The sequence below is a fragment of the Stegostoma tigrinum genome, chromosome 11 (genome assembly GCF_030684315.1).
Source record: "Stegostoma tigrinum isolate sSteTig4 chromosome 11, sSteTig4.hap1, whole genome shotgun sequence".
Classification (NCBI taxonomy): domain Eukaryota; kingdom Metazoa; phylum Chordata; class Chondrichthyes; order Orectolobiformes; family Stegostomatidae; genus Stegostoma; species Stegostoma tigrinum.
In genome coordinates, this window is record NC_081364.1 from 57,698,360 (window position 1) to 57,770,448 (window position 72,089).

Here is a 72,089-nt window from a genome sequence, read left to right on the forward strand (position 1 = left end):
ACATCCACAGCTCGACCCTCATCAACTTTTCTAGTCACATCCTCAAAAAACTCGATAAGGTTTGTGAGGCATGACCTCCCCCTCACAAAGCCGTGTTGGCTGTATTTGATCAAGCCATGCTCTTCCAGATGGTCATAAATCCTATCCCTCAGAATCCTTTCTAACACCTTGCAGACGACAGATGTGAGACTTACTGGTCTGTAATTGCCGGGGATTTCCCTATTTCCTTTCTTGAAGAGTGGAATTACATTTGCCTCTCTCCAGTCCTCAGGTATGACTCCAGTGGAGAGCGAGGATGCAAAGATCTTCGCAAGTGGCGAAGCAATTGCATTTCTCGCTTCCCAAAGCAGCCGAGGACAAATCTGGTCCGGGCCTGGTGACTTGTCAATCTTAATGTTTGACAAAATTTTCAGCACATCAGCTTCCTCTATCTCTATCCATTCCAGCATGCACACCTGCTCTTCAAAGGTTTCATTCACTACAAAGTTCGTTTCTTTCGTGAAGACAGAAGCAAAAAACTCATTTAGGGCTTCCCCTACCTCCTCAGACTCCACACACAAGTTCCCTCTGCTATCCCTGATCGGCCCTACTCTTTCTTTGACCATTCTCTTATTCCTCACATAAGTGTAAAATGCCTTTGTGTTTTCCCTGATTTCTTCTGCCAAGCCTTTCTCGTGCCCCCTCCTGGCTCTCCTCAGACCATTTTTGAGCTCCTTCCTTGCCTGCGTGTAATCCTCTCTAGCTGAACTTGACCCTAGCTTCCTCCACCTTATGTAAGCTACCTTCTTCCTTTTCACAAGAAGCTCCACCGCTCTCGTCATCCAAGGTTCCTTTATCTTACCCCTTCTTGCCTGTCTCAGAGGGACATATTTACTCATCACTCGCAACAACTGTTCCTTAAACAGTCTCCACATGTCTATAGTTCCCTTACCATGGAACAATTGCTCCCAGTCCATGCTTCCTAACTCATGTCTAATCGCGTCATAGTTTCCTCTTCCCCAATTAATTATCCTCCCATTTTGCCTAATCCTCTCCTTCTCCATAGCTATGCAGAATGTGAGGCAGTTATGGTCACTATCACCAAAATGCTCTCCCACCACAAGATCTAATACCTGCCCCGGCTCGTTTCTGAGCACCAAGTCTAGAATGGCCTCACCCCTCGTCGGCCTGTCAACGTACTGCGTTAGGAAACCCTCCTGAACACACCTTACAAAAACAGCTCCATTCAAATCTTCTGCTCGAAGGAGGTTCCAATCAATATTAGGAAAGTTAAAGTCACCTATTACAACAACCCTACTGCGTCCACACTTTGTTAAGTAAGTGTATCAAGGGATGCTGAGCTAAGGATCTATAAATGGTATTCAGATACAGATTATCCATGACTCAATTGAATGACAGAGCAGACTTGGGGGCCTTTTCCAATGTTTATGGGCAATTGGCAATGTAACAAATTGCTAGCTGAACATCCTATTCCAGAGAAATAATTGAATCTTTTTATCGGTGAGTTGCTTCAATAGATCAATTTTCTATACTACAGGTAATCAAGGCACCTGATAAGACTAAATGTAAATCACAAATCATGCATTGAATATGATGGCAGACAGTTTTGTCGAACTGTGGCAAATTTATGTGTGAACACCTATGCGGATGTGTGTGCCTATTTGCATATGTATGTATGTGATTGTGAACGAACCCATCTCTATGTTTGTGTCTATTCACGAGTGTGTCTGTCTGCATGCACGTATCTATGTGAGTATGGGTATGTATGCGTGTATGCCTGCGTGTGTGTGTGTATGCGTGTGTGTGCGCGGCACGCACACGCAATTGGGAAGGTGCAGAACCTTACACTGCTGGAGTGAATTTTAATATTCTGAGAAAGTAGACATCATCCCTGCCCTAATATCATCCATTAGAGAGAAACAAATGTCTTCAATTCTTCAATGCCTCAAGAGCATTTTATCAATCAAAAACATTACACATAAATTTATCAATTCTGATTCAAAGAAACATTTTGATGAAGTGAATGTTTTCTGCTGACAGTGAGTTCCCATTAGGGCATTCTGCTCTACGTATAAAATAGGATAGTAGATGATAATTTGGCCGCCCATAATGTATCTAAAACATTCAGCCTGCCTACAGATATCTCCATCTTTCACTTAAACCCCACACCCCAGCTTCCTGCAGCATCACCCCTCCATATGAAAAACAGAATGAAATTGCATCAACAATTAAATAATAGGTGATATGTGATATAAATGAGAATGGCATTTGGCAGTGAACATTCAACCAAAGCATGGAAATGGACACTGGTTACTTTTGAGATTTTTATTGACAGTGTGAGAAAGCAAAACAAAATCAGGCATTCTTTATTTGCTATTGTACTTTGGAACAATAATCCTTGGGATCAAATCAAAAGTATATGCCATACACATTTGCTAAGCACAAAATAGTTCCCGTAAGTTTTTATAAACTGTTGCAAAGCAAAGATAAATATATAACTCCCTGGATTCTGTACAGTGTTTAGTTACTTACAGAATTTTGCTACTTAGAAAGATTATGAATGGCAAGAGTATCTATTCACTGGTAAAATCCTTAATAGGTTCAATATGCTTATTTCTCAATACATTTTGATATTATGAAAGTCTATGTAGTTGTATTATGGCAGAAACCCTCTGACACCTTGAAGTAAAAGCTGAAAGAAATTACTAACTATTACTGATGGCCAGAACTACTTTACTGTTCGCTTGTTTCAATATGCAACTGATAACATTAATCTAAAAGGCTGCATACAAAGAGTTATAATTTATGGAAATCAAAACAATCAAAGCAGTTGGGTTCTCCAATGTCTCTACAATCTAGGACTACTGCAACATTGAAAGAATTGTTGGTGTTCCAGCCAAGATTTCAAGAGTATAATAGGGTGCACATTGTATCACAACTGCAAGGCAGTGCTCTGCAGCAGCCCAAAAGGTACTGACCATGGATGTAGGATGTGTCATTAAAGTTGTAAAGGCACTGATTGTATACTTAGTAGACTTTTGGTATTATCCACTGACTGGAGTTTTGAAAAATATATTTAAAATTAATTAAAACTCCTTACATACTGAGGTTTGCAAGTAAAATGAAATGCAACTGATTTATTACCATTTACTTTAGAGGGACTACTAAATAAGCCCTGTCAAGGATTCTTTGTCCAAACAAATACAAATTCTTTCTTCTGTGATTAAACCTCATTGACAGAGACAAATAATGAACAAGTAAATGCTCAGGGGGAGAGAAAGCACAGAACAATTCCTGTACGAAGTTCTCCAATCTACTAACCATCTTCTTAATTAACTGAGGATGATTGAGTTTGAATGTAGATCACTTGGATAGCATTGGTTAAAAATGGCAAAGTTACAAATGGTGGGGTAGACAAATTGGGGGATGCACAAGAAACTGGTAACGGAGAATGATGAAACTCTCAGAGGGTTATTTCGGAGATTACAGAGATAAGGGAGTTTGTACAATGCAGTGATTTGTACACGAGAATGAGAATTTAGAACTCAATAACAAATTTAGTGAGCAAGACAAAAATACTTGTCTATAATTTAGCTCATTTAACATTGGGAGTCCAACACTTATTAGCAGGGAGTTAAGACAAGTTTAGAGAGATTGCAACATCCTCTTGGATTGTTAGAACATTTGAACACCAAAACTACAAGCAGACTGCGGTATTAAATATCAGTCTAACTTTTACTTCAATGCGTAACAATATTGTACTGGGAAAACAAAGTTCTGCCAGGACAGTGCAAAGTTCACAGATCTCAGTAAATTACAAATGTCAACTTCTGATAGTTTCTTTTTAATGCTTCTGCCTGGACTTTGTTGTCATTAAGCCTTTGACCATTTCATCAAGTGGAGGGATTGACTGTCAGCTGGACAAATCAACTCAATCTTCCCTTTCCCCTCTTGGTCCAGGTTCAATTGACATGAACCAGAATTGGTAATCCAGCTGCTTACTCAGAAATGTGTAGTAGAATACAACTTCCCAAAACAAGTCCTCAAATAGATTCTGACAACTCTAATCCACAATGTAAAGATTCTCTTCAAAAGTTATCAAAATAGTTTTTGAAACTTTTGAAACCTGAAATGTTGTTGCAGAATTTTTGTATTATATTTCTTTAAACTTTGAAAAGGTTATCTCTCTTTTAGTTAAGATACACCTTATTACTCTCTGATAATCTCAAAACTGGGCTTGCAGAAAAACACACAGGCTGAGATTATTAGGATTCTGTCCCTGTTGGTGATGCCAGAGAAATGATTAATGACTGTGTTTCTTAACCATGGATTTTCTTTCCGCTTCGTTTCAGTTATGATACCACCCACATTCTTCAATGCTTCAATAATTTGGGCACTTCAGTGAGAACAAAGTGCTCCTCTTTAGCCTTCTTACAAATGTTTCACTTGGCATGTGTGGCAAAATGATGTGCAAGACTGCATTATTTATCTAAGTTAAGTTTAACTTTAACAATGGCAGGAGATCTCAGACTGATTTATGCTCCTCTTGCTCAATGTGGGAGCTCAGGGACATGGCTAATGCCTCTGACTCCTTCACGTGCAGCAAGTGTGCCCAGCTGCAGCTCTTGTTAGGCCGCATGACGGCTCTGGAGCTGCGGATGGACTCACTTTGGAGCATACGCGATGCTGAGGGGGTCGTGGATAGCACGTTTAGCAAGTTGGTCACACCGCAGATTAGGATTGCTGAGGGAGAAAGGGAATGAGTGAGCAAAAAGCAGAGAAAGAGCAGGAAGGCTGTGCAGGTGTCCCCTGCGGTCGTCTCCCTCCAAAACAGGTATTCCGTTTAGGATACTGTTGGGGGAGATGGCTCGCCAGAGGAAGGCAGCAGTAGCCAGGTTCTTGGCACCGTGGCTGGCTCTGCTGTACAGAAGGCGGGAAAAAGAGCAGAAGGGCGATAGTCATTGGGGATTCAATTGTAAAGGGAGTAGATAGGCGGTTCTGAGGGTCGAAAACGAGACTCCCGAATGGTATGTTGTCTCCCAGGTGCATGGGTTAGGGATGTCTCAGGTCGGCTGCAGAACATTCTGAAGGGGGAGGGTGAACAGCCAGTTGTCGTGGCGCATTTGGGAGCCAATGATGTAGGTAGAAAATGGGATGAGGTCCTACAAGCAGAATTTAGGGAGTTAGGAGCCAAGTTAAAAAGTAGGACCTCAAAGGTAGTAATCCCAGGATTGCTACCAGTGTCACGTGCTAGTCAGAGCAGAAATGAAACAATAGCTAGGATGAATGCGTGGCTTGAGAGATAGTGCAGGAGGGAGGCGTTCAGATTTTTGGGACATTGGAACTGGTTCTGGGGAAGGTGGGACTATTACAAATTGGACAGTCTACATCTGAGCCAGACTGGAACCAATGTCCTTGGGGGAGCTTTTGCTAATGCTGTGGGGGCGGGTTTAAACTAATGTGGCAGCGGGATGGCAACCAAATATTGGACAGAAAGGAGGCAGTAACTAAAGCCTGTAGTGAACTAGATAATGGAGTCAGCGTGACTAAAGGGGATAGTAGTCGGGGAGCAGATGATGAACACAAAGGGACAGGTGGTCTAAGGTGCATTTTTTTTTAATACGAGGAATGTTGTAGGTAAGGCAGATGAGCTTAGGGCTTGGATTGGTACCTGGGAGTATGATGTTATTGCTATTTCTGAGACTTGGTTGAAGGAAGGCCATGATTGGCAACTAGTTGCCCCAAGATATCGATGCTTCAGGCGGGATAGAGAGGGAGGTAAAAGGGGTGGAGGAGTTGCAATACTGGCCAAAGACAATATCACAGCTGTCCTGAAGGAGTGCTCTGTGGAGGACTCAAGCAGTGAGGCAATATGGGTAGAGCTCAGAAGTAGGAAGGGTGCAGTAACAATGTTGGGGCTGCACTACAGGCCTCCCAACAGCGAGCATGAGATAGAGGTACAAATATGTAAACAGATAATGGAAAAGGTGTAGGAGAAACAGGGTAGTGGTCATGGGAGATTTTAATTTTCCCAACATTGACTGGGATTCACTCAGTGTTAGGGATCAAGATGGAGCAGAATTCGTAACGAACATCCAGGAGGGTTTTCTAGAGCAGTATGTATGTAGCCCAACTCGGAAGGGGACATACTGGACCTGGTGCTGGGGAATGAGCCCAGCCAGGTGGTTGAAATTACAGTAGGGGACAACTTTAGAAATAATGACCACAATTCCGTAAGTTGTACAATACTCATGGACAAGAATGGGAGTGGTCCTAAAGGAAGAGTTCTAAACTGGGGGAAGGCCAACTACACCAAGATTCGGCAGGATCTGGGGAATGAAGATTGGGAGAAACTGTTTGAAAGTAAATCCACATTTGATATGTGGGAGGCTTTTAAAGAGAGTAATTAGCGTGCAGGGGAAACATGTTCCTGTGAAAATAAGGGATAGAAATGGCAAGATTAGGGAACCATGGATGACAGTTGAAATGATGAGACTAGCTAAGAGGAAAAAGGAAGCATACATAAGGTCTAGGGGACTGAAGACAGACAAAGCTTTGGAAGAATATCGGGAATGTAGAGCGAATCTGAAACGAGGAATTAAGAGGGCTAAGAGGGGGCATGAGATATTGCTGGCAAACATGGTTAAGGAAAATCCCAAAGCCTGTTATTCATATATAAAGAGTAAGAGGGTAACTAGAGAAAGGATTGGCCCACTTAAGGACAAAGAAGGAAAGTTATACGTTGAGTCAGAGAAAATGAGTGACATTCATAACGAGTATTTTGCATCGGTATTCACCAAGGAGAGCGACATGACAGATGTTAAGGTTAGGGATAGATGTTTGCTTACTCTAGGTCAAGTCGACATAAGGAGGGACGAAGTGTTGGGTATCCTAAAAGACATTAAGGTGGACAAGTCCCCAGGTCCGGAAGGGATCTATCCCAGGTTATTGAGGGAAGTGAGAGAGGAACTAGCCGGGGCCTTAACAGATATCTTTGCAGCATCCTTAGACATGGGTGAGGTCCTGGATGACTGGAGAATTGCTAATGTTGTCCCTTTGTTTAAGAAGGGTAGCAAGGATAATCCAGGTAATTATCGACCGGTGAGCCTGACATCAGTGATAGGGAAGCTGCTGGAGAAGATACTGAGGGATAGGATCGATTCCCATTTGGAAGAAAATGGGTTCATCAGTGATAGGCAACATGGTTTTGTGCAGGGAATGTCATGTCTCACCAACTTAATAGAATTCTTTGAGGACGTGACAAAGTTGATTGATGAGGGAAAGGCTGTAGATGTCATATACATGGACTTCAGTAAGGCATTTGATAAAGTTCCCCATGGCAGGCTGATGGAAAAAGTGAAATCACATGGGGTCCAGGGTGTGCTAGCTAGTTGGATAAAAAAAACTGGCTAGGCAACAGGAGATAGAGAGTAGTAGTGGAAGGGAGTTTCTCAAACTGGAGAGCTGTGACCAGTGGTGTTCCACAGAGACCTGTGCTGGGACCACTGTTGTTTGTAATATACGTAAATGATTTGGAGGAAGGTGTAGATGGTCTGATCAACAAATTTGCAGATGACACTAAGAGTGGTGGAGTAGCAGTTAGTGAAGGGGACTGTCAGAGATTACAGCAGAATATAGATAGATTGGAGAGTTGGGCAAATAAATGGCAGATGGAGTTCAATCCAGGCAAATGTGAGGTGATGCATTTTGGAAGATCTAATTCAAGGACAAACTATACAGTAAGTGGAAAAGTCCTAGGGAAAATTGATGTACAGAGATATCTGGGTGTTCAGGTCCATTGTTCCCTGAAGGTGGCAACGCAGGTCAATAGGGTGGTCAAGAAAGCAAACGGCATGCTTTCCTTCATCGTATGGGGTATTGATTACAAGAGTTGGCAGGTCATGTTACAGTTGTATAAGACTTTGGTTCAGCCACATTTAGAGTACTGTGTACATTTCTGGCCGCCGCATTACCAAAAGGATGTGGATGCTTTGGAGAGGGTGCAGAGGAGGTTCACCAGGATGTTGCCTGGTATGGAGGGTACTAACTATGAAGAAAGGTTGAGTAGATTAGAATTATTTACATTAGAAAGACAGAGATTGACAGAGGTCAGAGATAATGGGGACCACAGGTGCTGGAGAATCCGAGATAACAAAGTGTGGAGCTGGATGAACACAGCAGGCCAAGCAGCATCTTAGGAGCACAAAAGCTGACGTTTCAGGCCTAGACCCTTCATCAGGCTGATGAATGGTCTAGGCCCGAAACGTCAGCTGTTGTGCTCCTAAGATGCTGCTTGGCCTGCTGTGTTCATCCAGCTCTACACTTCATTATCTCGGAGATTGAGGGGGGAGCCTGATTGAGGTCTACAAAATCATGAGGAGTATAGACAAGGTGGATAGCAAGAAGCTTTTTCCCAGAGTGGGGGACTCAAATACTCGGGGTCATGAATTCAAAGTGAGAGGAGGAAAGTTTGATGGAGATATGTTGTATCCTCATCACAACTTGACATCTATTACCATGATGATTAATTTTTGTCTGCCTGATACGCCCAATCTGTCGCATGTAAAGCCAACAGATCATGACGACAATCAGTGAGCAATGCTGAGTGGTGACAACATTGCCGGTTAGAAGCTCAGAGCACTGACTTCGTTATCACATACAAAACTGAATACACTACCAGAGAGAAAGCCTAAACCCCCCATGATTGTCAACCAATTACAGGCTCGCTGATGGCTGCTTTCTTCTGGCTGAAGCTTTTATTCTGTAAGAGTTCATGATGTCACTATTTCGTCCACAACCATAAAGTAAACAAGCAGTGGTGTGGCAAATGATTCGGGGCATTTTACTGATGTCAATCAATCGCATGCAGACCTGACAGCACCAGTTGATTTTCACCTGCAAAACACTACTAGGAGAAATCACAGGGTCACAGCGAGGAGCATTTCATCAAATCTCCTGGCTTTAGGAAGGACACCTTCATGGAAATCAATAAACTACTTCAAACAAAACTGTAAACCTCAGAGCAGGGTAAGGACTGCATTACCATTGGGTGTGAAGGTGATTGACTTTTGAGATTCTGTCTCCTTCTAGACCAAACAAGAAGTGTTTTCAGCATCTCATGGCTTGCTATCCACTGTTACTAATGGGACAACACTAAGATTTCTATTCAAAGAGAATGATTTTATTTCTTGCCAGAATCAAGAAAACAGTGCACATAACTTTGCAAGGATTGCAGACTTTCATTGTCATTGACTGTGAAAGGGTGAGTTTAACCTTTACTTTCTCCAGACAAGACTCAGGTTTCTTTGCTAAAATATTTACCTATGTATGCACACTTCAAGAAAATGGTGTGCAGCTGAAATGTTATTGCAAGCCCAAACATTTTATACTGTTACTACAGATGACAAGTTTCCCATCACATGTTCCACATTCACGCACCTCCGATCTCCACCCAGTGGTATTCATATAGTTCCTATTCCAAAGTAATACACATGACAATGTCTTCCAATCATATTCAAACTAATACCAATGACTATTGACCAATCATACCATTACGTGTTCTCATTTAAAATGATTAGTAAGTACTGATTATCAGTAAACCAAACGGTCTATTTATCCCTCCTGTTGTTTATACCATGTGCTAACTCAGCAATGTACCAGAAATAAAAAGGGATTCAATCCCCTCAGTACCGGGTGGTGTGAGAACCATATGGACAACGACACATACTCCTAATCCTGGCAGCAGTCACATGTCCAGCTATTGGCTATGCCAACTGCACTCCAAAGGGTGACTTTCCATTGATGATATGGCCCACTAATCTATATCAGAAGCTATGCGCCTGTGTGTAACGTGTATGTAATGAAAGCATCTTGTTGTCAGAAATATGATACAATATGCCATTGCCAAGTTGAAACAATGCTTCCATTGCCTTGCCCCTAAGCAGGAGCTCTAAAGCAAACACTGAGTTGGTCACAAAATTTACGGTGGCCTGCTGCATGCAACAGAGAATTGCCGCCATGAGAGAGCTGGCCTTTCCACTAATGCCTGCTTTACAGGAACCTTTGCCTGTCCTAGTACTCTTATACAGTGCTATCCCAGCGACAGCAGCATCTCTGCGAAAAGGATCCATGGGTTTTCAGGGCAATTTATCACAGATTATGTTGAAAGATTATTGCAACCAATTCTGGATGTAAAATGCCCAGCTATAAACTGTGCCATATCCGAATGATCAGAAGCAATCTGACTGACACAGAACAGAATGGCCTGTCTAACATGGGCTGTTGACAACTCTCACCAAAACTTATATTTACCACTGATAAGAGATAATGTGAACTGCAGATGCTGGAGAATTCCAAGATAATAAAATGTGAGGCTGGATGAACACAGCAGGCCAAGCAGCATCTCAGGAGCACAAAAGCTTTTGTGCTCCTGAGATGCTGCTTGGCCTGCTGTGTTCATCCAGCCTCACATTTTATTATATTTACCACTGATGTGTTTGGGATAGAAGTAGGCACCTTGTTTGAAGATTAAAATGTAACACAGCCCTCGCAAAAGCTCTTGCTCATCTAGATGGCCTTTTATGACTGATCTCCAGAGTTACTTTTTCTTTTGTTAATGGGTAAATCCCAGTCAAATCCTTTATTTCTATTACATCATGAGCTAAACTATAATGCATTTGTTCTTGTCACAGGATTTTCTTTACTGTTTTGTGTAAGTGTAAACAAAATGGTCTATAACCTCACCTCAAGTAGTAGAGCAAAATGAGCAGTATTCAACACACCACTCATTTTAACCAGACCTATAATAGTTAAAGTATTCAGTATTCCATTCTGTGCAAACAAAATACTGTGCAAAAGGATCCAATACTGCCTATTTTGCTCCACTACCCAAAATATCGTTATAGCCTTGTGCACATTTGGTGATTGCAAACTTAAAATTCAACTAGTACATACTTAAAAGAAAATAGAGGTATAGATAAGCACATTTAATTTCTTCTCCAAAAATCAAGAATGATTGATTTCATATTTGTAACTTAGAATTAAATGGGTGAAAGTGTAGAATATTCCAGAATTTATTAAATCTCAGAAATCAAGGTAGAAGTAATCTTTTCCAATCAATGGGTAAAATGTTTTATAGAGACCAGATTTTTTTTTTCATTTTCTACTGAAGCGGGAAAGGATTGTTCGAAAAGACAAGAATTATGAAAGGGGTTGAGATTCACTTGAGTAGAGATATACCAGCACTGGAGGGGGTGCAGAGGAGATTCACTCAGTTGATTCCAGAGTTGAGACGGTCGGATTACGAGGAGAGACTGAGTAGACCAGGATTATACTCATTGACGTTCAGAAGAATGAGGGGAGATCTTATAGAAACATATAAGATTATGAAGGAAATTGATAAAGTGGAGGCAGGGAGGTTGTTTCTGCTAGCAGGTGAAACTAGGACTAGAGGGAATCATCTCAAAATAAAGGGAAGCAGATGTAACACTGAGGTCAGGAGGACCTTCTTCACCCAAAAGGTTGTGAATCTGTGGAATTCCCTGCCCAGTGAAGTGGTTGAAGTTACCTCACTGAATGTTTTTCAGGCAAGGCTAGATAAATTTTTGAAAAGTAAAGGAATTAAGGGTTATGTTGAGTGGGCCAGTAAGTGGAGCTGCGTCTCAAAAAGATCAGCCATGATCTTATTAAACAGCAAGGCAGGGACGATGGGCCAGATGGCCCACTCCTGCTCCTAGTTCTTATGTTCTTACGTTCTTATTGCTAAACTTCTAAATGCATGCACCAACACTAATTGTAAGTAATGTTTACAATGTTGACTATTTAGTAGTGAGGATGGGTCACTATAGATGGGCGGACACCAAGAGATTGTATACAAAGTCAGAGTCAGCCAGTAACGAGTAGCTGATTGGTCCGTGGAGGAGCAGTCAATGATGGCAAAGTCCTTCGGCCTGCCAACAACAATGTGACTGGCTCCGAGGTAAATGAAAAGCTAGTGGGCATAAATGATATGGCCAGAAGATTTCAGATGACTGGAAGATTAGGTGAGATCCTTCTCTCCGCAATTAAAAAAACGCCTAAAGCCTGAAGGAGGCAAGTTTAATTTTCTTCACCAGTTGGTATAAGCTCTTACTTTTTCCTAATAGGTCATAAACTTTAGAACGTGTGAACCAATCACTCTGTGTCCCTTGCAAGCAAGTGAAAGTAGCTGGAGAAGGAAGATTAAGGTGCAGCAGATCCTGATAAACCAAAAGGATAATCTCAGTAACCCTGTGGCGAGTTCATTGAGCTGCCTTCCCAGATTCTTCCAACTGCCCATACCACCAATTTCTTTTCTGGTGTTGGCTGCAAATGTGTGGGGGCAGCATCCTATAACGGGCCTATGAAGACTTTTAACAGGTGGCATCATATGCCAGCATTTCCTTGTTACGTATCTATAGCTGGAATCAATTTATTCAGAATAATTAGTCATTCTTGTTCAGTACAGAAACACTGGCCCATGTTTATTGTTAAACTGGGTTTGAAAAGGTATGGAAATTGGGAAATTTTGCATTCTTTGATAAGATGTTTAAACCTTGATGCTGACTCCGAGAACAGTGAGATGTGATTTACAGTGCTCTACTCCAGTTACGTCTAGCAACTAACCATTGAATTTCATTTCAATTTGACCCATTTCTGAAACTGATGAATCTGTGCATCATTAGTGCTTAATGAGATTTTGTTAACACAAATGAACTGTCACAATGCATTCATATTGTCCATATATGACACACTTCAAGAGCTTGACTGCAAACGAACAAAACTGAGATTAGGCACATGACCAATACAATGTGTATAAGGATTCAAAATACTCCTTCATGACAAGGTATGTCATGAGTTGCAGGTATCAAGCTGGTGGGTGCCCACAGAAATCTGAGGTGACGGGCACATACAGGAAGCATTAATATTGAGGTGGTGGGTATCCATAAGAAAAGCTAGTATTAAAACGGCAGGCACATAGAGGAAAATCTCACATTAATGTGATGGGTACCCACAGAAAGTGCCTCTTTGAGGTGACTTGAACTCACAGGAAGTGCTGGGATTGTGGCAATGGGTACTCACAAAAACCACGAGAATTGGGGCGATGGGTAATCACCAGAATTGCTAGTTTTGAGGTGATGGGCACTTACACGCATTGCTGCCATTGACATGACATGTACTGTCTGGAAATGCCAATATGAAAGTGATAGGTACCATTTGGAAGTTGTGTACATGATGTGTACTGACAGTAAGTGCTGGCATCAAGGTAACAGGTATCTACAGGAAACACGCGCATTAAATGGGCACCCAAACTGACAGAATTGATGTCCTTTTTCAGAAAGCAGGACAGACAGACACATTTAAATACACACAGAGCACAAATCAACTAGAAATTTCAAGTAAACATAAAGCTCCAAACAAGACAATCTTCGTACACTTAGCCTTTCTCTTCTAAAGACGTTTTTTGTTGTATTCCTCAAAGTTCTATGGCTTTTCTTTTAAACAAATGCCTCTCCCATTTAATTTATAAATGTAACACCTACCTGACTTTAAATAGTGAGACTGTTCCTTTTTGTTAGCCATGCTGTGACTAAGTCCTGTCAAAAAACCTCGGTCACTACTGTAGGTGTGAAAAATGACCTGACCTTCTCCATGGACCGATATTCCTTCTTTAAAATATCCACTTCAGTGCATACAGCCGGAAAGTCATGCCCCCACACTGAATTTGTTTTAAATAATTTTGCTTCCTCAAGCCAACTACCTTCTCAGTTAAACTAAAGTTTTAATGAATATCACAGTGGAACAGAAAGATATTATTCCAAAAAAAACTAAACCTTATTTACTTTACTTTGCTAATGTGACCCTTTCCTTTGTGAATATAATGGAGGACGTAATTTCCCTTTTAATTGATTGGTATGCTAAAATAATGCTCACAAGGCAGAGGAGAAAAAAATATGGACAAATATCCTCAAGTTTTTTTTAATCATGGCCTTGTCAATAGCCAACTAGAGAAGGAATACCAAATGGAGGTTTCCTGTTTATCTTCTCTTTGAGCTGCGTGGCTACACAAAATAAAAATGTTAGAAAAATTAAAGAAAAATCAGGAAGATAGATTTGTGTCTACCTTGCCCTAAAATACTTGTTAATTTTTTTTATTATTATTCATTCACGCGATGAGGGTATCGCTAACTCTGCTAGCATTCATTGCCCATCCCTAATTGTAGTTAAGAGTCAACCACACTGATGTGGGTCTGGAGTCACATGTGGGTCAGAATAGGTAAGGATGGAGTTTCCTTCTCTAAAAGGATAATAGTAAACTAGGTGGGTTTTTTCCCCTTCCCCTGAGAATCAATTCATTGCTGCTAGACTCTTAATTCCAGATTTTTGTTTAACTCATTTTCCAACATCTGCTGTGGCAGATTTGAACACAGATCCCCAGAATGTTACCCAAGTCTAAATTAACAGTCCAGTGATAACACCATTAGACTGTTACTTGTGCATTGCAAACGCTCAGTGAAACCAATGAAACTGACCGGGTATCCTTTAGTTGTGAGGCAAAGTATAAAATTTGCCCAGGGCACCAAAAAGAATTCCTATGTTTTTCTTCAAAAAGTGCCAGGGTTTCTTTTTTATATCCATTTGAAAAGATAAATGGGGCCTTTATGTAAAATCTCTTCCAAAACACGACAATCCCTCAATGTGCATGATAGAAGGAATTTGAAAACCTTGAAAAAACAAAATAAAGAGAAAATGTTCACTCATCTAGTGTACAAGACGCAGCAATGCATTCAGTTATATCCTGGTCATGCTACAACTGTATAGATCTTTAGTTCGGCCACATTTGGAATACTGTGTACAGTTCTGCTCACCTCACTACCAGAAGGATGTGGAGACTTTGGAGAGGGTACATAAATGGTTTATCAGGATGTAGCCTAGTTTGGAGAGGAGTAGCTATGAGGAAAGATTGGACAAACTCAGTTTGTTTTCTCTTGAATATTGGAGGCTGGGAGGTGGCCTGAAAGAAATTTACAAAATTATGAGAGTTATGGATCAAATGGATAGGCAGAGTCTTTTTCCAAGGAGAGACATGTCACTTACTAGGGGGTGTAGGTTTAAGGTGAAAGGAGAAGAGTTTGTAGGAGATGTATGAGGCCAGTTTACGCACAGGGTACCTGGAATCTGCTGCCAGAGGAGGCAGTAGGAGCAAATATCACAGCAACATCTAAGTGTTACCTTGACAGATTTTTGAATAGGTAAGGAATAGAGGGATATGATCACATATAGGCAAAAGTTTTTTTTAGGTTTAGAAAGGCTTCATGTGTTGGCACAGGGTTGGTGGGCCGAAGGGCCTGTTCCTGTTCTGCACTGTTCTTTGTTGTTTGGCTAAGTTTCCTTCCACTTTCGACTTGTATTTCCATTCTTTGCTGACAAATTTTCAGGGAACACTTATGCCATTTGGCACATCATTTCTGACATACCCAATAACCTTTCTGACATTACCTTAAACATGTACTGCATTGAGTATACAATTTTCTGGAACTGCCCTTTTTTTATAAAAACAGATTAACTGTAAAGGCTGCTGTACTCACAGCTGAGGGTCTGGTGACCACTGTAATTTCTGCAAAGATTGTATGAAATGCCCAGGATGTTCCTAACTGACTGACCACGGGTAGAGCTCCCCACGTGAATGAAGAAACCAAACCAAAAGAAAGTATTCCATCCTGTGTCTAATTTGTGCTGCACAGACAGCTTTTAGGTCTCAAATGTTAGTTACTCAGCACAGGATTCCAAGCCTCCGGCCTGCCCCTGTAGCCACAGTGTTTGTACAGTGGGTCCAGCTGTGGTTAGGGTCAATGGTAAGTCCCCAGAATTGTTGATGATGGAGATTCAGAGATGGTAATGCCATTGAATGCCAAGGTAAAATTCTTGGATGCTCTGTTAATAGAGAAAGTCATCACTTGGCAGGTGTGTGACACAAATATGACTTGCCATTTATCAGCCGAAGCCTGGGTTTTGTTCAGGTCTTGCTGCATTGTGGCACGTGCTGTTGCAGTTCCTGAGGAGTTGAAGCTGGCATTAAATCATCGGTAGACGTTCTCACCTCAGACCTTGTGGAAGGTCATTGATGAAAGCAGTGAGTCTAGGACACAACCCTGAAAACTTCTGCAATGGTGCCCTGGAGTCAAGATGATTGACCTCCAACAACCGCAACCATTTTCCTTCGTGCTATGTATGACTCCAAACAGTAGAGAGATTCTCCTAATCACTTTTGACTCCAGTTTTGCTGGCCGTCCGCGATATTTACTCAATCAAATGTTTTCTTGATATCAAGAGGCTGTCAGTAATATTCAGGCTCATTGCCTTTGCAGTTACAGTGACTTCAGCTGTTTCTTGATGTCACGTGGAGTGAGCTGAATTGGCTGAAGAGCTTGCATTGATGATGTGGGCAGCTCAGGAACATGCAAAGATGGATCATCAACTTGATATCTCTGGGCGAAAATGCTTACAAATGCTTCAGCCTTGACTTTTACCCCGATGTGTTGGATTCCTCCACCCTTAAGAATTTGTAGAGCCTTCTCCTCCTCCAGGGAGCTGTTTAATTGCCACGGCCATTCATGGCTGAACATGGTAGAAATGCAGGGCATAGACCTGATTGGTTGTTGGATCACTTCGTGTTGCCGAGTTGTATTTGCACCTGTAGGTCTCCTCATTTTATGTATGCCTGCACAGCTCCCAGCATTCTCTCTTGCACTCTTCACGAGAGTGGGCGATATGCCAGGCTATGAAGTCACAGATTGTGTTTGAATACAATCCTGCTCTTCCTAATGTCTCACAATTTTTGCCCAGTCTTTAGTTACTAGATCTGTGCAAGATTTATCCCATTCTCCATGATGATATTGCCATACAAAGCAATGGTGGATATTCTTAATATGAATTCAGGCCTCTGTCACCACAATGGGTATACCCAGGTCCATCTTACCATTGACACAAACAATTGTCTTGACAAATACATAAGTAGGATGGGAATAGAGGGATATGGTCCCGAGAAGGGTAGGGGCTTTTAGCTGTGATGGGCAACATGTTGGTGCAGGCTTGCCGGGGGGGCCTGTTCCTGTACTATAATTTACTTTGTTCTCCTTTGTTGGTCTAACATATTGGACGGATGAATCTGTGACAAGTGGTTTGTTGAGGATGGTGTCAAGTATGTTTTTCCCTCTCCACCAGCCTTAGGCCCAGACTGGCAGCTATGATCTTTAGGACTTGGCTAGCACAACTAGTTGTGGTTGGTACTAAGCCTCTGTTAGTGATGGACTTGGAAGACCCCCACCGAGAGTACACTGTTCCCTTGCCAACCTCAAGTGGTGCTCAACATGGAAAAGAACTGATTCAGCAGTCGAAGGGGAGGGGTGGCAGTAGGTGGTAAACAGCAGGATCCCTCCTTTCCCAAGTTTGACTTGATGCCATAGGAATTCATAGGTATCAGGGGTCAAAAGCGAGGACTCTCAGATTAATTCCCTCCCAACTCTTTACTACTCAGGCACTGCCTCTGGGGGTGGAGGTATCTGAGACATTGTAAGGGATGATTCTGTGAGAATGAATATGCCAGACTGCTGATGATTAGTCTGTGGCATGGTTGTCCATGTTTTTGCACAAGGTCCTGATACTAGCAAGAACAACTTTGCAGAGTCACCAGGGCTGTGTGTGCCATTGACATTTCTGGCGCCAGGTAGTCCCTGATTTCATTTCCTTCCTGAGGCTACAATGGTGTGGCTTGCTAGTACTTTCCAGAGCATGTCTAAGAGTCCACTGCTATGGGCCTGGAGTCACATGTCAATCAGGTGAGGCTGTCAGAATGTCTTTCATTAAAGGGCATTTGTAAACCAACTTATTCTTTTACAACAATCATGTCATGTTCACCATTAGACAAACTTCGAATTCCAGATTTGGTAATCAAATTCAAATTTCGCCATGGTGGGAAGTGAATACATGTCCCCAAAAGCATTAGCTTGGCTGTCTGGATCGCTAGCCTCATGACTATATCCCTATACCACCACCTCCCCCTTACAGCAACTGAAAGCACAATTGAAGCAAAAAAAGGACATGGGTTTCAATAACATTTATTTGATCAATTGTTGATGTTTGAAAGATCTCGAGTGCACATAGGTATCCCTGTCTCACATTGTAACAACTGAGAAGTACCTTGACTTTTAAAAGATTTGGAACATCTTGAGATCATAATAACACGTGTTAAATGCAATTCTGTTCACTCTTTCATTCATTCAGAGAAAATATGATATATTTACAGCATTCTGTTCCTTGGCTCAGCAAACCCTGCTTCAAACCACCTATGCCATCTTTCAAGATAAGGTATGAATGTGAAATAGCATATTGCTTAATAAAGTGTAAAGGTTAATTCATGAGGTCCCTACTGAATAGGATTCTGGGAGGAATCATCTCAGTCACTGCCGAGGAGGAAACAGAAGGAAGGCAAGCTATAGCAGACCGGCCATTTTTGGAGCAGCCATTTGGAAAAGGGTAGCTTTGTGGTCGAAGTACTGCTGGAGGTTTAAGTGTAGGTTTAAGTGAATACTGAGCTTTGGTGTGGAGGGAGAGCAGCAGCGGGGTAAGGCAGTCGGAGGAGGAGCAAACTATTAAAGCTGCTGAAGCACAACCGTAAAGGAGACGTAGAAAGAACTTTAACCGTGAAATCACAGGCAGCAGGTGAGTGAGTGGCTGGTGAGTTGCTTCTCTTCTCACTTATTTTCTGTTCACTTCACTCCAGAAACAGTATTAAAGCCAATGAGGAGTCATGTAAATTCGCCAGAAAAAAGTAGCAAAGCAGAGGACTGGAAGAAATCTAAGCTTCAGCATGGAGGAGGACGAAGGGTTTCATTCAGAAAAGAATAGACTATGAAAGTAAGCTTTCAGGAAACAGAAAAGCTGACTGTAAAACCTTCTATAGATATCCAAAGAGAAAAAGACTGGTGAAGACAAATGTAGGCCCTTTGCAGTCAAGATCATGTAAATTCATAATGGACCACAAAGAGATGGTAGGCCAGTTGAACAAATACTTTGGCTCTGCCTTCACTAGGGGGCACACATATAACCTTCAGGAAATGCTAAGCGACAGAGGATCAAGCATTGAGGAGGAACTGAAGGAAATCCTTATTAGCCAAGAAATGGTATTGGAGAAATTGATGGGATTAAAACTCAATAAGTCTCCATGGTCTGATGCTCTGCATCCTAGAGTATTAATGAAGTGGGCCTAGAAATAGTCAATGTTTTGGTGATCATTTTCCAGCATTCTGTAGAGTCTGGAAGAGTTCCAATGGACTGGGGGTAGCTAATATAACTCCACTTTTTAAAAACAGGAGGGAGAGAGAAAATGGGGAATTATCGGCCATTTAGCCTGACATCGGTGGGAGGGAAATGCTGGATACATCATGAAGGATGTAATAACTGAGCATGTAGAAAGTGGTGACAGAATCGGTCCTAGTCAGCGTAGATTCACTAAATGGAAACCAGGCTTGACAGATCTTCTGGAATCTTTTTGAGGATGTGACCAATAGCATGGACAAGGTTGAATCAGTAGACTTTGTGTATCTGGACTTTTAAAAGGCTTTTGACAAATTTCAACACAATGGATTAATAAAGAAAATTAAAGCTCAAGGTATTAGAGGTAATGTATTGACATGGATAGAGAACAGGTTGGCAGACAGGAAGCAGAGAGTTGGAATAAATGGGTCATTTTCAGATAGGCAGGCAGTGATGAGTGGGGTGCCGCAGGGTTCAGTGCTGGGATCTCAGCTGCTCACTATATCCATTAATAATTTGAACACGGGAACTGAATGCCATATCTCTGAATTTGCAGATGACACTAAGCTGGGTAGCACCATCTGCCAAGGGAAGGATGCTGAGAGTCTGCAGGGTGACATGGATAGATTGGCTAAGTGGGCAAATACTTGGCAATTGTGGATAGGTGTGAGGTTATCTGCTTTGGTCACAATAACAGGAAAGCAGATTATTATTTGAATGATGGCAGCTTAGGAAAAGGTGAGGTGCAGGCGCAGCGGGCAGTGAGGGGAACTAATAGACTGCTGGGCCTCATAGCTAGAGGATTGAGTATCAACGTAAGGATATTTTGCTGCAGTTATACAGGGCCTTGATGAGGCCACACATTGAGTACTGTGTGCAGTTTTGATCTCCTAGCCTGAGGAAGAACATCTTGCAATTGAGCGAGTCCAGTCAAGGTTCACAAGACTCATTCCAGGGATGGCAGAACTGACATATGATGAAAGACTGGGCTTGTATTTGCTGGAATTTAGAAGAATGATGGGAGATTTCTTAGAAACATATAAAATCCTGATGGGACTGGACAGGCTAGATGTGGGAAGAATGTTCCCAGTGTTGGGGAAGTCCAGAACAAAGGGTCACAGTCCAAGAATAAGGAGTGGCCATTCAGGACTGAATGGGAAAGAATTTCTTCACTCAGAGAATTGTGAACCTATAGATTTATCTCCCACAGGAAACTTTTGGGACCAGTTCCTTAGACATAATCAAGAGGGAAATGGACGTGGCCCTTGCGGCTAAAGGGATTAAGGGTATGGGAAGAGGGTGGGAATGGGATACTGAGATTGCATGATCAGCCACGATCATATTAAATGATGATGCAGGCTTGAGGGGCCAAATAGCCGACTCCTGCACTTATTTTCTATGTTTCTAATTACAAGGAGTTCATTTTTGCTGGTGTGGACCACAAACTTTCTCTTAAAATGTTGACAGCAGTAGATTACGCAGGACTGATTCCTGTGCACATCAAAGACTCGGTTCAGCTGAAACTGGATTGCAAATTTATATTGAGGGCTTAGAAAGACATTGTGCCACAGCAATTGAATAAAATAAACTAATGGATTGTCCAAACTACTTTCCACTGAATTAGCAATATACAAAGGAAAAGAATGCACACGCCATTACTGAATGCTCAGTAGCAGTAGTATATACTATCTACGATACACTGGAGAAATTCACCAATGATCCTTAAACAGCACCTTCTAAACCCACGACCACTTCCATCTAGAGCAGCAGGCACATGGGAAGACAACCCCTTTCAATTTGCCCTCCAAGCCACTCACCAGCCTGACCCGGAAATATATCACTGTTCCTTCACTGTCTCTGGGTCAAAATCCTGTAACTCCCTCCCTGAGGGCACTGTGGTTTACCCACAACACTCCAAGTACAGAAGTTTAAGGAGGTAGCTCATCACCACTTTCTCATGGTTAACTAGGGATGGGCAATAAATGCTGGCCAGCCAATAATGCCATGAGGGGATTTTGAAAAATGTACAGATGACAACAACAACATGGAAGAGTGAGCATGACAGAGTGAGAAATGTATTCGACAGATAAACTGCAAGAGAAGAGGTGCACACAGGTCCTTGACTTGACACTCAGTGTGCTAATGTGGAAGGTGACCTGAGCCACCAGTAGACCCACAAACTGTGGGGCTACCACGTTTACCATCCATTTCCTAACAATAATCGACACAAGGTGAGTGAAACATTAAGGGAGCACTGAAACCGCCAGCTACTGTTGATGTTACTACCACAAGCATAAGGAAGACCTCCACCATTAATCGCCATCATAGCTGTCCTCAGATAAGCCATCCCATCTTTGAGCATGTCCAAAAGGTAACCATTGAGACACTTTATTTATGGTAAACTAACCTGCAAAACATGTCCTATGTATGCTTAATATATCTAAAGTTTCAAAAGACAGTTCATAAAATTCTGTAACCAATAAGATTAAACAATGTAGAATTATTTTGAACACTTCCTAATAAAACTAGAAATAGCTTTAATAATGGAAAGAAAGCTATATTATTGAATAAAGGACGCTGTATCAGACTCTATTGACAGTGACTCATATACGATCCTGTCCCGGATACATACCTATAAATAAGACTGATGAGATTGCTTATACCCGGCACAGAAATCATTCTGGTCAAAACACATACGCCTATCGTGTGAAAAATGTGCACATATACAAGGCCACAATGAATGGATTCCTGAATCTTTGGTAACTGTTAGTCAAAAGTAAATCCTTTTTCTTTCTTTACCATTGTTGTGTGATGCAGTGAAATCTGTACCAATCTGCAGCTTGGCGCCTGTAATTTGGAAATTGAGATTTTGTTTTAACGTCAAATTCCTTCCACACTTTATGGATTGAGATGGAGGGCATCATACTCTATCATCACCCCAACACAAAGTGGGCATCATGGACATGAGTTTAATGACCTGAGTTTTCCTTCACCTCATAGCACAGATCATACATTTGCCTGCTGGATGCAAACTTCCAAAAAGGTGTGGCATCTGATCAATCTAACATTAAACCCTGAAAAGTTCCATTTTACTACAAAGCATAGAATTCCTTAAGCACTAATCAGTGCAAAATAAATTCTATTACTTGTATGCCACAAAATGGAGTGAAGAAAGAAATAGAAAATACTATAAAAGTTCTTCCGTGAACACACCCTTATTCTGTAGCTCTGCTCCATTTGTATAGGCTCTTGAACAGTGTGCACTTCACTGGAGAAGTCCCATCATAAATAAATAAAGAAGTTCAAAAATGGAAAAACCGTATCAGGGTCTCCAGTTCAATGCTGTTTTTAACAAGTGTCCTTCTAAACGGTTGCATTTGTTCCCGGAGCAAATACAGAGTTAGGATCAAAACAGAAAGTGCTGGCGAAACACAGCAGGCCTGGCAGCAAAAGTGCAGAGAAAAGCAGGTGAAAGTTTCAAGTTCGATGCTACTTTTCTTTGGAAGGATATTTAAGTGAAAAATCGATGAACAAAAAAAAACACTTCAGATGAGAGAGATCTCCTCGAGATAGATTAGCACTGACTCTGCGCTACAGCCTTACTTTGCTCGGAGGACTTTAGGTAGAGGAGCATTTATTTTTGAAGTAACCAATGCTGCCTTCAGCCTAGCACTTAGAGGAAGTGATGACCTTGTGGAATTATTGCCGGACTGTTTATTCAGCAACTGAATAATGTTCGTGGGTTCTGGGTTCACATCCCACCATGGCAGGTGGTGGAATTTGGATTCAATAATAATCTGGAAATAACACACTAATAATGGTTATGAAACCATTGTTGACTGTCAGGAAAAATCCATCTGGTTCACTACTGCCCCTTTTAAGGAAGGAAATCTGCCATCCATACCTGGTCGAGCCAACATGTGACTCCAAACCTACAGCGACAATGTGGCTCTCAACTGTCCTTTTGGCAATTAGGGAAGGGCAATAAATGTTGATCTAGCCATTGATACTCACATTCCGTGAATGAGATCAAAAAAAAACTTTGGCTACCCCAAGAAGACTGAAAACAAAAACAAAAAGAACTGCACTTTCAGCAATGGAGATCAGTTTGGCTGAACAAGAGACCATTCTGGGGAGACTGTCACAGTAAACTATCAAGATCTGCACCCCGCCCCCACACCCCCAGATTACCCTGTCCATGTATTTGGTACAGGATCAGTGAATCATGCTCGCCAGTTACTGGTCCTTTGTTCTACTTACACACACACACACACACACACACACACACACACACACGCACACAATTGGCGTATGATGCACAGGTATGACAGCTTCTACCATCACTATCGATAGTTCCAGGCTACAACATGCAAATAAAAATGCATGCTGTTACAGCAAAACCAGACTCCTTAAGAGGGGTATGGGGGGTGGTGGGTTAGCTCATTGGTCGGACCATGGATGGGATCTGCACAGAGTCCAGTCTCTGGTTCAGCTGGGATGTATTTCGGGGCTGCCTCTTTGTCCTACCCATGGTAGGAACTGTGGTCTTCTGGATGAAAGTTGCCATCAGGCATACATCACAACGCCAAGATTATTCCTGAACTGTTTCTTCTTAAAATACTGTTTTATGTTCACCACCCATGATTTCCACTCTCTTTTTAGGGTAATCTTTGACTCCTGGACTAAATCCTTATATTTGTGACTTGGGGAAGAGATATTTGGATACCGCAGCAGAGAAGGTAACCTGATTAATGTGATTTAAACGTGTAATTGCAGGAAGGATGGGCAAGGGTTTGAGAAGTTAGGATATGATTAAGGATGTGGAGGAAGAAAGGGAAGTTGGAGGTGGAGAGGCAATTTGCAATGTTTGTTATTGTGTCAGAAGGTCGATGACAGTATCTGTCAGTACCTTTAACAATGTCAGCTGACATGAGGTCGAGAAAAGGACATTGAATGGTCAGACATTTGGTGGGAGCAGGAATTGGGCTAGAAAATGCAGTTGTAATCGATTAGGAGACACTATTATTCCAGGAGTGGACACAGAAAAAAGTACAATTAGAAGTAGCGGGCTAGGGGCTGTGAGTAGAGTTCGAGACCAGAAAGCGACCAGATATAGTCTCAGTGATAATGGGAACTGCAGATGCTGGAAAATCCAAGATAATAAAACGTGAGGCTGGATGAACACAGCAGGCCAAGCAGCATCCCAGGAGCACAAACGCTGACATTTCGGGCCTAGGCCCTTCATCAGAGAGGGGGATGGGGTGAGGGTTCTGGAATAAATAGGGAGAGAGGGGGTGGCGGACCGAAGATGGAGAGAAAAGAAGATAGGTGGAGAGGAGAGTATAGTTGGGGAGGTAGGGAGGGGATAGGTCAGTCCAGGGAAGACGGGCAGGTCAAGGAGGTGGGATGAGGTTAGTAAGTAGGAGATGGAAGTGCGGCTTGAGGTGGGAGTAAGATGGAAGTGCGGCTTGAGGTGGGAGTAAGGGATGGGTGAGAGGAAGAACAGGTGAGGGAGGCAGAGACAGGCTGGACTGGGTTTGGGATGCAGTGGGTGGAGGGGAAGAGCTGGGCTGGTTTTGGGATGCGGTGGGGGAAGGGGAGATTTTGAAGCTGGTGAAGTCCACATTGATACCATTGGGCTGCAGGGTTCCCAAGCGGAATATGAGTTACTGTTCCTACAACCTTCGGGTGGCATCACATATAGTCTCACATGTTTTTAAAACAGTAGGTACAGTGGGGGCCACATGAGATGATAACTGATCAAACAAGTGTTTGTGAATATAGTCAGGAGAGTGTGGAGGGAGGAGTTAGGGAGGATAAAGGAGCAGTGAACTCAGAAGTAAAGGAAAAGATAAGTTGAGATGGAAGTAGAAATTTCCGAGTGTGGGAAGTAACTCAATGCAGAGGCTGAAAGCAATTTCAGAAAGACAAGAGAAAGGACATTGACAAGGGAAAAGAGAGAAGTTAATGAACTAGCAGAAAAGAGATAAAAGCAGAGACAAAACTCAAACACAAGGATGAACAAACTAAAAAGAAAGTGAAGGAAAATGCTGAGCTGATTGAGAAGATCCTTGCCTACTCTTTCTCAGACTCTCAAGTACCTTGAATTGAGAAGGTCAAATTATAGGCCTTTTTCAGGATTACCCCAGTTTTTCTGGAAAGCGTGCCCACTATTCTGTACACTTTTCCATGAAACATGCAATCCCAAGGCTTCAAAAGTATGTCAAGAAGTTCAAATGTTTCTGCGCTTCTGTTGAAGCGTGTCAACAGATGTCAACAGTTACCGAGAACTAAAATTAAACGATGCAAAAAAGATGCATTCCCCAGGCTTAATCTGTTTAGAATCTGTGAATCCTGTAGAGAATAGGTAATAGTCCAGCACTAATTAGGTAATCCCACCACAGACATCGGAAGAGCAGAATATGCAGAAAAGGCTGAGCTTTATGTAAAAGGAATGTTTCAGGATACAAGTGCACTGCACAACATCACTAATAACTTGGCACTAATCGGGAATACAATGAGTAGTGCACAGTGGGACCAATGTAACAGTAGGTCCATTGCAGATAGAAATGACTTTCCAGTGTGTTTAAGTTTAAGACCGATATGAATTCTTGACACACAGCAGGCTGTGAAGTACAGTCTTCAAATCAACGAGCAAAGGGAATTTTGCCTTCACTCTTAGTATAGTTTCCTAGTGTGCACAATGGGACTTATGGTCATTTGGACCTCAGATCACATGGACCAGGAGAGAGGCTCCCACCATCTCTGTGTACACATGTGTTCAGTAAAGTCTATTGCTGTTCACTTACAATAGCATAGATCCCACAGTATGGCATAAGCTGCAAAATTGAACTGGCAGGGGAAGCAATCGCTGTGGCTGAGCGGAGGTACCCGTAAATGGAGAAGTGAACAATGTAATCCAGAGTCAACAAAGGGAAAGAACAAAAGGATACTGGGAAATGTAGATCATTCTCTCTTAAAACAATATTGAACGTTTTAATACTGTGGGACAAGCTTTTGTTGGGCAAGGACAAAGGGAATTAAGGGTTACGGAAGGAAGGCAGTTGGGCTGCTGATCAGTTATAGTCTGACTCAATAACAGAATAGGCTCGAGGCTGAATGAATTACTACTGGTCACATGACAAAGACGTCCCAAGGCCAAATACACAGTGCTAATCGCTCTGCCACAAATAGTTATTTAAACAGTCCCCTGGTTCGGTGAAATTGGATTTTTTGAATTTAGTTAATCATTCAAAATGTTAATTTTTTTTGTTGCGTCATGTGGCTGACAATATGTGCATAAGCGTGACTGCGATAAAGGAATACATAGCAAAAATAATGTCGACCATCAGAATTCTTTGCAAGTTTAATTGGTCTGTCTCCACAATTTTGGTGATGGAGACATAACAACAAGCGACAGCAGATGCAATGTAACATGGTTGAGGCATGGCGGCTGTAAACAGAATCCCCAGAACCCATAACTGGGCATGCCAGAGACGTTATGCTGCCTTCAGTTCGTGAGAGAGACTCTCATTGACCTCTGACCTGCAAAGGGCTTTTAAAACAGGGACAGCTTTTCCTATATCTGTCATAATTATCACAGTGTTAATCTTTTCTTCAAGTGCACTATTCCCAGCCACCTCAGGCAATGATTTGATTTGATTATTGTCACGTGTGTTTTGATACAAAATACATTGAAAAGTACTGTATAGTTGCTGCTGCTTTCTGGCACCATCTTAAAACACTGAAAAATAAACCAAAGTATAGAATACAAAGGCTGAAGAATAAAGAAAAGGTGTTCAGCTTTACAGTCTTTCATGTAAAGTGTTCTGCCATGGGCCATGGGCCTGATGGAGAGGCCTGAATCGCTTGGCCACGTCACAGGCTGGGATGAAAGTCACTGCTAATCAGCACTATTTTGCCACCACAGACGTGCTAGCCACGATGAATCCTCTCTGGATTTTGCCAGTGCATCCGCTGCCGATGCCCCAAAGCCTCATGCTGGGCCCAAGCTTGACTCTGCCACTGCCATGAGCCTGCTGCTTCGGACCCACCTCACTATCGCAGACGCTGCCGATGCCGCTGTGTCTGGTTCCAACCAAACATGCCTGCACGAACCAGCACCAGATGCAGACGCAGACAGGAACCCAAACGCGCCTCAGCCGCAATAGCATTTTGGTGCTAGGACTGCTACATGGGTGTTTTGGTGAAAGACAGGCACTGTCTTCTGATGACTTTCTAGATCTCTTATGTTCGAAATAGATATTCTTCAGGCTTGCAAAGTTTAGCGCTCTGTTGTTAGTCCAACTTGACATTGTTACCTAGGAGGGAGACTCTTTAGGCTGGTGTCATGTTGCTGAACTCTCCAGAGCAGCTTTAAATGCGACATGCTGGAAAACATAGAGACAACTGGTTTAACTTAATTAGATCCTAATTCTTCACATAATATGCAGCAGACCCATTACCTTTTAACAGAACCATTTAATCCCCAACATGTCACTCTTTCTCCTTACAGGTGCTGCCAAGCCTACTAAATATGGTCAGCAATTTTTTATTCAGATCTCCCAGCATTCATAAAATGTTGCCGTTACACTGGGGTACAATCATCATTGCCAGGGTTTGTCGAGCGAATTGTGATCTGACTATGGACAGGCAAATATTGCTATTCAGCATACGAGCAACAAAAACAGGCCCATCAGGAATCTAAGATAATAAAATGTGAGGCTGGATGAACACAGCAGGCCAAGCAGCATCTCAGGAGCACAAAAGCTGACGTTTCGGGCCTAGACCCTTCATCAGAGAGGGGGATGGGGAGAGGGAACTGGAATAAATAGGGAGAGAGGGGGAGGCGGACCGAAGATGGAGAGTAAAGAAGATAGGTGGAGAGAGTATAGGTGGGGAGGTAGGGAGGGGATAGGTCAGTCCAGGGAAGACGGACAGGTCAAGGAGGTGGGATGAGGTTAGTAGGTAGATGGGGGTGCGGCTTGGGGTGGGAGGAAGGGATGGGTGAGAGGGAGAACCGGTTAGGGAGGCAGAGGCAGGTTGGACTGGTTTTGGGATGCAGTGGGTGGGGGGGAAGAGCTGTGCTGGTTGTGTGGTGCAGTGGGGGGAGGGGACGAACTGGGCTGGTTTTGGGATGCAGTGGGGGAAGGGGAGATTTTGAAACTGGTGAAGTCCACATTGATACCATATGGCTGCACGGTTCCCAGACGGAATATGAGTTGCTGTTCCTGCAACCTTCGGGTGGCATCATTGTGGCAGTGCAGGAGGCCCCCTCCACCTCCTCCAGGACTTCCAATTCCCTGGCCCCCAACACCTCGTATTCACCATGGACGTCCAGTCCCTGTACACCTGCATTCCGCATGCAGATGGCCTCAAGGCCCTCCGCTTCTTCCTGTCCCGCAGGCCCGACCAGTCCCCCTCCACCGACACTCTCATCCGCCTAGCTGAACTCGTCCTCACACTCAACAACTTCTCTTTTGACTCCACCCACTTCCTACAGACTAAGGGGGTGGCCATGGGCACCCGCATGGGCCCGAGTTATGCCTGCCTCTTTGTAGGTTATGTGGAACAGTCCCTCTTCCGCACCTACACAGGCCCCCAAACCCCACCTCTTCCTCCGCTACATTGATGACTGTATCGGCGCCGCCTCTTGCTCCCCAGAGGAGCTCGACCAGTTCATCCACTTCACCAACACCTTCCACCCCAACCTTCAGTTCACCTGGGCCATCTCCAGCACATCCCTCACCTTCCTGGACCTCTCAGTCTCCATCTCAGGCAACCAGCTTGTAGCTGATGTCCATTTCAAGCCCACCGACTCCCACAGCTACCTAGAATACACCTCCTCCCACCCACCCTCCTGCAAAAATTCCATCCCCTATTCCCAATTCCTCCGCCTCCGCCGCATCTGCTCCCACGATAAGACATTCCACTCCCGCACATCCCAGATGTCCAAGTTCTTTAAGGACCGCAACTTTCCCCCCACAGTGATCGAGAACGCCCTTGACCGCGTCTCCCGCATTTCCCGCAACACATCCCTCACACCCCGCCCCCGCCACAACCGCCCTAAGAGGATCCCCCTCATTCTCACACACCACCCTACCAACCTCCGGATATAACGCATCATCCTCCAACACTTCCGCCATTTACAATCCGACCCCACCACCCAAGACATTTTTCCATCCCCTCCCCTGTCTGCTTTCCGGAGAGACCACTCTCTTCGTGACTCCCTTGTTCGCTCCACACTGCCCTCCAACCCCACCACACCCGGCACCTTCCCCTGCAACCGCAGGAAATGCTACACTTGCCCCCACACCTCCTTCCTCACCCCTATCCCAGGCCCCAAGATGACATTCCACATTAAGCAGAGGTTCACCTGCACATCTGCCAATGTGGTATACTGCATCCACTGTACCCGGTGCGGCTTCCTCTACATTGGGGAAACCAAGCGGAGGCTTGGGGACCGCTTTGCAGAACACCTCCGCTCAGTTCGCAACAAACAACTACACCTCCCAGTCGCAAACCATTTCCACTCCCCCTCCCATTCTCTAGATGACATGTCCATCATGGGCCTCCTGCACTGCCACAATGATGCCACCCGAAGGTTGCAGGAACAGCAACTCATATTCCGCCTGGGAACCCTGCAGCCATATGGTATCAATGTGGACTTCACCAGTTTCAAAATCTCCCCTTCCCCCACTGCATCCCTAAACCAGCCCAGTTCATCCCCTCCCCCCACTGCACCACACAACCAGCCCAGCTCTTCCCCCCCACCCACTGCATCCCAAAACCAGTCCAACCTGTCTCTGCCTCCCTAACCGGTTCTTCCTCTCACCCATCCCTTCCTCCCACCCCAAGCCGCACCCCCCGTTACCTACTAACCTCATCCCACCTCCTTGACCTGTCCGTCTTCCCTGGACTGACCTATCCCCTCCCTACCTCCCCACCTATACTCTCTCCACCTATCTTCTTTACTCTCCATCTTCGGTCCGCCTCCCCCTCTCTCCCTATTTATTCCAGTTCCCTCTCCCCATCCCCCTCTCTGATGAAGGGTCTAGGCCCGAAACATCAGCTTTTGTGCTCCTGAGATGCTGCTTGGCCTGCTGTGTTCATCCAGCCTCACATTTTATTACCTTGGAATTCTCCAGCATCTGCAGTTCCCATTATCTCTCCCATCAGGAATCTTCTGCTTTACATTCAACACAACATACCATTGGCACATCACAGGGAAAAACATGAGGTGTTTGCCTTGGTTCTGTGGTAGCAATCTGCTCTGAGTCAGAATATTGTGGGCTCCGGTCCCAAAGCAGAAATCTAAGCAGAAGAATTTAAGCTTTCACACCAATTGAGCACTGTTGCAAGGTTGCGCTAGAATAATACTTTTTGATGAGGCATTAAGCTAAGGTCTTGACTGTTTTCTCGGGTGTTTGTTATAGACTCTGTGGTAATGTGTGAAGAGCAAGAGAATTTTCCCAGGTATTCCAGCCAGTATCTATTTCCCCAGGCAGTATCACTAACATGGGTATCTGATCAATTTCATATCAACATGCATAAACTGGCTCAATGTTTCCTACATAACAACATTTCAGATCTATTTAATTGGCTGGGAAGCACTTTGGGACAGAAATGTAAGTATTAGTTGTTTATTTCTTACTAAATAGAACATGAAGTCAACAAACAAGCCATTCTGCCCAACTTGTATGTGCATCAAATAGCCTGTGCTGTGTTGGAGATCCCAGAGTGAACTGTCTCAAAGTAACAGAGTGAGAAGGATAAGATTGTGATCAATCATCTATTGAAGCACTGACACCTTTTATCCATTTGTAAACCCACAATGACCCAGTTCTAAAAATTTTACTTACAGAAGTGAAAGGCTTCCCTGATGAGGAAATGGCAAGCATTTAGGCCTATAGTCTCCAGAGTTTGAGAAGGGTAAGGAGAGATCTAATTGGGGCTTGCAAGTTTCTAAAAGGGATTGCCAACGTCGATGTAGAGAGGATGCTTGCCCATGTGGGGCAATCTAGAATGAGACATTTAGCCTAAAGGTTGAGAGACCTAAAAAACAGAGATGAGGAGCACTTACTTTTCTCAAAGAGGTCATGAATCTAATGGAATTCACTGTCATTGAGTGTAGCGAAACACTGAATAGAATTTAAGAATGAGAAAGACAGATCTTTATTTAGTAATGGGTGAAGGGATGACAGGCAGTAGGCAGAAGGGGGAATTGAGACCGAGATGAGATCACCTATGACTTTATTAAATGGTAGAGCAGGCCCGAGGGGTTAAATTGCCTACTCCTAGTTCTTCTGTTTGTATGTTTACTACTGGCAGAATGAGCCTCAGTTTTTGCCGTGTGGCATAAAATAAATCTTTACTTCCATGGCACATTCAACTGTGCTTCGGAAAAAAACACAAAGGGCAGGTCAGAAATTCTGCTCACTGAGTATGATTCAGAACAAGGACTGCATTATGTTTGTCAAGTAAGCCCCAGACTTCAAAACCTGCAAAGAAATTTTCAAAGTGGTCCTAAACACACTGAGATTTAAAACCAGTCACTTAGAAAAATGTTATCTCAACATATTTAAAAGTTTGAGAACAACAGTGACTCAAAGACCTGAGAAACATCAATATAGTGGTGCATGCTAGATAAGACTAGGACTGACATTTGGCTGGTGACATTATTTGCATAATAATTAATGATATGCCACTAGAATGCCAGTATACTAATGAGGTACTTGTGTAGTATTGGTGAGACTGACTGAATGCACTGGTTCATCCTATTGCTGAAACGTGATACTGTTATGTTTTGCAAGTGGTAAAGGTTGAGTTTAATTAGTTTCTGTCTTTATCAGTCGCTGCATTTGCTGCGATTTAAAGCAAAGAGCAGAAAACTGAATTTCTGCCTCCTGGCATTTCATTCTGTAATTTTTGATAATTTTCCAAGCAAAATAATGGTTGCTAAAAGATTTTTTTCCCAACGTGTTTCCATTTAATAGGATTGCACAATTCTCCCAGCTCTTTCATTACCATATTGCAGCAGTCTGAAAAGATTTGCATGCATAATTTGCAAGATCAAAGTGAAAACTGGTCTGGTACACATCTTTGAGTAAGGAAAAAGGTTTGTGAATAAGAAACTTCAGTACTATCCCACATTGTGGGTCTTGGGCTTGTGATGGGGTGGTGAAATTTTAAATTGAAAGCATCCACTTATCTCTGTATGTCTTTTGGTTGAATATAGAAACATTGAGCTGTTATTGTGAGATCTGAAAAGAGATTTATTCTCAACATATGAATAGTTAGGACTTCTTTTAAAAATGAAAGGTACACTAGCAACTGCTTCTCAGTCAGGCATAAAGTAGAAATCAACGCTACCGATGCAGCCAGGATGTATGGGAGAACTTGGGTTACCACAGATATTGGCAATCTTCCACCGTGAGGTTATATCCATTGCAAGATACAAAATGTATTTTTCATTCCTCCCCCCCACCCCCGTAACCCCTGGCCAGATGAAGAATAATAAACTCAGAAATATGGGATAAGGAACACCACAAAATATTGTGGGACCTTATATAGTTCAGGGTTCAAACCACAAATATCAACAGAAACAAGGTGAGCGATATCAGCCAGCATTCCAAAGGCATAACTTCACCATCCTCAGAGATAAAGCATTAGGCAGGAGAGAATATATGGCATTTTCTCAACAACACCTATGTGGATCTGGAGACATGGAAGTCAGATCCAGTGGGATGGCAAACACTCCTTCCATAAACAATAGTAGTGAACCAGATAGACAATGAGTTCATTAGGCTTGCTTTAATTTCAAAGTTATTAAATGAATTAATTACAAATTTCACCTTCTGCTGCAGTAGCGTTCAAACCAAAGTTTCCAGGGCTATGTCACTGGATCACGAGTCCAAAGACAATGTCACTGCACCAGGTACCACTCCTGTTAGCTTTTCTTGTATTTAACACCTCTAGCAGTATGTGGTAATGGGTAAGGAGAGTTTGACATAGTTCTATCTGCCTTCGTCCTTGCTTTGCCTTGGGCCTATCTAGTGGTTAGTAGTAAAGGATACACCAGCATAGAGTGTCTACAGAGACACACCGTTCTTCGATAGACAGGGGTGGTTAGAGAAGGAATATTTGCATCCCACCAGGTCTGACCTCAATGTGGCTCCACATCCACATCAGTGTGGTTGACCTTGAAGTATCCTTTGCAATGCCCATCAAGTCACTCAGTTGTATCACTTGGTCCCAGGACAACACTGTAGTACATCTTCAGGGAATGTCCCAGGCTTAACCATCTTTAGTTACTCCATCAATGGCCTTCCCTCTGTCATTAGATCTCTAATGGGGATGTTCATTTATGATTGCACAAGGTTTGATGTCATTTTTTCCCTCCTCAGATACTCACATGATCTATATTCAAATGAACCAAGACATAAACCACATTCAGGCTTAGATCTATAAGTAGCAAATGACATGAGCAACATGCAAACACAAGGTAAAGACCATTTTCAAAAATGGAGAATCCAACCATTGTCACTTATTGTTCAATGACATTACCATCACTGAATTCCTCACTATCAACATCCTGGAGGTTCAGCATGAACCAGAAACTAAACAGCGCCAGCTATACACATATAATGGCTACAAGAGTACATCAGAGCCTGGGAATTCTGCAGCAAGTAACTCACCTCCTGACTCCACAAAGCTTATGATCTAAACGGAACAAATCAGGATTGTGATGGAATACTCTCAGCTTGCCTGGATGAGGACACCTCCAACAATATTCAAGGAGCTTGATCAACCTATTTGATCAATCCTCCATGTAACATTTTAATCATTCCCATCATCACCAAAGCACTTCTGCAGCAATGTGTACTATCTGCAAGATACACTACAACAACCCACCAAGGCTCCTTAGACAGCACCTTTCAAACCCATGACCTCTGTCACCTGGAAGGCCAAGTTCATCAGATAAGTGGAACACCACCACTTACAAGATCCCCTGCAAGACATCCACCATCTTGACTTGGAACTATATCACTGTTCCCTCACCCATACTATGTCAAAATCCTGGAATGCCCATGAAACCATTGTTCATTGTCAGGAAAACCCATCTGGTTCACTAATGTACTTCAGAGAAGGAAATCTATCATCCTCATTTGGTCTGATCTACATGTAATTTCAGATCTGTCTGAAATGGCCAGTCAGTTGTGCCATCATTACAAATTCTCAAAGAAATGAAACCAGAGAGATCTCCTGGCATCAAACTAGGCACCAGAAAAGACAACAGCAGAAACAGAGCTGTTGACTCTGGGAAGCCCAGCTTACTAACATCTGGGGGCTACTGCCAAAATTGGGAGATTAGTCAAGCAACAAACTGACATAGTCATACTCACAGAATCATATCTTACAGACAATGTCCCAGACACCACCATCACCATCCCTGGATATATCCTGATCCACTGGCAGGACAGACCCAGCAAAAGGGGTGGAACAGTGGTATACAGTCAGGATGGAATTGCTCTAGGAGTCCTCAACATTGACTCTGAACCTCATGGAGTCTCATGGCTTCCAGTTAAACATGGGAAAAAAAGACCTCCTGCTGATTACCACATATCATCCTCCCTCAGCTGATGAATCAGCACTCCTCCATGTTGAGCAAAACTTACAGGAAGCACTGAGGAACTTCCTCAGCCCCGTTCTCCGGCTTTCTCTCTGTAACCCTTGATTCCCTTGATAATCAAGAACCAATCTATCTCAGTCTTAAATGTGAGCAATGAAGTTTGAGAAGGAGAGTCCTTTATGGTAACCTGAGCTAGTTTGGGAATTGAACTAACACTGTTGGCATCACTTGGCATGACAAACCAGCTGTTCAGCCAACTGAGCTAACCATCCCCCAAGATCAAAGTAAAAAACAGCACTATAGCAAAAAGTCAGTGATCAAAAAATAAGTCAGTCTATGGAATGATAGTTGTTTCAACAAGAATATGAGGTGCATCCTTTTCGACTGTGGAGACTCAGCATTGCCCCATTTGCTGTTCCTTCAAACAATAACCTGAGGAACAGGACCACAGCAACATTAACTCCCTTCCCAATCATTCACTCTCTTGGCATGGCCACTATTTCTTCATTGTCTGGTCAAATTATTATAACTTCCGAGGGCCACTGTGGTTCAAGAACATCCACTGCCATCACCTTAGAGAAATTGGTTGGCAATAAATGTAGTTTTCTCTGAATCTCAAGGGCTGATTCCAGAATTCCCAATTGACCCCTCCTTCCAGGAAGTCTGGATCAACACTGGAAACATAGATCTGATGATGGTGAGCTTTGGTACTACAGGATTGGACCTGAACTATGGGACCAATTTACTTCTGTTTTAATCATGGGGCCCTTGGCCTAAAAGGGATCGGAGTAAGATAGCTGGACAATGAAATGCTAATAGGCTCACTATTCCAGTCACCTTTAATTCGAACAGCAAAGGAGTGACAGTCACGCAGAGGGGCACGTTCCTGAGCTTGAATGCAGTTTAGGTTTGCAGAGATGTGTTGTAGAAAATAACTTGGGCGTAAAAGGTCAGTTCAATACTTCGCCATCCAATTAAAGCAAAACTATGTGATGATAATAATATGATGTTTGATTTTCTAAACTGACAAGATCCATTGCCCCAATAATAGTATATGCTCAGGAGTCAACAGATTAAATAAATTGAATATTTGCTGCCCTAAGGGTGTTTGCATTTAGCATCTTACAGTATGCAGAAATTCATGAGAAACAGCATTCAGTTGAATGCTGAAATACAGAGCTATGTTATATATGAACTTCAGTCTGTGCGACTTTCCCCATGGCAACCGCATTCATTTTCTTCAGTGAGCGGAACTGATTCTGTTCTTAGCACAGCAAACATAGTTATCTTTTCAACTAGGAGAGCTCCAGACAAATGTGGTTATGCTCCTAACTAGAAGGGGCTTTTTGAAAAATGTGTGTCCGAATATCTTTAAATTTCCTAGAAATTCTTTCAGGCATAACTGCAGCCTGTAAACACAGGTGGACCAGTCTTATTGCTTGAATTTATTTACTAAACAGATGAACATAAAAATCAACTCTCCCCTCACACCATCCCTAGGAACTGTCAATCATTTTCAAGAGGATTAGCCATTGATAAATTAACTATGTTTTATCTGCATGTAGCATGGTGAAGGTTTGAATGAACAGAAAATAAATTCTTCAGACTTTTCTATAAAAAACATCAACTGTCAGAGAAAGCAGTGAGCAGATTGTTAAGCATATGTAATAAATAACTTGTTACCAGAGTAACTTGAAGGACATTAGTTGAGAGTGGTGTTTTCGATGTTGATTTGTTTCAGAGGCATCATTAGATGACGTAACATCAATGAGCCATCAATAACCCTGAGTCAAACCAATTACTGCATTCTAGCATTTGGAGATAAAGTCTGTATTGATGAAAATGTTAAATCTAGTAAGGGACAAAACATGAGAAAGAAAGTAGTTCTCATAGACAAGTGAGATAACAAGGCGGAGAGCTGGATGAACACAGCAGGTCAAGGAGCATCATAGGAGCAGGAAAGCTGACGTTTTGGGCCTAGACCCTTCTTCAGCAATGGGGGAGGGGAAAGGGATTCTGAAATAAATAGGGAGAGACAGGGAGGCGGATAGAAGATGGATAGAGAAGAGGATAGGTGGAGAGGAGACAGACAGGTCAAAGAGGCGGGGACGGAGCCAGTAAAGGTGAGTGTAGGTGGGGAGGTAGGGAGGAGATAGGTCAATCCAGGGAGGATGGACAGGTCAAGGGGGTGGGATGAGGTTAGTAGGTAGGAGATGGGGTTGGGAGGAGGGGATAGGTGGGAGGAAGGACAGGTTAGGGAGGCGGGGACAAGCTGGGCTAGTTTTGGGATGCAGAAGAGGGAGGGGAGATTTTGAAGCTTGTGAAGTCCACATCAATACCAATGGGCTGCAGGACTCCCAAGCAGAATATGAGTTGCTGTTCCTCTCTCCCTATTTATTTCAGCACCCTTCCCCTCCCCCATTTCTGAAGAAGGGACGAGTCTTGAAACGTCAGCTTTCCTGCTCCTGTGATGCTGCTTGACCTGTTGCGTTCAGCCAGCTCTACACCTTATTATCTCAGATTCTCCAGCATTGGCAGTTCCTACTATCTCTCATAGACAAGTGTAAGCTTGTCTTTCTTTGAGTTTTGTTGTAGTTTATGTCGTGTTTCAACAGGAACTCTGGTCACTCAACTTTAGGTGTTAAATAAACCATGGTTGATTGCTTTATCTATGGTGGGGACTTTAATGCCTCTCTGGGCAAATTGCAAGAAATGGTAGCTGCACCTACTACTGGATCCCCAAACCAAGGAATGCATAAAACCACCAGGATAGCAGTCAAACATTATGAAGGAGGCATATGCATGCCTCAGTTATGCTTTCTTCATTAAGAGAATTTTGGGGAATGCTGTAGAATGTTAGTTATGGACATCTGCAGAACTTCTCTTGAAAGCTCTGCTGTTCAAGGATTTGCACAATTGAAATTTCTTAAGGTGCTTGAAGTGAAAGTGTTGTGATCCCAGCTAATAGTAATAGTAAAGTAATACACTTCTAATAGTATTACGCTTAAAGGTAAGGTCCTGGGGATTGTTGTCGAACGTAGAGAACTTGGGGAGCAAATTCATAGTTCCTTGAAAGTGGAGTTGCAGGTAGACAGGGTGATCAAGAACATGTTTAGTATGATTGTCTTTATTGTATAGGAGTTGCATAGAGTTTCGGGATTGGGGAGTCATGGTGCATCTGTACAGGACATTGGTAAGACCATTTTTCGAATGCTGCATTCAATTCTGATCCCGCTACTATAGGAAAAATATTGTGAATCTTGAAAATGTTCAGAAAATATTTACAAGGGTGTTACCAGGGTTTCAGCTAGAGGGAGAGGCTGAACAGCCTGGGGCTATTTTCAGAGGAGCGTCAGAGGCCGAGGGGTGACCTTATAGAGGTTGATAAAATCATAAGGGGCATAGATAGGGCAAATAAACAAGGTCTTTTCCCTAGAGTAGGGGAGCCCAAAACTACAGGGCATAGGTTTAAGATGAGAGGGGAAAGATTTAAAAGGGACCTAAGAGGCAACCTTTTCATGCAGAGGGTGGCGCTTGTACAGAATGAACAGGCACAGAAAGTGGTGGAGGCTGGTACAATTACAACATTTAAAAGGCAAGTGGATATGTATTTGAATAGGAAAGGCTAAGAAGGATATGGGCCAAATGCTGGCAAATTGGACTAGATTAATTTAGGATATCTGGTCGGCATGGACGAGGTGGAGTGAAGGATCTGTTTCCATGTTGTACATCTCCATGACAAGTCCAATCCTAGAGTGAAACCTGGCTTAATAGATAATAAATTTAACTTTTGCAATCGGTGATCATGGTGGTCAGTCCCTGAAAATATTGGTAAGACTTCCAATGCATTGAACACGAGAACATATATTTATTACACAAGAGAAAACAAAGTTCTGTATCGAAGATAATTTTGAATGATCAGGACATAAATGGCCAAACAAAGCTTCAGCCTGCTTCTCACCAATATCCATTAAATATATTCAATCAGGGAGAAAAAAAAATCACTCGTACCTCTATTCTATTTCGTACTTAACTGAGTTCTCCTCCTCAGGCTGCTGAGGATATGATTTCTTTCAAGTCCTAAAGGTCTTTTCAGTTCTGACAATTTTAAACCTTCCGTACGAACTCTGAAGTTGAGACTTTAAAAATTAAACCTGCTGAGATGAAAATGCTATTCTAAACTGAAACTTTGATGCCTCTATGGGAGGAAACTTCTGAATTGAACACCCAATTCTTCTGAACTTAAATCAAAACTAAACAATTAGCCCTTGAGCTGCAAACACTGTCTGTGATAAAGTCAACAGCATAAACATATTGTGAATTAACGTCATTGGTATCCAGCTGAGGATCTTAGCTGAAACACGTGCTTTCTTGGAAATTATTTATTTAGATCACTGTCCTAAACGACTTTCCGAATTCTTTAAAAAAAATTAACTTTACGGAAATAAAACCAAAATCCACTTCATTTTTATAATTCCAAATGATAATATTGTAAAATTTTGATCAGAAAATGAAAGTTGACACTGTTGAGTGCAGACTAAAGAATCTATAGTTTTATTTGAATTATAGCAACTGAGCATATACAAGAGGAGCATGTCATTGTGATGTCAAATGACATGGATGAGGATTCTGGGCAATGACGTTCCAGTCAAGTTGTCCTCTCTTCCCAACAACTGTACATAGTTTATAAATATATATATTATAAATATTTATATATTATTTATAATATATATAAATATATATTCAATGCAGCCGGCAAATGGCAAGTCAAGGTGATGGCAATGTGGGGGGCTGGAGTTAGCAGGGGTTGGGACTCAGAGCTACCCGATCTATGCTGGCAGACCAGAGTTTACTGCATTTGCAACAATTCCAGCAGCCAACTGCAACACTGTCCTCTGTAAAAACTGAAAGCAGGAAAACCATCGGGACGGCCAGTAGACTGAATGCCTTTGGCTATATCATGGGGAGGTAACCTCAACAATAGCTGCTCAAAATACTGCCTCAGCGACATATGGAAGATGAACACCAAGGAATGGCAAGCTTGGTATCCCGAAGGAGACATGGCAACTCTCGGTCCCACTGTGGGAAGGATGGGAGAAAGATAAGCACCGGGAAGGATGATGAGGAGCGTAAGGATGCAGCAACAAGCTACCAAATGCCAAAAGTGTCCCCTCAGCCCTCTAACCTTCGGCAGACAAAATTAATGCGATCGAGCCAGCAGAGGGTCGATTGGGTGAATGACAGTGAGTGATCAAGGTCCAAAAGAAGAAGCAATCAAGGACGGACAAACCACTTTCCAGACCAGTTCCAAGAGCCAACTCCCTTCTGGCACAGACAACACAAACAATGATAACCCCTGCAGAAGCCACAACAATGTGCTCATGAACTGGAAGAGGAGAAACATGAACTCCAAAACATTGAGGTTTAACGTTTTCACTGTTACCAAAGTAAGGGGTCCAACACAACCCAGCTCCAGGAGCTGTAACATCTTCAGGGGTGAATGTACTGAAAAGATCCTTATGACAGTGGATGATTAAACTTCACTGTTTGCACAACTATCCATGTCACCCTAGATCTATACTAGTGGGGTTGAACAAGGATAGCTTTCTCAAAGAGAGCATTTGTGAACACTACAGGTATGCAGGAGCATATCAATGGCCTTCAAACAATCGGTGAGAATTGGAATATTTTCTGCTGAAATCTTGAGTTAGGTAGGGCTGAGCTATTACCCCTTTCTTATTCATATTGTGTTGAACATTTGCCAAGTCCTTCAGGAAGGATGCAGGCATTACAGGAGTGACAATCCCTGTTAGTTTGGAGGGACCAGAATGTGCACTAAAAGAAGCATGCAACTATTTTAAACCAAAAACCATTATTCTTAAGAACTTGTTCATTGGATGTCCCTGTTGTTGCTGTACATGGGAAAACTCTGACCTATAAGTCACTTCTGCACTGAGGCAATCACCGGATCTATCTTGTGTTTAGCCTGCAGATTAAAAATTGACCGTGTGAACAGGCCTCAAAAGAGGGATGGGGAAAGGCCACTGTCTAGGGCTCTTCATCCACAGTACAACAAGGGCCTGCAAACTGTGAGAAATCCTTTGGGAAGATTGACATGTAATGAAAAGTTAAATATTGACTGTTGTCATAAATGTAGGAAGTAACATTTGCACATTACGTAATGTTAATAATGAATTGTCATGAACTTTTATACACTATATACATAAAATATTCTTTTAGAAAATAAATATTCCTTGTACCCAAGTAAACCACTATTGTATAAATTTGCTTTCATTAATTTTACTTTGTAAGCTCTTAAGCTGATAAGAGCAAGACTGGGAACAAAAATGTTCCCAGCTTAAATCATGACATCTCAAATGCAAGTGAATTTTAAAGAGACATGTTCCTGTTGATGGCCTAATGTAGTTTGTTCAAAACTGTTTCCACTTTAAACAGATTGTTAAAAATCCAGCGACATCCATTGCTTTAGTGTCTTCCACAATGCGAGTATGGCCATAATGGCTTTAGAACATAAGACCTTAAGACATAGGAGTGGAAGTAAGGCCATTCAGCCCATCAAGCCCTACTCCACCATTTAAATCATGGCTGATGGGCATTTCAACACCACTTCCCTACACTCTCCCCATAGCCCTTGATTCCTTTTGAGATCAAGAATTTGTCGATCTCTGCTTTGAAGGCATCCAATGTCCCGGCCTCCACTGCACTCTGCGGCAATGAATTCCACAAGCCCACCACTCTCTGGCTGAAGAAATGTCGTCTCATTTCAGTTTTAAATTTACCCCCTCTAATTTTAAGGCTGTGCCCACGGGCCCTAGTCTCTGTTATCAATGAAAGACACATTTGAAGTGTGGTCACCGTTGTAATGTACAAAACATGGCAGTTTATTTCTGCACAACACAATCTCTTAAAATACAATACAATAATGACCAAATAATCTGGGTTAATGATTTTGGTCGGCTGATATGCATTGACTAAACCATCAAGAAAAACAATGAAGTGACATCTTATTTCATTGGAGGCAAGACCAACGTTTGTAACTCATCCCTAATTTCTCCCGAGACCTGTTAACAGTTAATCACATCCCGGATGATGGAATCACACCAAATGTTCCCAAGCATATTTCCTTCTTTAAAGGACATTATTGTACAAATCCATCTGGATCACCAATCATTATTACTTTCACATAAAACAGAAACAGCTGGAAAAAAATCAGCAATATTAGTTGCATGGTTGCCATTCCTGAGACAGCCATCAATTCCAGAATTTATTGACAAAATTTAAAGCTCACCAAACACCCTGGTAGGATTTAAACTCACAGACTCAGGGCATTAGCCACAATGCCTGATTTATTAGTCCAATGACATTGTTAAATTAAGGTGCTCACCCAAAGCAATAGCAGCTCTGACAGTGCAGCATTCCCTCAATATTATATAGGGGTGTTAGCCCTATTTATTGGCTCTTAGCCTCTAGAACACAACCTTAGCACTCAATAATGTTTTGAGTGCCAATGCACCACTGAACATTTTTTACGTTCGTGATCACATTGTAAAATTGTTGACTATTGCAACTAGCAATGGGGATCTAGTCATAAATAGCGTTCAAAGTACTGTCCGTGTTAAATGCAGGTTTAAATTAAGTCAGTTCCCAGAACAACAGAGCTGGGAATTGTACATCAGGTTTCAAATGAAATGGTTTAGACAATGAAGACAAGTTTGGAGATTCCACTCAGTACTTGCTAAGTAGAAGTGAAAATTCATGATGACCCCAGGGGTCCATTAAGAGTATATGGTGGAGAATTGCAGTAGTTTTAGTTTATATAAATATATCGACTGACAAATACCTGAAAAAAGGGAAGAAATCAACATCAGCCTTCCTCTTTGAGTCAATGCTCACACTTTAACACAAGAAAACACTTTAGCAAACAGGGCGTAAACCAGGGAAGTTGAGCTATATGCTGGAGTAAAGCACAGAAAGCTAAATACAGGATAAAAGGTTTTACGAAAGCTAAAATTCATTGCAGCTAATTTTCTGGAAAGCAAAGGAGAGATATCAGTCCACAAATAAGCCAGGGCATTTACAATATAATTGTTCTCAATTTCTCAAGGAGAGAAAAACGCTACTAAGTGCAGATTTTCTTTAATTGTTACTCTGTGTTGACTCCTTTGTTACTAGCATCTCGAATTTTGGGACAGATAAAAGTTAAGTTAGAATCTAATACAACTTCCTTTTTATTAACAACTGTTTAGTTCTTGGTAAGCACACAGTCAACACATTATCTAACTGTTTGACTAGAATATAGATTCTATCTGTGCAAGATGAGCTGGCGAGGTTCACACCCATGAGTCTATCTTACTCTTTCCAAACTCAGAGCCTCCTGTTTGCGATGGTTGGTTTTGAGCTGTCACTGTCAATGAGCTTCTTTTATAAGTTTTCTCCCAGTTTTCCAGGCTGTTTGATATTGTGCCTCCCTTGCACAAGACCCTCGCAGTTCTGAGCTCATTTGCCCATGAATCATGTGTCCATGGTTCCTCTGATCAGTCTCATTTAATCTCTTTTTGCAAACGCAGAAGTCAAATAAGCTTTAGCATGAGACATTTGCCTCAGTCAGCTTCCTTATTTTACAACAGCAGGTCTGGCAGCATCTGTGAAGGAATAAACAGAGTTAACGTTTCGGGTCAGGCTCTGTGAAAGGGCCACTGCACCCGAAACGTTAACTCTTTTTTTATTCACAGATGCTCCCAGGCCTGCTGATCTTTTCCAGCAACTTTGTTTTTGTGTCCTGATTTATAGCATCCGCAGTTCTTACAGTTTCTAATATTGCTTCTTCCTTTCACCGCAAGGCAATCTGGTGTTTATGTAAGGTTAGCAAAATTTCCCATCATGCCATAGGGCCACAGTTGGCCATAAGATCACACCTGTATTGTGTAAAATCAGGCTATTTTGCATCAGCCATCTTTATATTAAAGTAGAGGAATACGGATTGTTCATTACATAGTACCTTTTAGTTCTGATGATAGATCATCAACCTGAAATATTGGGCAGAGTTTAATTCCTGCCCACCCCAAGAATAGACTGGGAGGCAGGATTGTCAGATAATTGGGTGAAAGGGCACAAAGAACAGAGCATCTCACCTTCCTGACTCCCCCTTTCCTCCCGTCACACCATTAAGCCATAAGTGGAGAACCTTCCCTGCACAGAAGCCAGTTGAGGCCTTCAAATGGTCAATTTGGGGCCACGCCCAAAATGTCTCCTCTGTTGTTGCCATTATTCTATCAGCAGCACCCATCATTGTGAAGCTGCCAGGTACACTTACCAACTCCCAGCAGGCTCTTTCGTCCTTCTGATCCCACACCCAAAAGCCCACTGGGAGCTTCCTGGGCTGGAAAAGGCTCCCCTTACCGTAAAAACCTGCCCCCTAACTTTGCCAGGGCCTGACTGACCAGTACCAGCAAGCCTGCCCCTCTCACCTTTCATCTGGTTACTTCTCCCTGTTCCAAGCATCCTGTAATACCAATCATGGCTATTGCTCCTGGTGGCACTGCAGGGATTGAAAAGCCTCAAGCCCCTTGTATACTGGGTGCAATGGGAGAGTTGGATATTTGCCATTAAATAGGCAGTAAACTCTGATATCTAATCTTACTAGGGCTCTGGAGAATAGCAATGATCAGGTTACTATGGTTTTCTGGCTGGTGGGTGAAGCAACAATTAATTTTAGACAATTTAGTACTAGCCTTTTTATTTGAAAGATTAAATGTTATATTGGAAAGGAATGCGTGTTAAGGTTCAGGAAATGCCCTCAATTGTTCTTTGTTTTTGAAGCTTACAAAATTATCTGAATCACTGAAAATATTCTAGCATTGTAGAGCACTTCCAAAGATATCATTTCAACATTGGATTGCAACACCAACTCCAACCTGCAGCTGCTTAAAGGAGAAATAGCATTTGTTACATTATACCAAGAGGTCTTGCATGTTTCAATAGGTCACCGTTGTTAAATTACAGCTGATTGTCCTGATGGGATTGTTTAACAATTGAAGACACCCCGGGTATCACAAGGTTTGAGTTAATCCAACATGGTATTTCTCCTAAGTGTCACATTTTTTCTAGACACTTGATTCCCCTTTCTTTCTGGATCTTATTTGTGCCTTCTATTGTGAAGGCAGATGCAAAGTATTTGTTTAATGTCTTTGTACCTTCCTTATTCCTCATTATGATTTAACACTTCTCTACCTCTAATGAGCTATTACTTCTTTTAAACTATTTTTGTTGACATACCTACAGAAACTGTTACAATCAGCATTTGTGTCTCTTTCCTGTCTGCCCTCATGATCCTTTTTTCTCTTTCCTTATCAGTTTCTTGGCCCTCATATGCTGAATTCCAAAACTCACCTGCACCCCACTCTGAGGCTTCTCACTCTTCTTTGGCAAATATGTAAGCCGTTTGCCCTATTTTTAACCGGCATTGCAGGTGGAAAGAAGTTATGAGCCAATATGTAGGTGGATGAAAACTGCTCTTGCAACTGTGTTGCCGCAAGAAGTTAATGGCAGTAAGGGAGGAGGAGAAAAATTGTCAAGATTGAAAAAATAATTAGTTAGTGTTGTTGTTCGCTCCTTTTCTTGTAGTGCAGGTTGGTGAACATTTATTAGCCTCTATTACAACGTTCCACTTGTCCAAAGGCTGACAAGAAGAATACATTATTTGTTAGGAATGACTATTAAATAGCTTCTCTGCCCAGCCAACTGAGTCACTCACTTGTGTGTTAAGGTCTGCTGTTTCCTCCCACTTATTGAAGTTGAGACGATCTCCAGATGACAACAGTTTTGGCAGTTTCTTTAAAAATGTAAGAACTGTGCACAGTACAAATCTGAATTGGCTTGGTTTCAGATAAACACTGATTTCCAACTCTGTGCTGTTTGAAACAGAGAAAAGGATAATGGCGCAATAATGGATATAGGCTTCAGATCATTTTTAATTATTTCTCACCAATTCCTAACAGAAGTGAGCAGGATAATTTGGCTCTGATTCCTTAACCAAAATTTTCTCCATCAAGTAAACTGCTGGTATACCCAATCAGACGGTCTAAAATTATCCAATCGTGCCAAGTTTCTGCCATAAATATTCTGGTCTGAGAGGGGTACAAGTAACAATAGGAAGTAGTCTCAAAAGGACAATGACTTCAGTGCTGTGTTGAGCCATTGTTGTACAATCAGTGCGACTAGATGACCTTTAAATCAAGGCCCCCCTGCCATCAAGAGGAGCAAAACTATAAAACATTGAAGCTCTATGGCATTGTTCTGCCCAGTGTGCTACCCATTATTTATTCCACAACCATCACTAAGAACAAAAGCTACCATCATATTGCTGTTGCAAGAGCTTGCGGTCTGTAAATTGGCTGCCAAATTCATTGCATTTCAACAACGTCCACATCATTAGCTGTAAATTGCTCTGGTCGGTGCAGAGGTCAAGACAGAGAAGAGAGAAAGAAGGAGAAAGAAAAAGGAGAGAGAGAAAATATTTATACAGGAAGCCCTAGAAATGTGCACATTTATGGCTTTGGATGAGCTGCCATTGTCCCAGAAATTGATCTCAGCATTTCTTCAGGACAAAGCAGGAGGGGAATGTGACCCTCGAAATCCATTGAGTTCGTGATTTGAAACTGATTGAGGAAGATAATAAGCCCAATCTTTTAACCCTGCACTGCGGATTTCCCAGCCAGAGGAACTGTTTCCCAACAAGTCAGCAACACTTGACTATCACTGAGGTGGGTATACTTTGGTTAAGGGCTGCTTCAGTGAAACTGACAAAGTGGTAAGGCTTCAAGCAGTTACCCTGAACAACACCAGCCATGGGCATTGGGGAAAATGTTACTTATAGACTTCAGTGAACTTTTCCAAACTCTTTCCTGGGGTCTGCAGAATTGGACATACTTTTCATATCTATTCTCAAGTGGGTTCACTCCTAATTTGCAAATATTTTCTGGTCTGATAAATATTTGAGGCAACTATCCACGAGCAATGCCACCAAATGCTCTGCAGGTTAGTAGGCATTAAGTCCAATTTACATCCTAAAATCTAGGCATAGTGCATACCAATTTCTGCCCCATAGTGCTGTCCTTCAGCAGCTGCAGTATCAATACTGTCGGCGGACAGCATTGATTCCAAGCTGGTGAATGACACGCTATATGTATTGACTGAATTCAAAGATAATCTTTGCCAATATTTTATGATTTATGACGCATTTAGTTTAGCATTCTTAAGTTATGTCAATATTTAATATAGTAGTCCAATTACACAGAATAAAAATATTATGCTGCTTTTATAATGAGCCCACTGACATTCTTCCAGTTTGTGATCTTCAGGTACTGCACTGGGCTGGAAATGGGTTGCCTAATTTATGCATTGAAAAATCTGAGTGTCTGCTGATACCAACCATCCAATTACACATTCTGAATCATGCTTGCTCATTCCTGATTATTTTCAATGCACAGACAGATGCATAATGTAAAACTGACTTTTGTTTTTAAATTAGACACAATTCCTGATTTCTTTCCATTGAGCCCAAATTCCACCAAATCCTGCCATGGAAGATGGTGGAACTTGGATCCCATTCTAAATTCTGGAACTAAGTATTTAATAATGACCATGAAACCAGCGTTGCTTATCAGAGAAACCCATCTTGTTCAATACTGTTCTTGTGAGAAGGAATCAGCCATTCTTACCCTGTCTGGCCTACATGCGACCCCAGAGCCACAGCAACATGGTGGACTATTATCAGCCCTCTGGGCAATTAGGGATGGGCAATGAATGCTGGCCTAGTCAGATTTGTCTTCAACTTGTGAATGAATAATCGCAAATGTTTTCAAAAAAATAAAATCTTGCTTTAGTTAACAGCCTTTTTTCCTCTTGACCAATATTTATTTTTTCTTTCTTTTTCATTTTTAAGGGTTTATTAGGTTTTTATCATTCTTCATCTCAATTTATTTGGGAGATCTTGCTGCTACTAGATATGCTGCTGGATGGCAGCACACATACGTCTACCACTAAAGGGATGCTGCCTTCAGCCCAACAAAAGATCATTTGCCAGACCACACAATTGAGCAACATTTGAATCCAATGCCAGGTATGCAGGCTGTACATCCCTGCGATTAGCTAATCAAACCAGGCAGCAGGTTCCCTCAGTTGCTCATAACCGGGAGAGTACAGATGGTACTCAGCTAGCCATCACTTTCAAAATCCAGAATGCTTCCTGTTAGATGTAATTTTGCAAATGTGCAACACTTGCTGAATGATCCTGTGTGTGTTATAGCTCCACCTACAGCAACACATTTCAGTTTACTGAAGGCAACATACATTCATATGCTGGGAGATGTTACTTGCAAACAAAAGAATATGTTCAAGTCTTGTACCTCTTTTGAAATTTGGCATTATGCTTGTCTTGATGAGCACAAGATGAAAATCATTGTCAAAATTTCCCTTTTCATCAATAATCATGGAGTAACAATAGACTTGATTTTGAGGGATAAATCCTGAAATTAAGAGAGCATTGAAGGTAAATGAGTAATTAGGTACCCTAACTGCATTCAATTGCTAGCCTAAATCCTTATTTGCTGGACTGTGTTCCAGCAAACATTCCATTCAATGAGCTATTAGTCACTAAAATAGCTACTTACCACCTGCCCAATTGTAACAATGCCTTACGTCTCTGTAACAATCCAGCTCCTTAAAATATTCAGGACTAAACCTAGAGCAAGGCTAAGCATGTTAGAGACATTGAACAAGTATTTTGAATGGTACTTCATGGAGTTAGCAAAAATTTTGTCTGTTGGCTGTAAAGAGCAGGCCATTAGTCAGTAGCTGATGGCTCTTCATTGCATGATGGTGCCACCTGAGAGGCAGTGGCTACTATTGGTACCGCAACCAGCCAGACTCCAGGAACACTGAGGGGCAAGCTGGTGGCAGGGTAGGTCACATGGTGGGACAGAGTGAGAGGAAGGGGAGAGGTGGCGTTGACAACAGGGGGTTTCTTGATGCTGAATTCATCAATCAGGTACTGAGCGCCTTTGAACTAAGATCCCTCCAGAAGCCAGCAAGCAAAGCATTACTTTTAACGCTTCTGCAATGATAGCTACTGCCCACCACTGGTTGAACGCCAATAGGCAATGGGATCAGGCCATTGAGGAGGCATTTATTACCATCCCACCATGGACTTAGTTTTGGCAGAGGCAGGAATGCCTCTTTGGCTAAGCGCTTTCCTACCACGCAAGGTGGCATGGGAGAGAGCATTAAATTTTACACTTTGCATTTGTCTTCACAGTAAAGGACAAAAGTAACATAATAAAAATAGTTCTTAGTTTACCTTCTACGTGGATTGAATAAGTTAAATTGAGTATCAACAGAGAAAATATACTGGAAAAAAAACTTGAGGAACTAAAATGTAACAAATCCCTGAAAACTACTGGCATAGTTTTTTGGCTTCAAGAGGAGAAAGCTGCAGAGATAATGAATGTTCTGATTGTTATCGCCCCAAACTTCTTACATTCAAGTGGTCTCAGCAGATTAGAAGTTAGCAAGTGTACTACTGCTATTCAAGTAAAACGTGAAAGATTAAAACAAGAGACTACGGTTTGGATAACATTGGATGAGGATTGGGAAATGTCAGAATCAATTGTTAACAAAGGCTTGGTGCACTGGGAAAATTCTAATACAGCCAGACAATGGCAACATGGGTTTAATAAAGGAAATTCACATTTGATACATTTATTGGAAGGTACACCATTAGATACAGAAGCAAAGTAGGTCATTCAGTCCATTGAGTTTGCTCCATCATTCATTGAAATCATGGCTGATCCGATAATCCTTCACTCAATTTCCCAACCTTTTCCCTATAACACTTGATTCTCTTACTAATTAAAAATCTGACAATATCAACCTAGAATATATTTAGCAACTTAGCTTCAACAGTCCTCTACGTTGAAGAATTCCACAGATTTATTCCCCTCAGAGAATAAATTCCTCTGAATCCTTTTGTTAAATGTACAGGTCCTTATTCTGAGATTGTACCCTTCAGTCCTTGACTCTACCACAAGTGGAAACAACCTTTTGACTCATGCCCTGTCAATAAGATCTCCTCTTCTTCAATACTCCAATCGGTACAGGCCCAACCTCCTGAACCTCTCCTCCTAAAACAATCCCTTAATTCCTGGTATCAGTCTATTGAGACTTCTGTGGATTATCAGTAATGCCAGTATATTCTTCATTAGGCTGTTCATGGTATTCCAGCTGTGGTCCCGTATGACCTTGTGCAGTTTCAGCAAAACCTCCCTACTCTTATATTCCATTCCTGTCCATTTGTCTTCCCTATTGCCTGCTGATTTTGGATGGAAGTTTTTTATGATTTATGCTTGAGGACTCCCGGATCTCTCTGTTCTGTAGGCTTACTCCATTTAACCATTTAACCACTCTATTTTTCTGGTCAAAGTCCATAACCTCATATTTTCCCTCATTATACTCCATCTGCCAAGTTTTCACACATTCATTTAACCTGTCTATATCACTCTCTAGACTCTTTGCATCATCGTCACTATCTGCCTTTCCACATATTTCTGCATCGTCCACAGACTTGGCAATAATACATTCATTTGGCTCATCTAAGTCATTAATATATATTGCAAATAATTTAGCTTGAGGAAATAACTAGGAAAGTAGGATAAAGGGAAACCTGAAGGGGAAAGCATTTTAAAATTGGCAGGCTATGACAAGTAATGTTCCCTCTGAGCTGGTGAACCCACAGCCATCCCAAGGTTCAACGTACACTGTGACAACGCATTTGTTTCTGGTTTCTCTAGCCGCTGCCACATACAGACCTCGGAATCACAGGTGGATAAGGTGGTCAAGAAGGCATACAGCACACTTGTCTTCTTTAGTTGGGACATCGAATATAAAGGTTGGCAAGTTACATTCGAGTGTAACAAAACTTCAGTTAGGCCACACGTGGAATATTTGACAGGCTTAGAATAGGGTGCAAAGTTAGAGCCCTATTCCCTGGGTGGGAAGGTCACCTAAAAGAGGGCACAGGTTCAAGGCGAAATGGGGCAAGTTCGGAGAAAGTTTATCACACAGAGGGTGGTGGGTACCTGGAACACACTGCCAGCGGAGGTGGCAGGAGCAGGCACATTGGCAACGTTTAAAGCTGTTCTTGCTAGGCACAAAAATGGGAAGTGAACAGAGGGATAGAAGCCTCGCCAGGCAATAGGTAGAGAATCTAAATGAAAATAAGAAATTGGTGTGGGCTTGCTGAGCTGAAGGCCCTGTTCCTGAGTTGCGTTGAATTGAATTACATGGAATGCAGGGGACAAGCAGAATGTCACAAGGTTTGGGGCCAGTGTTTCAACTGCTTACAATCTATATTATGCTTTAGATGAAGAAATAAGGACTAATATATTCATGTTTTCCGGCAAAACAAGGCCAGATGGAAATTTAAGCTGCAAGGAGAAACACAGAAGGGCTGCAAAGTAATACAGGGCTGGATATTACAAGATTCCATTGGGAGCTTTTTTTTGGTGGAGAGGGATATAGTACAGGTGAGGTAGCTAACCTAACAGCATCCCATTCGCAAGTTCACCCATATAACATACATGATGGGTGGGTGCCAAAATTGGTAGCTTGCTCATTGTATGGAAGTAAGATTTAGATTTTAGATTTAGGTTTTATTGTTACATGTACAGAAGTAAGGGATACAAGAGAACAATGCAAGATGGACAATGTCACCAAATACAGAGCTATCTTAAGTACCTAGGTACAAAACTTTAGTTACAGAAGTTAAAAAATAAAGAAATAAGTTAAAAAGTTCACTACCACAATCTTCTTAGTATAAAAGTACAAAAGTAAAGAAATGAAGTTAACTCGTCAAACATTACAGTCCTTTCTTAAGCCTTGGGCCTGCAGATGCTCCAAGCTTGTACTTCCCCATGAAGTGGAAATGCTGGTGTCGAACTGGGGTGGACAGAGTCAGAAGTCACACGACATCAGGTTGTAGTGTAACAGGTTTATTTGAAACCACAAGCTTTCGTCACTTCACCTGACGAAGGAGCAGCGCTCCGAAAGCTGGCAATTTCAGGTAAACCTGTTGGACAACAACTGGGTGTCATGTACCTTCTGATTTTCCCCAACCGAGAGGAGTTGTTCTCCCCTGTGCGGGGCACACTTTCACCCACACTGTCATCACCCTTCACAGGCAGCCGCCATCTCGCCATCACTGCTAACCGGGTTCATGCTGGACCCCAGCTGCTGCCAAGCTCCATTGCCATGTTAGCCACCTCACTACAGGGTCCTCCTCTGGTACCATTCCAGCCATCGATGAAGATTCGATGCTGCTGACCACGACCAGATGCCTTGTGACTGACCATCAAGAGTCCCCCAGTCAGGAATTAAGGGTCAATATTAAGCTGCTTATAACATAGAATAGTTGGCACGGGCGGGCCTTTTGTTTTAAAATGACAGGAATATCGTGTGGAATTTTGCTCCCCACTTGGATTGAAGGTGATACAGAGAAGGTTCACAAGATTTGTCCCTGGGATTGTAAGGGTTACTCTGTGAGATGCTGACTAAATTGGCCCTATACTCTCTGAACCTTAGAGCAATGAGAGGTGATCTCATTGAAACAACCAAGATTTGGAAATGGTTTGACAAAACATTTGACTGAGATGTTGACTCTCCTGTTGTGTTATGTCCCACAACAGCTATGCAATATAGCTTTAAGGTACGTGCTCGAGATGTCATCACCATATCATGGTATGGAGCCTTACAGTATAAAAGTCTCAGTTCTCTATCTATCCGAATCCTTTTGCAGCATGACACACTAACATAAGCATGATCCCGTTAAAATCTGAATTCCTTAGATGGGCTCATTCACTCAAGTAACTGCAATTGTGATGTATATCTGATGTTTAAATATTAGGAGCTGTAATAAAGTTTAATTAAATTCTTCAATACTACAAGCCTATCCTATGTCTCATTTATATTTTATGGGAGCTACCATAACATCAAATAGTTGAAGATTATCTGCTATCACATCATATTACCTCAGATGGAGAAATTAAGGGCACTATCTCAAAACCAGAAGTTGGTTATTTAATGTTTAAATGAGGGTAATCTTGACCTCTCAGAAAGATGAGAATCCTTGGAATGTTCCACATCAGAGGTTTGTGGATTCTGTATCGTTGAGTTTATTTAAACTTGAGCTGGGCAACTTTGGGTTCTGAGGCACTCAAGGCTCTCTGGGGAGAGGGCAGAATAGTGTTGAGCCAGAAAGAAACAAAAGTGGGAATTGCTGGACAAATTCAACTAGCCTAGCAGCATCTGGGGAGAGAAATCACGGAGGCTGCCTCAACCCCATTGAGCTTCTCCAGCAATTTCTATTTTTGCATGTTTTAGATCACCAGGCTCCGCAATTCTTCATTTTATTTTAGTGTAGAGGGAGAAGATCAGCCATCATCACGCTGAATGGCAGAACGTGCTACCAGGCCAAAAGGTCTACTCTTGCTTTTCAAAATGGCGGTGGCAGAGTAGACAACGTCCAGGCTCCCAAGCTTGTGCATTCTGTCTGCTTTTCTTCCCCTTCCCTTTTTCTTTTGTCACTTTACTTTTCCTGTTCAGTTTTTGTTTCTACTTCCTTCCTGAGGGGAGCTCAGTTATTAGGATTGATAGGATCTGGAGCAGCGGTGGCTTCAGAGGTGGCTTGAGTGATGGCAGCATTGTCGGCCAGAGCCCTGGTGGCAAAGTGGCTACAGAGTCAGCCGGCTGGTGAACCGGGGGCGGGAATCTGGCTATAACTGGTGAGCCCAGAGCAGGCCTATGGCAGGAGGTGGCTACTGGTGGCAAAAGCTAGACTCTCTTTAAGTTAGTGATAATGGGAACTGCAGATGCTGGAGAATCCAAGATAATAAAATGTCAGGCTGGATGAACACAGCAGGCCCAGCAGCATCTCAGGCGCACAAAAGCTGACATTTCAGGCCTAGACCCTTCATCAGAGGGTTACCTTTGTTCTTTTTATTTTTAAGTTACTCAAAATGCATGGTGACAATTTAAATTTCTCATGTATTTTATATTAAATATGCGTGGCAACAAATGATACAAATTCAAATTCTTTCTTCTTTTTGTAAAACGTTACGGCCCTCTGTGTCATATAAAACAAATGTCCCCCAGCACAGTTTAACTTCATCTAATTTTTACTTTTTCCGAATGCAGAAGAGGAAAATGTGACTCAAATATCATAAACGAAGCATCACCTTCCCAAACTCACCATCTCCTGAAGCAGAACCATTTTCATTAACATTATAATTCAGGGCATAACCTTAGAAACTTGTTCTCTGGATTATTATAGCTGCGCTGAGATAGCTATCAGAAGCTAGTCCAACAATTACACACATTGTAGAGCAGAAAGAGAAGGAAGCAATTGATGTAATAATGGGCACTGCAGATGTTGGAGAACCCAAGATAACAAAGTGTGGAGCTGGATGAACACAGCAGGCCAAGCAGCATCTCAGGAGCACAAAAGCTGACGTTTCTGGCCTAGACCCTTCATCAGAGAGGGGGATGGGGAGAGGGAACTGGAATAAGCAATTGATGTGCCTTCTTTACAAGTCAGCCCCTGTAATATACCTAGAATAACCTGTGACTGTTGTACAGTTCAGGGCCTCACCTGGTCCTCTATTGTATTATACTCAAAGATAAGAAAGCAGAAAACATTGAAATCAGAAGAATCTGCCTGATGCTTTAACACAGGTAGTGGAAGAAGACACAATAGGAAGGAACAACCCTACCATCTTTGGTTAGATTCTCATGCCTTCTGCAAATAGAGATTTAAAAGGCTCATGGACAAACAGCAAGCAATTGACTCAATTTATTTTCTCCCTTTGTGGTGATCTGGCTACCGCGTTTAGAAGATTTCTTGAAACTGGACTTAATGTAAAGAACAGCAACGGAAAGCAGAGCAAAGTCTACGGGTGGTGAAAAGAATTTTCTCACATACATTCGCACCATTGATGAGCCTGACTAATCTGATGCACTCCCAGCCTCCTTAGAGATGAAGTGGAAAAATGTGAACTTGATGTTTGGGCAATTTTAACAAGACTCTAAAGTGAGTGATAGCAGGTCAGCCACAAAGTGTGCACCTCTTCTGGATTTTATTTACCCCGAGAGACAGAAATTTGGGACGCATACAACAGGCAACCCATCTTTTTTTTCCTGCTTACCTTATTGTACATCAGTTCCATACGTTGGACAGACTAATATTATTCAAAATACTGTGCCCCCAATTCAGTATCTTAGGCTCTCAGCTGCCTAAATAAGCCATGGAGGCAGCCTGGGCTGTAATTAAAGTGGAGCATTATCCAAGGCAATAGCAGTAAAATTACATAATTAAAATGGCAAGCTAAAGGAAGGGCACTAATCATGCAAGATTGCCGCAGGCCATTCATTTACGTGTCAAATTAAACTCCACATTATTGCTAATTGAAGACTTGAAGAGGTTGTAATGGTTAAGTTTCTCCTTTTATCTTGTCATTTGTCTCGGCTACAACAATGACTGAGTTTTACAATATGCCCTTCATTGAATCATATGGTGGAAATGACATGTGCACTGATGAGTCACTTGGGAAATAGGGAAAAATCAGCAGAAATGAGATTCTCGAAGCCGAGAATAAAAAGTACCATTCTCCAAACAAGTTTTGAATGATGAGATAAGGATCTCACTGGCGAGTGGTGAGGGATCGACTTGCAACCATTTGCATGTATTAACATGTCATTATTACCTGATCTCATATCATTAATATGCACATTCCTGTTCTGCGTCAGAATGGAGATGGTGACAATCCCAACATGAAAGTCAGTGCGGGTACCTGGCGGATCCAGCTGGCAGCTGACTCATCTCAGCTTCCATCTTGGACAGCAGTCGCCAACATCTCTGGGCATGCTCTATTGGCAGCAACCACCCACAATTCTCATCCATGGACATTGGCATTGGACATGTACCAGCCCTACCACTGCTTCATGGCACATCTCCAATCCACTTGCAATATGATGCTGCACTTTGAGGCAATGTAATACTGCTGCAAGGACATGTTGTGTGCAAGGTCAGGCACCCAAACCAAGGACTGCATGTCAGGGCTTTCTCAGTGCTCACTCACTTGGTACTTAGATGCTGACAGCATCTCACCTTGCTTGTTTTTTTTCCACTTTTCCCCTTTAGCCAGGGCTAAAAGGTTCACAGTGTTTCAGTCTTGCCCTACTATTTAATGCAGACTCTTAGCCAGGCAGTTTATCATGACTGTCAGCAGCAATCAGTCAAAGAGCATGGACATGGAAATCCAGCTGCTCCAGGTAGTCAGGGTCAGGGGTTCCAAACCTCTACAGTTTGGGCAGTCCAGCCCTGTAATCAGCCAAGGGAGTCATGGCGAGCCAGTCAGAGAGCTATACACAGATCATTCTGGGCTCTGGGCATTAATTAGTCACGGCTATCTATCCAGCCGAATCAGTTTGGAATGTGGGCCACATTCAGGCCAAGGTGTTAGTTCAATGAAAGTCACATTGCAGGAGTGACTATTGCATTAAAAAAGTTGCAGAAGTCAATTATGAGGATTGGATGGAATGCTGGAATGCAGAGAGGACAATCGTTGTGAACGGGTGAAGTCCAACAGAGAGGCAGGAATACAGTAACACTAGAGGGTATAGGTTACTATAAGAAGTGGGGTGTCCATCAGCAGTCACAACTGCCCTGACTTCAATGTGAGGACAATGCAGCACAATGGTTGGCATGACTCAGCTGTGGGCTATACTGGGCATTGAATGAAGAGAAGCATTCTCATAGACAGAGTTCTAAAATGGGATGAGGCTGAGGACGAGTAACGTTTGTCACCTGGTTCTTAAATGGCAATATATTTATGAATGTGCATTGTATTTACACTTGAGTTTTTGCTGTTCTGCTCATATGCCTTTCTTCTTTGTCCCCTTCCCACTCCATGCCTAGGGAAACGAGCAGCTGGAAGCCCAAAGCAGAGTGAGCTGGAGGCCTAGAGCAGACTCGCTGAGGGCTGGAGTGGAGCAGGGATGGTTGTTGGACTGGGGACTGGTTTGGGTGGTCAGAGGCTTGCAAGCCAAGTCAGACCACATGTTGCAGCCCCTGCACTGATCTAATGCAATGTAATGTTTGTCTGTATTCCGTTTATCTGACTGCACTGTTTATCCTAACAATTTTTACCCTCTATTTCTAACTTTCTAACTTATACTATGAATCTTTGTAAGGTAACATAGCTGATCTTATTTATTTTGTATCTAAGACTGTGGTACTTTGTACTGTTGTAAACTTTTCACAGTACACTTGTACTGCTGTACTTGAGCACACATGAGAATAAACCTAATTCCAATTCTCATTCTCGTTCTCCTGTTTTGCAGCACTTGACCAGGCATACAGCTCATCTTTGAAAACAGCACCAGCGCCACGAATCCTGAGAGATCCCAGAAATGATGAGTACTTCCATCTCTGATGAGAGAATGGCACCGTGGAGGTGTGATGCACACTAATGAGGCGCGTTTCAGAGTTTAGCATGAGAGATCTGACTCAAGCTCACAGAAAGAAACCCTCCGTGAAACTCGCCAAAATTGACACAGCCACAGTTTGGCTTCAACCAAAAGCCGGTTACTGAACCGAAAATCCATCGGATCATCCTGTCCGAACTGACTCCTGCTGTAAAAGCAACTCAGCTGGTCTAATGCTCCTACCCTTTACCCATAGATCTGCAAATCTCTTCTCTTTGGGGTGTATTTCTATTATACCGTAAAAAGTCTGGATTATATCTGCACCCATCACTCTCTCAGGCAATGCATTCCAAATCTTAATTACATAGAGTCATAGAGATGTACAGCATCGAAAGAGACCCTTTGGTCCAACTCGTCCATGCCGACCAGATATCTTAAATTAATCTAATCCCATTTGCCGGCAATTGACCCATATCCCTCCAAACTCTTTCTATTCATACACACATCCAGATACCTTTTAATTGTTGTTATTGTACCAGCCTCCTACACTTCCTCTAGCAGCCCATTCCATACACACACCACTCTCTATTTGAGAAAGTTGCCCTTCATGTCTCTTTTATATCTTTCCCATTGCACATTAAACCTGTGGCCTCAAGTTTTGTACTCTCTGCCCTGGGAAAACAGACTTTGGATATTCACCTTATCCTGCCCCTCATGATTTTATAAACCTCTATATCATCACCCCTGAGCCTCCGATGCCACAGGGAAAATAGCCCCAGCCTATTCAGCCTCTCCCTATAGCTCAAACCCTCCAACCCTGGCAATGTCCTTGTAAATAGTTTCTGTATTGAAAACTTGTTTCTCATGTCATTGGTGATCCATTTTCCAAACACCTTCAGTCATCAATCTTTTCATCAATCCAGCAGCTTTGTTCTATCTACTTTGTCCAGAACTGTTATGGTACTAAATTCCTCAATCAAATTTTCTTTCACCTTTCTCCAAGGAAAATATTCCCATTTTGTCCACTCTACCAACATTACTGACACCCTCAATCCCAAAGCCATTTTTATTAATATTTTCTGCACTGTGAAGTGTTCACATCTTTCATAATGCTCAGTACCCAAAACTGGACACAATGCTCCAGCTGAGGTCAACCCAATGCTTCATAAAAATTCATCAGAACTTTCTTGGTTGTGTGCTGCTGTTTATAAAACCTAGAATCAAATGTGTCTTTTTGAACATATTCCAAAACTGTCCTGCAAGGTGTGCGTACATATTCACTCAACATCTTTTACTTACCTACACTTTAAGTAGCAAAATGCCCCAAGAGACTTTACAAGGTCATGAAGCCAATGCAGCACCAAGGCAATTAAAGGCAGATAGCTAAATGTTCAAAGGAATGGTTCTAAGGAAATTCCTGAAAGGAGGGGTCAGTAGGTGGAAGGCATTCATCAAGAAATTTCAGAGTTTAGGACCAAATCATCTTAAAGCACAACAATTTATTTCAACATAATTATATCCAGGGATAGAATTGTAGGATTGCAGAGGATTGTGGAGCTGGGCAAAGTTGTTGCAATAGCATTTACAGGCACTTTGTTGGCCCTTAGTAATCAATGCTCATCCTCACCTGATCCACTTCAGAGAGTGTTTAAGCTGCATGAGGATGCAGATGCCAGGTGTAACCTGTTGCTTGTGATCCAACCTCCTGAGGCCCTGGTGCTTGCTCATGACGGACCAACTGTTTCTCTGCCTGTAGACACTGAGATGGCGATCTCATCTCCTTTAGCGTATTTCTGTAGCCAACCGTTTACATCTGCCCAAGAAAGGGGCTTTTGGCTGACAGGACAACAAAGCTCGTGCCTTGGATCCTCAGTGGAAGTGGCCGCTAAGGCAGGGGCTTTGTCGTACATAATTTGCTCCTGTGCCAGTCTGAAGGCTGGCACTTGAGTCGTGCAGCTGAAGATGGTGGCATGTAACAGCTTTCAGAAAGGTGGCAAACCCATGAGTTCCAACAATTTCATTCTCTGGCAGAAGGAGTGAATTGAAAAGAAACTTCTTCACCATGGCCACATGTGTCTGTACCTCTTCAATATAACTGATCAAGGCATAGTCAGTTGCACTGAGGACAGGGTTCTCACTCTGTTCTCACCTTCCCCTATCTGGTTTAAGATGCAGAGCAAAGTCATTCTCTTGTTGAGGAACAATTCCACTGGGAAAACAATTCCCTCCACATTGTGTTTCCCTGTCTATACATCCCAGCTTGGGATATCTTGACTTCTCCACCAGTTTAGCTGCATTGTTTCTCAATCTTTGCAACCCTTCCCTTCTGAACCTGCCTCCAAAGGCCTGGAAAAACTCTGCATCCTCTTTCTACCAGCCTGGAAGATGCATCATATATTGGCTACACACTCCAGTGTCACATAGGTCACTCACCTCATCCCATCCTTAAATCCTAGTGACACAATGAGACAGGAGGAATGATCATCATATTGGGTCACAGTGAAATATACGGAATGGGGAAATACATGAACAGGCAGATTCTGGGACAGTGTGAATCAAATGTGACATGGTTGGACATGACTGCCTTCAGTACAGGCTTTTATTTCCTTTCAAAGATTTTCATTGCGCTAAAACGATTAAGTCACATATATTCTGTCATTGTTGTGCAAAATGCGTAGTGTTTGCCTTCTGTATGCCTGTTATTATACCTTCATTTCAAACCTACCAAACTGCCCTCAACATTATTATTGTCATTGTTCACCTCAATGAAACATTTAGTCAATGCCACCTGCTAATTTGCAAGTCCCAGAATAACCTTTAGGTTAATTGTAATCCATTTAAAAGCACTGACAGTTACATTGCAGCTTAATCTGTACTCCTTATTCACACTCCACTGAGAATGTTCTTCACACTTTATTAGTGAAGTGTCTGTCAATGCATCATCTGCAAACATCTAAGTACTACCTCCATAATGCAATCCCATCTTTACTTTGCTCCTTATTTCTTCACAAGGTGGAGAAAGGTGGCCTGCCATCTATTTTTTGGTCTATAACATAAGGCACAGGAGCTACTTTGATCAGCTCAAGGTCTCACGGCTCCTCTTTGGCTCAATATAATACACTCAGCATCCAATCAATCCCTCTCCCAATGGCCAAAACTCTTAAAAGGACAATTTCCTGCAGGCAAGAATGTGTCATCATTCACTGCAACTTGTGCTAGGTTTTACAGAGTGCTATGGTAGGGGATGTGCCAGCAACAACCCTGTGTAAAACATCAAAAGGAAACCCACCTGCGACAGGCTCAATGACTAATCCTTTAACACTGGCCCAGGTTTGAAAGGCAGCCTCACCTTTGGAGATGCTGACCAATCAGATAATTGGTAGCTCTGTAGTCCAAGCAATAGTGGCTGGAAGTGGTGGTTATGGCTGGCACAGCTGATGGTGTTACTACGTCGTGAAGCCCGGGTTAGTCTGGGATTGAGGGATAGGGGGTTGGAGGGGTTGGGGGGGTGTGGAGCAGGGATCTGGGACTGCGGAAGGAGACGGTTTGAGGAGTGGGTAGAGATGGAGGGTGTCTCTAATGGGCCTGGGGATCCATAAAGCTAGTTCCACCCCTTCCTTCTGCCTTGATGATGAAATAGTGGTAATGTCATTGGACCATGAATCCAAAATCCCAGGTTAATGTTTTGGGGACATGGGTTGAAATCCCATTATGGAAAATGGTAGAAATTTGTCAGTCACATTGACCATAACAAACATTACCAAATGTTACAAACACCCAACTGGTTCACTAACGTCCTTTAGCGAAAGAAATATGCCGTCCTTACCTGATGTGGATTACATGTGTCTCCACACCCACAACAATGTGGTTGTCTCCTGAAATGGCCGCAGCAAGCCAATCAGTTTCAAGGGAAATGAGTGATGGGCAGCAAACGCTGTCTTTGCCAGTGATGCCCACATACCATGAGAAAAATACAGAAAAAAAGTAACCCATAGTCACAGAATGGGACCTTAACCAGCCTGAGTACAAATGGGCTGCCTGCTTAACACCTCCACCAATCCCAGGCGGGCTTTCAGCCGAATAGGAGAATCTACCAAAATGGGAAGTCTGGATTTTAATTGCTTTCCAAATCTTGACATCCACTGGCAAGGAAACATAAATCTGACGCTTCACGCTCTATTCGCGACAAACAACACCACCTTCCAGTCACGAACAGCTTCATATCCCCCTCCCACTCCCTGGATGACATGTCCATCCTGGGCCTCCTCCAGTGTCACAACAATGCCACCAGGAAACTGGAGGAGCAGCACCTTATATTCTGCCTTGGCCTGGGACTACATGCCCAACTTATTTCCCACCTATCCACCTCTCCCACCTCAATGACCAATCCCCACCAGTCCCTACCTGCACTCACCTATCACCATCCCACCTACATTTCCCAGCCCCACTCCTCCTCTCTCTATTTATTTCAGAGCTCCCTTCCCCCTCCCCGTTTCTGAAGAAGGGTCCCGACCCGAAACGTCAGCTTTCCTGCTCCTCCGATGCTGCCTGGCCTGCTGTGTTACTCCATCTCCACACTGTGTTATCGAAATAAGGACATGAGATTAAGATTAAAGGACATGATCAGTCAGATTAACTTTGTTTTCACCGAAGTTCTCAGCTGAGAACCCTACTTCTACTTTCCAGAGTTCAGGAACAATTACAATGAATGAATAGGGAATGTAACCTTTTTCAATTCTTAAAAGTATTGGAAAATAGGAAACCACAGTTCTGGCTTGGTATTCCAGTGGGAAGTGATCTGTATGGGCTCAAATTTAAAGCATTTCTCTTTGTATAGTTGTTAAAGTAAAATAAAAGTAATCAAATAATATCATATAAACATGCATGCATTGGAAGAATCAAAAGCATTTAAAACCGTGGGCTAGGTAAATTTGCAGCCAATTCTTGCATTGTGATTGGGATCTTTAAAGTGATATACAATACGTACATTTATGCAAACAGCTGCCATGTTGTCAAGCGCATTTCCAGCATTGAGAGTCTGCACACAAATCACAGGTTCCCTACAGTATGGAAGCAGGGCATTCAGCCCATTGAGTCCACACTGACCCTCTGAAGGATATCCCACCCAGACCCACCCCCTACCCCATTCCTGTAACCCTGCATTTCCCATGCCGAGCCCACCTAACATACACAACCCTGGACGTTGTGGGGCAATTTAGCACGGCCAGTCCACCTAACCTGCACGTCTTTGGACTGTGGAAGAAAACCGGAGCACCCGGACAGAACACACCCAGACACGGGGAGAATGTGCAAACTCCATACAGACTAAGGGTGGAATCGAACCTGGGTCCCTTTCCTGCAATTTTGTGTTTCCAAATTAGGCTCACCGCCGTTGTTAAAACCAAGCTAGCATTCCCTCATATTAGGGGAAATACAATTCAGTCATCTTAACTCTGTGGACTCAAATGTCCCTGATTCAAATTTGTTACCAAGGACAGTTCTCATTTAATTAAGCAAACAAATACAAAAGTCAACAGAAGAAATGGTAAATAAATGGAGTCTGAAGCTATGAATTGTTGATATGATTCTAGCTGGCTTCATATTATCTTTGCAATGAGCAGATACAAAATGCAGGGAAATGGTAGTAATTGGTAATATCGGTGCAGTGCTAATTCAGAGGATTGGTTCTGGTGAAATAGATTCAAAGGGCACCATGGCAGGTATTTAAAAATTCATTCATAGGATGTGGGTGTCACTGGCTGGCCTGTATTTATTTCCTAACCCTTGGTGACCTTGAGAAAATTGCGGCAGTGAGCTGCCTTCTTGAACTACCATAATGCATTTCGTGTAGGTGTACTCACAATGTTATTACAAAATTGTAGAAACAATGAAATATTTCCAAATCAAGATGGTGACTGTTTTGGAGGGAAACTGTTTGGTGGTGGTTTTCCCAAAAATCTGCTGCCCAGGTCCTTCTAGGTGGAAGTGGTCATGGGTTTGGAGGGTGTGGTCTAAGGATCTTTGGTGAATTTCTGCAGTACATCTGTGGATGGTATATACTGCTGCTCATGAGCATTAGTAGCGCAGGGAGTGAATGTTTGTGGATGCGGTGCCAATCAATTGGATTGCTTTGTCCTGGATGGTGTCAAGCTTCTTGAGTACTGGTGGAGTTGCACTGATCCAGACAAGTAGGCAGTATTCCAACACTCTCCTTACTTGTGGCTTGCAAATAGTGAAAATGCCTTGGAGAATCAGAAGGTTAGTTACTCATTATATTATTCAATGCCACTAACATTCTTTTGTAGTCACAGTATTTGTAAAGATAGCCTAGATCAGTTTCTGGTCAATAGTAGATGTTGATGGGGGGTATTTGGTGATGGTAATGCTGTTCAGCATCAAGAGGGTAATAGTGGAATTTTAAATATAATTAATAAATCTGGAATTGAAAGCCAGCCACGTGATAGTGAGCTGAAATTGTCATTGCTTGTTGCAAAAAGTCATTTGGTTTACCAACATGCAGAGGTAAGGAAATTAGCCATTTTTATTTGGTCTGGTCTATATGTGACTCCAGATCTACAGCAATGTAGTTCACTCTTAATTGCTCTTTGAAATTGACAGCAAGACATTCAGTTCAAATGCAATTACAGGCAGGCAACTGATGCTGCAATACAGATGTTCAATGCAAGAATAAAGAGAATGAAACCTTGACAAAGCTATTTGCGAGAAAGAAATTAGATCTTTTATACTACGCAACATAAATCACTTAGATTCATGTGGCAAAACTAGAGTGACAATTTTTTTTTCTATACTTCACCAAAATCATCTCAGGTTTTAAATCCATCAGCACTCCTGCACAAACAGCAATTCATTCAATATGTTTACAACACAAGCTGTGCTCAGCTCAATCATGCCCTCAAGTATCTTCTTTCTGCAGCCATTTTCTTCATTACCATGTTACTTTTATGTTGTAAGAGGACTTTCTTAAGAAAGTACAATCTTAAAACATCCCCAAGGTGGAAATAAACTTTCTTCTTTTCCAAGCATATCAGAAAACGAATATGCCATCTTGGCAGGATCCTGCTTGGGTCAAGCAAGGATAACCATGGTGAGATTTGTGGTGGAATAGTGTGACAAGTCCTGCAAGGTCCATCTCAACATTGCAAGGATCTTGCCCTATTTTCTGTGCGTCTGCCAGGCCTTGAGGTGAGTTTCTCACAAGGCAGAGGCAAGTTAGCAATGAAGTGGGATTGTACCATGTTAAATGCTTTATTAACACCACAATGACCCTCATGAATATCCAGCTTCTTGTCTTAACAAATATACCAAATAGACATTGAGAATTCCTGACATGGGAATTAGAGCAGATGCCAATTGTCACTTCCTCCAAGTGAAGGGTGAATGCAGAAGGCATGCAGAGTTAGAAACTGGGGGTTGAAATGCTTGACAGCAAGTGAGGGAAAATGTTACTGGCAGAAGTGAGAATGGTAGAGCATACCCCCTGCTGAGAGATGGGTAAAGTAGCAGAAATAGGATGAATGTCATGTTTGGGAGAGGAGGTGGTGGCACTTGTACCAGAGGAATGGGGAATGTCATTGATCTTCTTCTAACATGGATGTGCCTTCCTCCAGACACCCGAGACTGCACTGACCCAAAATGGCAACCTTGATCCATGCTGGCATGGCCTGATGGCAAGGCTCCCATTGCTGGTCCAAGAGTACAGGACATCCTGACTGGGCACTACCTCATTCAGCAGGACCTCTCGGTCCCTGCCCGCAGAGCTGAGAGCCAAATTTCCTTTGTTTGCAATGTCAGTATCAGGGCAAATATCAGGAGCAGTATGGCATCTCTGGTTTGACAGTGCTTGCTCAAGCACAAATTGGGCTTTTACAGAGGGCTCAGGTGCCAGAGATGCCAGTCCATTTTGGGATAACCTGACAATGGTCGATGGTACAATGGGGCTAGAATTGGACAAGAGGGAGTCCATAGATGTGAGGTAGATTGTTGATAAGATAGGTTTGGTAAGATACAGTGAGAAAGCCCTCCAAACCTCATGGAAAAATCCTTCCAAAATACACAAGGCAACTGGTACTTAATTATAGGGAAAGGACAATCAGCCAAGCTTCCACTTTGAGAAAGAGCTGAACTTGGAACCACCAAGTCACCAAGAAATTTGATAGAGATTCTGAAGAAACTTCTCTACTGAACAAATTTGAAGAGAATACAGTAGATGCATTTAGACGGTAAACAAGCACACGAGGATATAAAAGATCTCAGAGCTACAAAGAAGCCTGTAATTTTAGATGGCACCATTTCTAATAGTCCATTTAAACAAAGCTCAGACAGGTATCCTGGCAAAAGGTTTTACTGACAAGGAGGATAGGGTTTTAAACTAATGGTAGCAGGAGGGGTCTGGTAAAGCAAGATTTAGATATCTTAAAGAGAAAAATAATGAGACAGAATTCAGAAAAGAGATAGAGCACTTGGTGGAATGGGGTAAATATAACAATCTGTCCCTCGACATCAGCAAAGCTAAGGAGCTGATCATCGACTTCAGGAGGCAAGGAAGAGAGCAAGCCCTTAACTAATGCAGTGGAGCTGAGTTAGAGATGGTCGAGAGCATCAAATCTCTAGGAGTGGTGATCACCAACAATCTGTCCTGGACCATCCATTTGATGTGATGATTAAGAAGGCACAACAATGCTTCTACTTGCTCAGGAGGCTAATGAAATTCAGCATGTCCATAAGGACCTTCACCAACTTTAACAGATACACCATAGAAAGCATTCTGTCTGGATGCATCATGGCTTGATACAGCAACTGTTCTGCCCAGGAATATAAAAAAGCACAGAGAGTTGTGAATACAGCCCAGAACGTCACAGACTTCAACCTTCCATCCACTGACTTCATCAACATTTCTCAGTGCCTCTGAAAGGCAACCAACATCATCAAAGACCCCGCCCATCCCGGTTATAACCCCTTCCAACCTCTTCCATCAGGCAGATGATACAAAAGCTTAAACACATGTCCCAACAGATTCAGGAGTAGTTTCTTCCCCGCCGCTATTAGACTTCTGTACGGACCTCTCAGATTTCAAACCTAATGTTGATCTCACTTTGGGTGCATCTTCTTTGCAGCTGCAACTTTGTATTCCTCGCTCTGTTCAATCACTCTATAATCTTTGCATATTATGGTCTGCCTGCAGTGCATGCAAAACAAATCTTTTCACTGCACTTAGGTGAATAATAATAAATAATAAATCAAATCAAATCTAAATTGAATCAACAGAACAATGCAGCAACATGGGCAAAAACAACCTGAAAGATGTAGGAGATCTTTATAATAGTTGTGCATCAGCAAAGATCCAACCAGGGAATCATTGTACAAAATAAAAAATAAAAGCTTATCATCTGAATGTATAAGACATCCAACATAAAGCAGGGTATACAGGTAGCATAAGTAGAAATCAATGGTGTCTTTCAAACCACTGTGAGAGATCAAGAGTAGTACCTGCCATAATGTCAGGGGTTTCGATACGAGGAACTGAGTAACATTTTCATTCAGGGCAGGGCTGTTTGCCATGTGAGATCACAAAGCAAGCAGCCAATTAACTGGTTATTGTGTGAAGAGGCGAGTCGATGGTGCACAGAAAGTCAATGCTCCCACCATTATCACATGAAACCAGAAGTCTGGATGCAAAATGGAATGGGCACTCCGACAAGCATTCGTTCTCATCAAGCCAACAACATACCTCCCCCAGTCAGCCTCACTTGCTCTCTCATATCTCTTCATAGCCGTTTCTGAATCTCAATCATTACTATGGCCTCTTTAACAGTTCAACAAAGCTCCCAATGAAAGAATAAATGACTCCCAACTAGTCTAGACCTCCTGGGAAAATGGTCCTTTCCCTGATGCACACATTTAAGCAGTCATGTTCTTCACGCTCCTCACTTGCCAGTGACTTAATTAAACAGCATATTTAATTCTGGTGAGATTACCTTTTAATGAGTAAGCATGATATGCTAATTTATTAAAAAACATATTTTTCTTTGGTAATGCAGCACTTAAATATGCTGTAAAAACACATTTTGGTAAGGCTTTTCATCATCCACTCATCAAGATAACTTGCAAGAATACCAATAAACGGGAAAACCCAACGTTTATGCTTTATGAGAGAAGAGTGCTGATTCATTGGCTATTCTGTTGTGTTGAAATGGATGTAATGTGTGCACGTTTCTTCTGTCATTACAGAACAGGCTCCTGTCTATTAACATATGCAGCTTTCAGTACACGTAAGTGCTCCACACTCCAAGCTTGAGTGGCAATCTTAAATTAGTTATCAGTGCAATTTTTTGCTCACTCAGGATTATCCAGCAAATATCCTTTTGCAGAATAATGTCCAATGTTGAACACTGAGTTGTGGGTTTTGAAAGCATGGGCTAGTTGGATACAGTCTGTACCTCGCTTGTTGCAAATACCTGAATGGACCTGCTGTTTGATACAATCTGCCAGCCTTGTACATTTGTCCACATGTTAGCTCTGACATGTCACAGTAATGTGCTCACCAGATTGTGTCTGGTAGTCTAATCCAGCTAAAGTATGAACTGAAGTGATTGCCTTCTCCTGCTTTTCCAGTGTATTTGCAGACTTCAAGCCACATCCCTGCAACTCCACTTTTTTTGTTCATTGACAGACTTATTAATGTAAAGCCTTCCCTTTTTTGTACCTCCTTCAAAACACCCACTCTAGGAACTTCCTCATTCATAGAATCATAGAGTTGCACAGCACAAAAACAGACCCTTCAGTCCAACTCATCCATGCCAACCAGATATCCTAAATTAATCTAGTCCATTTGCCAGCATTTTGTCCATATCCCTGTAAACCCTTCCGATTCTATACCCATCTGGATACCTGTTAAATGTTCTATTTGTACCTGCCTTCACCACTTCCTCTGGCAGCTTGTTCCACGCCGTGCCACACTCTGTATGAAAAAGTTTCCCTTAGGTCCCTTTTAAGTCTTTCCCCTCTCACCTTAAACCTGTGCCCTTTAGTTTTGGACTCTTCCACCCTGGGAAAAAGACCTTGGCTATTCACCCTACCTAAACCTTTGTTTCATTATCCCTCAATTTCTGACCCTCCAGGGAAAATAGTCCCAGCCTATTCAGCCTCTCCTTATAGGACCTCCTTGTAAATCTTTTCTGAACCCTTTCAAGTTTCGCAACACCCTTCCTTTAGAAGGGAGACCACAATTGCACGCAGTATTCCACTAGTGGCCTAACCAATGTCCTGTATAGCTGCAACATGACCTCCCAATTCCTATGCTCAATGCTCTGACCAAAAAAGGCAAATGTACTAAACACCTGCTTCACTATCCTATCTACCTGTGACTTCACTTTCAAGGAACTATGCACCTGCACTCCAAGGTCCGTTGTTCAGCAACACTCCCCACAACTTTACCATTAAGTGTATAAGTCCTGCCCTGTTTTGCTTTTCCAAAAGCAGCATCTCACATTTATCTAAATTAAACTCCATCTGCCACTTCTCGGCCCATTGGCCCATCTGATCAATGTCCCTTTATACCCTGAGTTAACCTTCTTTGCTGTCAACTATACTTCCAATTTTGGTGTCATCTGCAGGCTTTCTAAACATACCTCTTATGTTCACATTCAAATCATTTATGAAAATGACATAAAGGAATGGAGTCAGCACCGATCCTAGTGACACATCACTGGTCCCAGTCCTCCAGTCTGAAAAGCAACTCTCTACCACAAACCTCTGTCCTCAAGCCAGCTCTGTATCCAAATGGCTGGTTCTCCCTGTATCCTATATGATCTAACCTTGCTAACCAGTCGACCATGAGGTTTCGTGTCGAACGCCTTACTGAAGTCCATGTAGATGACATCCACCACTCTGCCCTCACCAATCCACTTTGTTACTTCTTCAAAATGCTCAATCAAGTTAGTGAGACACAATTTCCCACACACAAAGTCATGTTGGCTATTCCTATTCAGTCCTTGCCTTTCTAAATACATATAACTCCTGTCCCTCAGGATCCCCTCCAGCAACTTGTCCTCCACTGATGTCGGGCTCACTGGACTATAGTTCCTTTGCTTTTCCTCACCACATTTCTTAAACTGTGGCACCATGTTAGCCAACCTCCAGTCTTCTGGCACCTCATCGGTGGTTAATGATGATACAAATATCTTAGCAAGGGGCCCACTTCACTAGCTTCCCACAAAGTTCTAGGCTACACCTGATAAGGTCCCATGGATTCATATATACGACAGAGAGAAGACTATTACAGAAGAAGTCTAGCACTCCTTATTTAGGTACAGTTGCCTTTATAAAAATGCTCAAAGAATCTTTAGACTGAGAACATGGTTACTTTGCCATTGAAGACCTGAGAAAACCATAAAATTCATATTTGTTACTCCCACTGGAACCAAAGGACATTAACATTTAACAATGAAGCTTTTACATGGCCAAGCTATTTCAGTGTCCGTTTTGTTTGCAGGCCATAGTCTAATCATGAAGATAAGAGTTCTTTTCAACAAAATAGAGTGGTTCCAGAGTTCAGGATCTGAGACTCTATAGATCGGCAATATTCACAGCTATTGCCCATTTATTCAAAGGCATTGGCAGCACATCACTACCTCAGCTGGTTGCGAGCAGCACAATGGCTCTGCGGTTGGCATTGCTGTCTCACAGTGCCAGGAACCCGCGTTCGATTCCACCCTCAGGTGACTGAGACCATGGAGTTTGCACAATGCCCTGTGACCCTGCGAGTTTCCTCCAGGTGCTCTGTTTTCCTCCAACAGTCCAAAGATGTGCAGGATTAGGTGGATTGGCCATGCTAAACTATCCATAGTGTCCAGGGATGTGCAGGCTATGTGGATTGGCCATGAGAAATACAGGGTTGTGGGAAGTGTGTCTGTGGGATGCTCTTCAGAGTGTGTGGACTCAAAGAATTCCTACAGTGTGAAAGCCAATGCTCTGGGAGAGAGGCCGATTGGGATGGATCTGTGGTGATCTGGTAAAGATAGCCCAAGGAGCATGGTCTACAGCATTTACTTTCCCAAACAGGGAGGTCAGGAAGACTCAAGAGTTTGAAAACATAAGTGAACAGTGATAACAAGGTGTAGAGCTGGATGAACACAGCAGGCCAAGCAGCATCAGTGGAGCAGGAAAGCTGATGTTTCGGGTCTAGACGCTTCTTTTTCTGAAGGGTCCTGACCCGAAACGTCAGCTTTCCTGCTGCTCTGGTGCTGCTTAGGCTGCTGTTTTCATCCAGCTCTACACCTTGTTATCTCAGATTCTCCCGCATCAGCAGTTCCTACTATCTCTGAACAGTGAAATCTCTGTTTTGTGAGTTGATTGTCCGTGACTCATTGCTTTTAGAGACTGTATGCAAATTGCCTGAACTTCTTTTAAAAACTAAATAACCCTTAATTGCCAATATGTAATTAATTCACGAAAAGTAGAAGAAAGGAAGTAAAAATGTGATTCCATTATTTAATTCGACCTTTATTGGATTGCTAATGTTTAATTAGTGCAGTAAGTGGGAATAAAAGACTTTATTTTACTTAATTAAGAAAAAAAAAAGATTTTTTATTCATTCAGAGAATGTGGGCATTGCTGATCCAGCCGTTTTTGTCCATTTCTAATTGTTCAGTGTCACGGGCATTGCTGTGAGTCTGGACTCATGTGTAGACCAGACCAGATAAGAACATTATTAAACCAGATAGGCTATTTCTGACAATCAACAATCATTAGATTCTGAACTCCAGGTTTTACTGAATTTAAATTTCACCAACTGCCATGGCAGGTCCCTGGAACACTATCCAAATCTCTGGATTGAATTTCTAGGGATAATACCACCAGGCCATCACTCTCCATGATCTAATTACTTAATTAAGGCACAATATAGATGGTATGGAAGGTGATGTATTGAAACTGCAGATTGTGGAAGCTCCTGCACATCAGTGTAACACAGGAAAAACAATAGTGCAGATGTCTGCAACTTGAAGAGCTTCCGCTCAGAGTTTATGAGCTGGCAGATTATCTGTAGACAATGTGAAACATCAAGGAAGTAGTAAGTTATCTGGACAGTTTGCTCCAGGAGGTAACTGGATTTCTGAAGATTGAGTCTTATAATTTGGCTAGTGCTCAGGGATGGGATGGGGTGACTGTGAGTGAGGCAGATAAGGGGACCAAGTGGGCAAAAGGGGAAAAACGTCAATCCTTGAAATTGTCCAACAGCCTTGAAGCTCTTGCAAGCTCGTGTGGATGTAATTGATGGCTGAAAGGTGAATGAGAAAGCTGACCATAGCACCATTGTACGGGAAGTTGTTCAAATGGGGGAATCAAGAGAAGAGTAGCCCTGGAAGGTCACAGTATAGTCAGGAGATTGATACAGTTTTTTACAGGATAGAGTAGACTCTATGATGCTTGCCTAGGGTTTAGGACGTCTATTCTGCCCTGGAGCAGGAGGAGAACATTTCAGGGTCATGATCTATGTGGGAACTAAAGACTTTGGTGGAACTAGGAAAGACATTCTGCTGAAGAAGAATGAGCA